At 33.1% G+C, this 72,089-nt stretch overlaps 6 protein-coding genes and 2 long non-coding RNA genes across 10 annotated transcripts in view; 5 read left to right on the plus strand and 3 right to left on the minus strand.

Annotated features, from left to right (window-relative positions):
• The window catches only part of LOC107420993 (uncharacterized), a 12,700-nt gene extending 1,677 nt beyond the window's left edge, over positions 1-11,023 (minus strand). Inside the window, exons 1-17 of one of the 2 annotated variants that reach the window (XM_025074668.3) lie at positions 9,210-11,023; positions 7,957-8,042; positions 7,456-7,809; positions 7,277-7,360; positions 6,767-7,150; positions 5,619-5,679; positions 3,963-4,116; positions 3,675-3,787; positions 3,389-3,604; positions 2,986-3,233; positions 2,668-2,898; positions 2,368-2,589; positions 2,202-2,255; positions 1,954-2,019; positions 1,714-1,854; positions 1,519-1,572; positions 328-387 (exon numbers count right to left, since the gene is read on the minus strand). In XM_025074668.3, coding sequence (XP_024930436.3) covers positions 328-387; positions 1,519-1,572; positions 1,714-1,854; positions 1,954-2,019; positions 2,202-2,255; positions 2,368-2,589; positions 2,668-2,898; positions 2,986-3,233; positions 3,389-3,604; positions 3,675-3,787; positions 3,963-4,116; positions 5,619-5,679; positions 6,767-7,150; positions 7,277-7,360; positions 7,456-7,809; positions 7,957-8,042; positions 9,210-10,611 — 3,930 coding nt within the window. In that variant the 5' untranslated portion in view covers positions 10,612-11,023. Of the gene's footprint in view, positions 1-327; positions 388-1,518; positions 1,573-1,713; positions 1,855-1,953; positions 2,020-2,201; positions 2,256-2,367; positions 2,590-2,667; positions 2,899-2,985; positions 3,234-3,388; positions 3,611-3,674; positions 3,788-3,962; positions 4,117-5,618; positions 5,680-6,766; positions 7,151-7,276; positions 7,361-7,455; positions 7,810-7,956; positions 8,043-9,209 lie in introns of both variants that reach the window. The other variant, XM_016030099.4, reaches the window with a different exon arrangement.
• A 6,550-nt stretch (positions 11,024-17,573) lies between these two features.
• Positions 17,574-22,168, plus strand: LOC107435005 (uncharacterized). Its single transcript, XM_016046539.4, has 4 exons — positions 17,574-17,936; positions 18,058-18,145; positions 21,507-21,659; positions 21,930-22,168. The coding sequence occupies exons 1-4, from the start codon at positions 17,804-17,806 to the stop codon at positions 21,961-21,963; spliced, it is 408 nt and encodes a 135-aa protein (XP_015902025.1). The 5' UTR covers positions 17,574-17,803; the 3' UTR covers positions 21,964-22,168.
• A 903-nt stretch (positions 22,169-23,071) lies between these two features.
• Positions 23,072-25,088, minus strand: LOC107435008 (uncharacterized). Its single transcript, XR_001582965.4, has 3 exons — positions 24,660-25,088; positions 23,321-23,817; positions 23,072-23,223 (listed from the first exon to the last, which is right to left on the minus strand). It is a non-coding gene; the product is annotated as an uncharacterized LOC107435008 (long non-coding RNA).
• Positions 25,089-25,934: 846 nt separating this feature from the next.
• On the plus strand, positions 25,935-26,731 carry LOC132803859 (uncharacterized). The gene is made up of 3 exons (XR_009639109.1): positions 25,935-26,075; positions 26,434-26,542; positions 26,639-26,731. It is a non-coding gene; the product is annotated as an uncharacterized LOC132803859 (long non-coding RNA).
• A 3,831-nt stretch (positions 26,732-30,562) lies between these two features.
• LOC125420898 (uncharacterized) lies at positions 30,563-31,463 on the plus strand. The gene is made up of 3 exons (XM_048468242.2): positions 30,563-30,682; positions 30,784-31,040; positions 31,143-31,463. The coding sequence occupies exons 1-3, from the start codon at positions 30,620-30,622 to the stop codon at positions 31,279-31,281; spliced, it is 459 nt and encodes a 152-aa protein (XP_048324199.2). The 5' UTR covers positions 30,563-30,619; the 3' UTR covers positions 31,282-31,463.
• Positions 31,464-47,221: 15,758 nt separating this feature from the next.
• On the plus strand, positions 47,222-49,086 carry LOC112489356 (glucan endo-1,3-beta-glucosidase). Its single transcript, XM_025067746.3, has 2 exons — positions 47,222-47,390; positions 47,796-49,086. Exons 1-2 carry the CDS (start codon positions 47,312-47,314, stop codon positions 48,755-48,757), a joined length of 1,041 nt encoding a protein of 346 aa, XP_024923514.3. The 5' UTR covers positions 47,222-47,311; the 3' UTR covers positions 48,758-49,086.
• A 475-nt stretch (positions 49,087-49,561) lies between these two features.
• Positions 49,562-52,478, plus strand: LOC107435003 (glucan endo-1,3-beta-glucosidase). Its single transcript, XM_048475721.2, has 2 exons — positions 49,562-49,782; positions 50,762-52,478. The coding sequence occupies exons 1-2, from the start codon at positions 49,686-49,688 to the stop codon at positions 51,703-51,705; spliced, it is 1,041 nt and encodes a 346-aa protein (XP_048331678.1). The 5' UTR covers positions 49,562-49,685; the 3' UTR covers positions 51,706-52,478.
• On the minus strand, positions 52,279-59,217 carry LOC107420995 (uncharacterized). Of its 2 annotated transcripts, XM_025074812.3 has the most exons (6): positions 57,916-59,217; positions 57,535-57,821; positions 56,602-57,353; positions 56,409-56,498; positions 53,246-54,022; positions 52,279-52,895 (listed from the first exon to the last, which is right to left on the minus strand). In XM_025074812.3, the coding sequence occupies exons 2-6, from the start codon at positions 57,641-57,643 to the stop codon at positions 52,758-52,760; spliced, it is 1,866 nt and encodes a 621-aa protein (XP_024930580.2). In that variant the 5' UTR covers positions 57,644-57,821; positions 57,916-59,217; the 3' UTR covers positions 52,279-52,757. The 2 variants fall into 2 exon arrangements, with proteins under 2 accessions (XP_024930580.2, XP_060673381.1); XM_060817398.1 differs by having other exon boundaries at positions 57,535-59,217.
• Positions 59,218-72,089: the final 12,872 nt, after the last annotated feature.

Consider the following 72,089-nt stretch of genomic DNA (forward strand, 5'->3'; position numbering starts at 1 on the left):
CCTTGCCAATATTTAGAAAGCAACATGATGCATCCAATAATTTTTTGGTTAAAAAGAAAACAGCTTTAAAGACAGGTCTAAACAAATACTAACTCTTCTATACACAAATCAATATATCAACAAATTACATTAAATTTGTTATCTAAGCTTAAGTATAGCATGCTACGGCTGCCCTTACCTGTGGCAAAGATGTTAGGTAAATTTCTTATTTAACACAGATTGTATTATAAAGAAGTACAGGAAACAGATAATAAGGATAAGCAATTGCATCAATAAACTTACATAGAACATCAAGCTAATCATTTCAAGTACAAGAATTAAGAATACCTTCAATTTTTCACGTTTAATGATCCTCTCACAGAGAAGGCGCAACTTTTCTAGTTCAACCTGTAAAAAGCATCAAAACAGGCCTCGATCAGGCAATTCAAGTTAATAATACAAAACAAAGCAACATAGTCAAGGAATTCAACAACTTTCAAGCTATCAGTAAGTCAAGCGACAAAAGAAGATCACGACAATGAGAAAGTGTTAGCCACTATTTTCCTTGCATGCTACAAATTATAATCAGTTCACCATACAAGTGTGAGATCATAACACAACACTTAAAATGAGACTATTCCACCCGTAATTATATAAAGAATATATGTGCACATTAAATAAATAATAACTAAAAGCTGTCTTAACAAAGCTTTCCAGGCTGAATACCTTGCAATCTTAGCCAGTTTTGATGGTTCAACCCATTAGTGTGACCTAACCTGACAAAATTAGACCCGCATTCTTTTTTTGGAGGGGTTTCATGCATGTTAACAGGTCATATATAGGTCCATGCAGCTAATTAATGTGAGTCAATTAACTGGATAAAACAGACAAATTCAGAGCTAATATTCCATATGGCAGGAACCTTTTAGGCTTAATGACATTTCTTATAACAAAAACAATCAAGGAGACTAAAGAATAATGACCTAACAGACAACCTTGTAAATAAAAGAAAGAGGACAACATTCAGCGGCAAAAACTGTTTGTAATACCCTCAAAACTCTACCTTTCCTTTGGGTCCAGAATCCAGATGAGAGAAACAAGCATACAAATGAGGTAGTAAAAACGGGGAAAGATAATTCAAGAGTTTTCTTCCTAGTGCACAAGCATTCATTCTCATGAAGCTACAAAGTCATCAACAAAAGCACAATACAAATATTCAATTAAAACCTGTAAGAACAATTTGTTTTTGACCATCAAACATTTTGCAGAGTTTAATTGAGTCTACTCTCAAAAAGATAACTCTATACTAAAAGACACATAAAGAACTAAACAAGTACTACACTTTCATTTGTACTTTCAAACAAATAGTGAAGAAATATAAATACTAAAGAATGGGCCAGAATTAAACCTGTGAGATGTTTAACATTCCATCCTAACACACATGCCCAGACATATTCATATGCAAATGACATGCAAGAATTACAGCATAGCAAGCTGAAACATAATAAGGTAGATTGACAAGGTAAAAGAAGAACCTACCCTAATTTGCTTAAGGCTCTTCAGCTCTTCGATCCCATGTTTTTGTGTTTCAGCCTATATAAATTGAGGGATGTTAAAATTAGACATGATAAATCATATTCTCAATCCACTAAAGCAGAAAAGTTATAGAAAGGAGACATGATAAATTATAGACCAAAAATGACTAAAGACTAGATGAAATAATAAAAGTTAGACCTTTGCTCTCTGTTCTACACTATGCTTTTCGCAATAAGCCTTGTGCTGCTGCTTCCCACCAGCAGTCTTAACATTCATGTAATAACCAGCACTTCTAGCACAAGACGGATGAAATGTGGCCTGACAATGACCATAGCTACACTGCGGAGAGAAGACAAAAACTAAACAATTTGGTACCTTAAATACAAATGATTACCCTACAGTTAAACACAAGTTTCACAAAAGAAACCCAATCTTCACCTTTATGCAGACACCAGATTTGCGACGGCATACATAGCACAATTCAACACCCTTTGGAACTGTCTCCTGGCATTTCATTGTGTGAAAGCAGATGTTAGATAATAACATTACTGGCTTATCCTTGCTTTAATATAAAGTTTACAATTCCATAAAGATGCCAAAATATTATCAATACTGCAAATGCAAACATTAGCATTCAAGACTATTCACATTTGTGAGTTCTCTAACCATCCAACATGTAGACATACCATTCCTTCAACAGGATTTACTTGTCCTCTTCGAAATGTCGTTTCAAAGACCCACTACAAAATGAAAAATATAGAAATCAATTTTAATCTAATTAAGAAATATACAAGTAAAAACTTCTAATAAAGACAACATCATTTATACAACAAACAAGAACAAAAAGTTTACCTCTGCACAGAAAGCATGGACCCACTGACCACCAGAAGATTTCCTAAAAGCACCAGTGGTACCACCACATAACCCACATTCAGCGACAAAGAAAGACTGTTCCCAAAAGTTGACGGCAGGAGCTCCAGAATTCCTAGAGGCTGATGCTTCTTCACATACCTCACAGTACCATGGGCCTGTAGATTCTTTAACACTACGATAGCAATCCAAGTGAACTGCAACCTGTTAAAAGGGTTTAATCAAACCTCAAAACAAAAGACAGGCAAAATTTATAAAAATATAACCCACAAGACTTTTTACCTTGCAACCGGAACAGACTAATATAGGGTTTAATATTGTCTCAGAACGTCTGCAAATGTCACATGATCTAGGATGCTCTTTAGAAAAATTTGCAACAGACTGAGCAAAATCAGAGTGCTTTTCTAATGAAATCCTTGGGACAGCAACCCTCTGAAGTGTCTCTTTTGCTCGTGGAATCAGCTGTGAGCAACTGCCAGACCTCCCACTGGAAGTGTTTAGCTTCATCATATTCTGCAAAGTGAATTGTGTAACTAAAAAAGCAAATATAAATACAGCTACAGGGAATCAATGATAATTAAGATATTTAAAATCCAAAACCTCCTGATGAGAAGTTTCATCGAAGGCATCCTTCCTAAATGATGAGATCCTAGATGAGGCTGCAGCAGCAGCAGTTGCAGCAGCTAGCACAGCCTGTGCTTCTTTGTGCCTTCTCTCCTTCCTACCCTGCTTCTTTGCCTCTCTAAGCTCACATAGATACTGGTTAACAAGCACTGCATCCCATCTGCTTGTTCGTGCCAAATCAATCTCCTCTGGAAGACTCTTAGCAACATTACATGTTAAATTCTCTGCAAGGAAATTTCAAAATTTCAAAAATTTTAAATAAATTAAATTAAAAGAAGACGAAGAAGAAGTAAGTGGCCAAGTACAATAGTTAGGAATTATTATGAAGCATAAAAACACCATAATGCTTATAAGATAAAAAAAAGAACAGTGCAGAGACCAATGAAATGCTTCCTTGCAACTGCATTTTCAAGCAACCTATGCTGAAAATAAATGAGCTCCCCTTCCACTTCATCTTCAGGAGAAACTTCAAGAATTCCCATTTTCTCAGCCTTAACCAACTGGTTCACTTCATTGCACCTTGCATGTTTACTTTGGTGATCACAGCACACACCAGCATTAGCAGATGCCTCAAAACGAGATACTACATCATCCCCTGCACCTGCCAAGTTCAATCCTCGTTAGACCCACCCAAAGAAACGTTAAGCGAGCAGATAAGGCATTACCATTAAAGTCATATACTGGATCCTTTAAAGTCACCCCATTCTGTATCTGCAATAATTTCTTTTGAACATCTGGGTGGATATAGAAACTAGAAACTTCTTCTGCTTCTGTTTTTCTGTATTATAAAATCATACAAATTCAGAAAGTTTCCAACCCATCAATACACTATATAACAGAAGTTCCACAATTGTTCATAGAAAAAATCATCTAACGTTGTAATTTGAACAAATTAGAAGGAAAAGGATTCTAGAAGAAGAAGAAGGAAAAAAAAATACGGGTCCAGAGCTTACTTGAGATCAGGGACAACTGAATTTATAATTGAACAAGGTGGTTTTCCATCTGCATTCACACAAGTATTCAGCACAGAAACAGCATCCTCCTCTTCTTGATCCTCTCCTTGACCACTTTGCCGAATTCTACAATCTAAGGGTTCAGCTGGGCTGACTGTTGAAAATACAGTAATTCAGTGGATAAATGACCGGAACCAGTGTCTCGTGGACATATGAAACAAAAACTAGTATTGACTAATAACATATGTTAAAAATAAAACACGTTTGGTGCCATGATAAGTTAAAGCCATTGGAAATGCTAAAACCAACGAACACCACATGTGAACCCTATATCTACTGATACTCAGATTTTTCAAGTAATACATACAAAATCCTGTACACATGTCAACAACAGACTAAGCACTTCATAGGAAGATCTCTGCTTCCATGGCTAGTTACTAATTTACTGACTTTCACCAACTCTTCTTCAGGTAAGTAACCATCATTTTCTAGTCAACCATATTTGTTGAAACCTTCCATGAAGAGCAATGAAGAAACCTTGCCAGACATTACACTTAGCATTACATTGGTAAAATTAACAAAGTAGGATGCATAGATGTTCGATTGTCATTCATAAATTCCGTGTTCCCTATGCTCTGGTCTGCACAGATGTTGTCGATGCAATGACATTTCAACAATTTGGGCTCATAAAGTACGTAATAATTCTGCCATTCACTATTTAATAAAAAGGAAAATTCCCAACATACCAGCAGTCTGTAACTGATTAACCATGACCTTAAGTAGGTCATGAGCCTAAGACAAAAGTATATGCAAACGCAATTTAAAAAAAAAAAAAAAAAATCAGCAAGAAATTAAATTTTTTATTCTCCTCATTCCTAAGTTTTACTTGCTCAAGCCTGCTATCTTCACTTTCAAAGAAATGCCACAATGGAACAACTCCAATGAACCGAACTAATTAGACAAATGCATGCTCCCAAACTAGTGAATAACAAACATCCAATGAGCAAACATCTCACAATTAGTCCAAATAAAGTATCTCAACGAAATCCAAGCACCTGTTTCATTACTACTTCTGGAAAAGTTTCGTATTCTCAAATGATTAAATCATAGAACAGAGCAAGACCATAACCAATATGTTTAAAAATTGTTTTCAGAAGACAGACTAGACTTTTAGTAACATCATAAGGATAATATTCTTCAGTAAAGGAAAACTGGGGTGGATAGGATAGAATATAAGGCATTTTTCATTTGATGCCAATTAACCTTTCCTTAGAGAAAGGTAGCAGGTTTCTATTAACTAAACCCCCTTTCTCACTAAACCCCCTTTCTCATAACAACTAGCCAAACACTTCTCTAAAAGAAAAATACAAAAATCTTACAGAACATTGAAAAATGTACAACTTCCAGGGAGAGAAGGTGATACCAATTTTTCAGAATCAGCACAACAGTTATTTTGAAACAGATCTTCAACATTAAATTATCAAAGGGAAAAAGATAGGATGAATAGCATAAGCTCTCTTCACACATAGAAAATATTAGAATATCACACAAAAGAACAACACAAAACACATAACTTGGTAACCAGAAAAGTGGCACCATAAAACAAACAATAAAAGAATTGGATGAGGAAAATGACTTAGCATAGGGATATCATACCTTGAGATTTAGGGGAAATTGTTTGTGAAGAGTGTTGAAATCCATCAGGCTGAGTCATGTTCTGCAAATTAAAAATTGTTACTCAAGATAAACCACAATCACCAAAATGCTCGAGACAAAAGATGCCTAATTAAATAACAGAAAGGCAAAGAGAAAAAAAATAGTTCAAGAAGTTGACTACAAAGGCATGCAAAGAGAGCCTTACCGAGGTAATATATGTAAAATGCACTTCAAACATCATCACAAAGATACTCATAAGACAGAAATCTTTCTTGTATTAAACTAAAGCAAAGAACTTATTCAAAGGAATAATTAAGTGTCTTCAATCTCAGTTTCTGTTCCATTTAAGTAAAACTCAATTTCACCAAGCTCATTCTCACGTTCAACAAACCCATTTTCCTCACTGTCCCATCTCTAACCACCAAATCTTCAATAGAAAAAGTAAATTATCCATACATGCTGATGCCACATAACTCCACTCTACAAACCACAATAATTGTAACCAATAGAGGCCATAATTTCATACTTCACATTTGAAGGCACATGTTAGGAATCAGCAGCAATAGCTATCGGCAAAATGCTCCTGCTAATAAGCTATTGTCTTTTAAGACAAAAAACAAGATATTTCTAAATAATTGCTTGTTAAAAAAAAAAAAAAAAAAAAGAATGTACTATCCTTATAAAAGAGAAGAAGTGATATTTATCATTTTCCTGAGTCTTTAGTCCTAGTCTTTACCAGATGACCACCCTATACTACTACAGCAGGACCACACCCCACTTCAAGATGTATCCAAAAATGAGCTAAATCGAAGAACGGTGACTTTTATATGTACCATGATAGGCAGAAAACATTAATTATAAGTATGCATCTCAGTTTACAAATTGAAATCTAAATAAGGACCAATAAAATAGTACAAGTGCTGGAAGAAGAAAGATTCATTTCGATGGTTTGATGTCTTCCAACAATATGCAATACGTAAACACCTTAAAAATAAATAAAAAATAAAAAAACAAAACACTTTAGCAGTGAAGGTCGATTAACAGAATATTACTTATAAAACTAAAATTGATAACTAAAAATCAGTAGCAATTCAAACAATTAAACAATGAAAAAAGAATTATTGAGCAAATGATTATAACAATATTACCTTTTCAACAACATCAGGTAAGGATGATTTACTTGAATTGTCAGCTTCTTCATTAAGGACTTGATCTACCTTAGCCTCGTTCATTACTTTCCCACTGTCACCAGATATTTCATCAGTTGAGCATAATGTTTCGGTATCCATCAAAAACCTAACATTGCTTTTGGTTCTTCGTCTTGGGGGCACCGACTTGACAGCTACTGGCTCCGCAACATCAGATTCTGAAACCGATGCATTGTCAGAATCACCATTAGCTCCAAACTCAGCCTTGGATGAAATTGATGGCCGTATTTTAACTCTCAGGTTTTTCTGTAATGTATTCAAGTAAGCATGGTTTTTAAGCCATTTAACAATCTTAGATAGCACATCAGGAACCATGGTATCTTCCTGCAGAAGAAGTTCAAGACATTAGAGGAAAAGATCAAAACAAGTGACTATAATAGCAACAACTATTTTCAAAAACTTTGTTAAGAAATGTACAAGTATAAAAAGTTTTCATTATATTAGCATTACAGCAAGTGATGCAGATAAAGAATCAGGTGCAACACCGATGTCCGATGCTACATCTTTTACGTTTACTCTTCCACGGTCAACCAACTGCACAAGTAGCAGATGTAAGACTTCCCATAAATTGTAGCTCATATTAATTGTTAAGAATTACTATTGGCTGCGTGTGGTCATCTAGACAGTACCTTCTTTAAAATCAATTTAAAATTAATAGAGTCAGATGCATCAACATCCACAGTGCCCCTTTCAAATGACTCTACATCATTAAGTGGTTGTGCATCATTACACACTGACATAAGTCTGGAATCAGCCAAACCTATTTCCCGAGGTTCACTATCATCCGATGGATCAGAACTGGTGTCAGGAGTTCCTGTATGAACAGCAATATTATCTCCATTTTTCTGGTCAATCTTCAACTTCAGTAATTTGTTTGTAGCATGGTAGTCACTGCCAACAGCTACAGAAGGGTCATCTAACTGAGAGGTGTTGTCGTTATCCAGTATGTCAGAGTGCTTTGAGCAAAAAGCCCTTAATTCAACCTACACAAGTGGAAAGGTAATTTGTATTAATGTTTTTTTCATTAAAAGAGACTCCTAAAAAAAGTGGGTGGTAGTAGCAATTGACATCATGTGAAAATTAACCTTCTAATTCTAGAACAATAAGAACAACAACAACAAAAAACTTACATTATCACATCCATACTTTCCCCAAACTTCCATTCTGTGCCTCGCCTCCCTTGCACATAAAGGATGAAAGGAAGTCCTACAAGTTCCTGAACAAAACGAAAAAACATATGAGCAGAAATATTATTGCAGAAGTCAAGACAACTGATGTTGCAGAATTAGCAGGGCAACATGTCAAAAGTTACAATAACGAGACGGAGATGGATCTTCTTCTGGAAGTGAAGAGAAGAAGTGATAGTTGAAAAACTTAAGAGCCAGAAAGGGGAAAAATAAAAAAATAAGACTAAAAAATCATATTCAAGTCGGAAAAGGTCATGCAGAGGACATTAAGAATATTTGTACTAAGTTTAAATACCATGAATAAGAAAAAGAAAGGCTAGAGAAAGAATAAACTACATCATACCATCCACCAATGCACAAACAACAATTCCATTGAAACTCTCATAACAACGGCATGAGTGAAAGATTCTACTTTATAAACTCTTCAACTAAGACATTCAACATGACATAAAATCTCATATGCGAATAAACACTGAACAAAATTCGGAATCCTCATCTTCCTGATTATTACAAAACAAGACAGAACAGATTGTCTTTAATTTTTTTTCACTGTAGGAAAATAAGCATAAAACAAAACATTTTGCTTCCAAGCTTAAGCTCTAATTATATGAGATGAAAAATAATTATGAACTGATTTCTGCTTTGGCATGTGTTTTTATCATCTTAATCTCATGACCTAAGTTCCTCCCCGTCTCGTAGAAAGCCCTTTCATAATGGGGGTATTATACATTCTTCCTATTAGCTGGTTGCCTAATCCATTGTATCCCTTCCAACCGTTTGCCATATAGAAGAAGCTTCTTAACTAGAATTGCATTACCACTACTAAAATAAAAAGATTTGTCTGAACGAAGGTAATAATAAGGCTCTTTTGAAATGGAAAAGCCAAGAAGATATAAATTTAGCCATAAAGAGTAAACAAATAAGGTCTCTGTCTCCATTCTTTCACTAGAATATAAACAAGAAAATTCAGAACATAGAGAAATGAAGTGATTCTTTTGCACAGTTGGAAATAACACAAGGGAGAACAATTACATCATCATCCAACACCATATTTGAATTTATCGAAGTATGACTTAATATCTGAAGCTTGCGGTCGCACAATTAGGCAAAGTTTCCAATTACTAGAATGTTCCCCTGTTCTACCAGCCAAAAGAGAAATGCAGAATTGTATAAAATAATGGAGCAACAAAACATACCATGACTGCACCGAACACAAGCACCACACTTCACCTTGCATATGTTACACACTAATTTTCTACGAGTTTCTTTAATTCCTTCCACATTCATTATTGGCTCCATCTTCATTAAGTCCATTATATAAACCTCTGGCATCCACTGACAACAAAATAAATGAGCAAACTCCACAGGATCATCACTTTCTACATTCTTGAAAACAGGCTTTAATGCACCACCCTGCTTCGGGCAAAGAACACACGGCTTTACTGATTCCCGAGTATCAGTCTTATCAGTCTTCTGCTTACACCACGTGCACAGCCAAGATGAATCTAGAGGCTCCTGCACACCGTAACACTTCTGATGAACAGCAACCTGACACGAACTACAAACAATCAACCTGTTCAATTCTTTTCCCGTGTCACCAGCAGAGCAAAAATGGCACAAGGATGAATTGCCCGAACAAGAACAAGCAACCAAAACTTTCTCTAATCCTGCATCTACACCCAGAAGCTTTCTCTTCTTGGAAGGGCGTTCCGAAGTTAAAGATATCTTATTTCTACAACCTAAAAGCCACTCCAAACCGGTTGGCAAATCCGAAACATAAGAATCCTTCTCCTTCTGCGGCAAACTATCGTCTTCCACACCATCAATTTCCATAGACTGCACACCCTCCGGCTTCACCTCCTCTTTAACTACACCATTTTCATTTCCATTTACATTTTCAATTCCATCTCCACCGTCCACGTTTTCATTTTTTATAACAAGACCCTCATTAGTATTCCCACCATTGACGTTCTCGTCTTTCACAACAACCCCATTTGCATACGCACCATTGACATTCTCGCCACTACCACCACCAGCATTCGCCCTGGGAACATTTCCCAAACAAGGAATCAAGAAACACTTCCGAGTAGTGGAATTACTAAAAGAAGAAACCTCTGACAATGCGTCTATATCTGGCAACGTTAAGTCCCTAAAGTACACCTCAGTGTCAACCCAAATGTTGGAAACCCGGGATTTTTCACTGGCCCGAGAAGAAGACTTCTTCTTATCCGCACTGGAATGAGACTTCTTATGCCGTTTCCGACTATCAGATTGCCTAGACAAAAAGCTCGCCAACCCATTAGGCAACGTGGGGACAGTCGAAGCCGAAGCCTCCTCAGCAACATCGAAAGGCGAGCGCTCACAGAGTGCTTTCTTAGCCTGCGAGTAAAAATCAATGTCCACCGAAGCTGGCTTCTCAACAACCTCCTTTTGGTTCGTCGTCGGAATTTTCGCCGGAACCTTATGGACCGGACAAGGTCTCTCCTCGGTGCCGCAGCCTCCGTCCGCACCCCTACCCATCATTTTCTTCCGCCGGTGACATCGGCCTCCGGTCATCACCGTAACCAACCAAAACCATGCCCACAACCTCCTACGCATTCCATAACCGAAAGCCCTAATTCCTAAATCCTATAAAATTCCTAATCTCCCTCTGTTTCAGGCCCTTTCATGCACCTTCCCATGAACCCTAACCCTAAATCCAAACACTGGGCTTTTTTTATAGTCTTTAACGTGTGCACTTGTGAGAGACAACTCATACAGGGAAAGAAAAGAAAGAGAGGATAAGCCGCGGCTAGGTCTAGGGTTAGGGTTTTCAGTTATATTCTGGTTCGTATTCTTTCCGATCCGATCCCTTTTCTTTTTTTTTTTTTTTTCTTTTTTGTTGTTTAGAGCGATTTTTGTTTTTTCTTATTTCGATTTCGCTTTTGAAAGGTTAGAGAGAGAACACGACAGAGAGAGAGAGGAAAAAAAGAAAAAACTAGAGAGAGAAAGAAAGAGAGATTCGCGTTTTTTGCAGGCAGCGAGAGCGGTTCGTTGAGATATTTTTTATACTTGGGACTTTATAGTGTGTGGTAAGCAATAGATTTGGACTCGTGCACCCCAGCACTCATTTGCACATGGCGTTTGTTGATTCGCTCAGTGACAACACACTCCAAATTTGTATTTGTCAAATTTTGTTTCGTGCTCTGCTCTTTAGCAACCTGACATCTGGGTTGCTTCATGCGTTACTCAATTGGAAATATATAATTTATTAATAATACATCAACGCTTTTCAATCTCGTTTTGCCATGCCATCATACAACAGCGTGTTCATATAATTTATTTTTTGAAAAATGTATAGAAATACTATTTTTTATGGAATCTGTCCTTTAGAATATTTAAATAAATAAATATTACTTTCTTTTTTTTTCAAATATTGCTGCTGTGTGGGATGGAGTTTAAGATTAACAAATTGACTTTTTTTTATTTTTGCTAAAATACCATGTATAATAAATATAGAGAGAGGAAAATTTGATGTTTATTGCTGTCTAATCCTGTTTATCATAGTTTATAGAAAGCAAAAAATAATTTTAAAGCTCAAAATTTATTTTTTAAAAATATTTGAATAATTTTTAAAAATTTGTTTTAAAAGCTTCCAAAGCATTTTTAACCTAAAATTAGTAAAGAATAATTTTTTCAAAAAATACTTTCAAATAAGTGAAAACTATAACAAACAAAATTTCAATATTATGCACTAAAAGATTGTGACATGGGAAGAAAGAATATGCTTGGTTTTGACGTTATATTCCAGTATATATATTTTTTAGATAAAGTCATATTCCAGTAATTATGACAAAACACTTTTTTCCACTAGTTTCCTTTTTTTATTTTTTTTTATTGGGCCTACATCCCTTCCATGACGGTGGTTGAAATTTGTATTCGCTTTGGAAATGTAGCCAAAATTATAACTATAAGTTACAGATTTCTACAATATTTGTTTTCAACAAAAAGATTTCTGTAATATTTGAATCTTCTTTACAGAATGTAAAACGGCCACGGTAATTTCTACATTAAAAACACTAACAATGTATTCAATTTAAAATTTGAAATATTTTAAAAATATTTAAAAATTTAAAAATATTTAATTTAAATTTTAAAAGAATTTATACAAATTTAATGATACTCAATTCAAATTTTAATGAAGTTTATTAAAATTTATTAAAATTCAAATATATTTAATTAGAATTTTGTATAATTATTTTGAAATTTAATGATATTTAAAAAATTATTAATTTTAAAATATTTTAAAAAATAATATATTTTAATGGATTTTAAAATATTTTAACAGTGAAATAACGAATAAAATTATTAATATAAAATTCAACATTAATTTTAAAAATTTTGTTAAATTCTTATAAATTATTTATGAAATTCCATTACAATCCATCAAATTTTTAAAAATCTATAACTAATTTTAAATTCATTAAACTTTAAATTGAATACTTCTTTTAAATAAATTTCCATACATACATTGATTTGGAAAAATGAGTCTAAGCCGCTACTTGAATAGAGGCTTCTCTTTCGCCTTCTCTTTTGGTTTTCTATGAAATTCCAGTATTCAGCCTAAAAAAAAAAAAAATTGATGTTAACATTTTTCTTGTAAGTAGTAGATATCAATTTTGTTTTGAAAATTACATCATTTTTGTGTCTTCTTAGAGAAAACGAATAAAATATAAGAACTCTCTTAATTTTTTTTTGATAGCTTTTTAAATATTATACTGATAAATAATGCAATAAATATCAAAATATGCATTTAAAAATAATATATTATTGATTTATGTATTTGTATAGTATAGATATGAATAAATAAAATTTTAAATAGATAAATATAAAAATAATAATAATCAATTGAATATTATCAATTTATTTTATAAATATTTTAATAACTTTAACACGCATACAAATATCTCAATTTAAAATGAAACATTTTAATAGCCTATTAATAAGATTATAGGTTTAATATCTTTTTTTTAATCATTTATAATAATTTTATCCATTTAAATTTACATTTTTATAAATATAAATGTAGAGATATATCAATCAAACAAATCTTATTTAAAGTTTCTTATCTACTTACTAGTACAATTAACTGTCGAAAAGCTGAAAAAAACAAATAATTATAATAGTAAAAACGAAAAGACCACCAAGCAATGTTCCAGCTCCCCGCAACACCAGACCAGACTAGCCCGGTGCAAAATTTCAAAATGAAATTTCGTATTATTTGCAATTCACAGGAGCTATTGTGGACCTCAGCGAAACCTCATTGGTAATTTTAACCTTAACAAATTTTAAATATTTTTTCTTCTTTTTTTTCTTTTTTTCCTGTTTTTTTTTTTTTAAATGTTTTTCATTTTACGTTTAATGTACCTTCCATCTTATGATCTTGAATAGACACTTTTTGTTTTTAGCTTTCAATTGGACTTTGTATTTTTATACATCAAAATATAATTAGCATTCCAGTATATCACTGTCATTATCATTTATTCATGTAAGAAAGTTATATATGGGTCGCTTGTGCACATTAAATATACATATATGCTTGTGAATATATATATATATATATATATATATGCATATATATATATATATACACATATATCCAATTGCAATTTAAGTTTTTGAAATGAATATAAATATCTTGAATTCTAAACTTTGAACATGATTATATGACAATTTAGATGTTGTTTGATAATGTATTGATTATTTATCTTATTTATTAAAGTGCATTGTTTTTAATTATATCAAATGTTTATTATTGAGGGATTCTTTTTTTTTTTTTTTTGTGAAATATTAATGTAGTTGTTTTTTGGGCTTTGGTCCCAAGTTAGAAGGGAAAAAAAAGAAAAAAGAAAAAAAAAAAACCGTTTCGTTAATTTTAAGACCAAATTGAAAACAATTTCAGACATTTTTATTTATTTATTTATTCATTGTTTTGTTCTATTATTTTCTCTTATAATAGCAAAAAGAGCAAAATTGAGAATAAGAATGCTGGTTTTATTGTTAATAACTTAATATTGGTAAAGGAAGCTCCATTTTCGCATAGTTGCTGATATATTGGGTATATTATGGGTATACCATATTTTTAGATTATATTTAGTATGCAGAATAATTATTCATTTAAAATTAAAAATAGTTATTCATATGAATAGAAAAAAATAAAAAATAATAATTCGTATATATATTTTTATAAAAATATTAATTTAAATCAAGTTTTAGTCTTTATAAATATTTTTTTCAAAAATATTTAAATATGATAAAATTTAATTAAAAATCCAATTCTATATTTATTGATATATTTTTAGTATGTGATAATAAATGTAAATCTAAACAAATCTAAATTAAAAATTAAAATTAAAATTTTGAAATTTTAAAAATGAATTATTCTTAGTTCAAATAAAGATATATTTATTCATATAGAATAGTTATTGTCAAATTTAAAAATTTATAAAATATATAAATACTAAATATATAAAATATGTATTTTATTTCTATATTTATTTCATAAACCAAACATATCTTTAATATTTTTTGACCTTTTTTCTTTTATTTGCTCTATGTTTGGATTGATAAAACAAAAGGGAAAATAAAAAAAAATTTTCAATTTCTTTGTTTGAATTGTTGAAATTAGTGGAAATGAAATAATAAGGAAGGAAATGAGTGGATTAGATTATGTTTATTTTAATGTCCACTTAATTTTATAGGAAATGAAAGGAAATTAATGGAGTTTAGTAGAGCTTTTGAATATTTCAAAATTATCATTATTAATTAAAAGATAATTGATTGAAATATTATGTATGTATAATATTTTTGTGAAAAATATAAATGACATTAATTTTTTAATTTTATTAAAAAATAATGAATATAAATAATTAATTTTTCATTTTCTTTTCTTTTCATTTATTAATTATTCAAACAATAATTATTAATAAATACTTTATTCTTCTTCTCTTTTATTTATTTTCCACATTAAATTTATCTCTCTTTTCCTTTTCCTCGTTTCAATCCAAACATATGTTAATTGCTGGATACATATTTTACTGTGAAAGATTTTGGTGATCTTCATTTTTTCTTGAGAATCGAATCCAAACGACCATCGACTACTCTATTCTTGACTCAACCTAGCTGTACTTGGATTTCAACTTCATTAATATTATGTATTTCAAAAACATTTAAGAAAAATACATTTTTGATCATTTTTAATTTATAAAATGAAAAACCGTTTTGTAAAACATACTGAACATATGTTTAATTTTTTTGGTTCTTAATTTTTGAATAAAACAATGAAACGACGGCTATAAATAATCAATTTACCATAAAAAAAAAAAGGTTTAGTATTCTATCCAAATAGATAAGAAAAGCTATTTTGACATTTCAATTTGGACTCTTTATGGTCCAGTCTAAATAAGTTTACTAAAGTACCATTTACTTTATTAGCATTTTCTCTTTTGAAACCCTCATCTTCTTTTTCCTTTTTATTTTTAACCGCCCTCTTCCATTGGCAACCACGTGTCCACGACCAAAAACCACCGATAGTCAATCACTGCATTCATAATTGGCCGCCATTCTCCAGTGATAATCACTGCTTTTTTTTTTTTCTTTTTTTTTTTTTTTTTTCCCTCGCTCCACTAACCTATGACCCTTTTTCTGTTCATGTTTGAAGCGTTAGCCAAACCTTTATAGCCAAAGACAACAGAGCTAGGTCACCTCGTCTAGGGTCTCTGTCTAGTTTTGTTGGATCATTGATAGAAATGATAAATTGTTTGGATTACTAATAGAAAAAATTAAAATTAAAACAAAATATTTTGGAATTTTGATGCGTTTCATTTTCACCTAATTCATCCAAGATGTAGAAAATTGAATTTTGGTTTTATTTTTAATTAATTTCAGTGCATTGTTAAAACGTTATTCAATATCATTTGTAGATAAACATTTTTAGGTTTAATTTAGTATTGTTAGAGTTTATAAAAAAATCAACTTTACTGTGCTGTAAATATAACCGATTAAGTGTTAAATATAACGGATTAAGTGTAAATATTTATTTGATATTACAGTATAAAATAGCTAAAAAGTACATAATTTATTATTATATTTTTATTATTATGTGAAACATATATTACTAAATATTTAACACAAATTTTTTTCATTATAGCTATAGTTAATGCTGACTAAAAAATTAAAATAAATGAAAAAAAAAAGAAACAATAAAAATTGTTGATCATAGTATTGTTTAATAGGTTTAGCACAAAAATGATTTTAATTTTTTATAGGGGGTAAAATAGGTATATTAACTATATATTTTTAAAGAAGCTAAATTCAAAAGATAATTTTCTGCTGCTTTTTTAAAAAAAGCTGTAAGAGAATATATATTCTTATAAAATCATAATTTTAAAATTTTAAGAAATACTTGAACACAACTTTAAGTTTTGATAATCAGTTTTAAAGCTCTTAGATTAATCCCAAAACATTTTATTTATTTATTGGATTAAAAAATGTTATTAAAGAGGGTCTTAAAATTTGGATAGAAGTATTGATTGTATTTTGAAAAAAAAAAAAAACCTATTTGTCATCATTAATAAATGATTACTAATATGACTTATATATTATAATTTAAATAATTATTGTTAAAGAGTTCACTTTTAAAATTTTAGAATAAAAATAATAAAATTAAATATTTCAATTAAAATTTATCATATAGAATGATAATTATCACTTATGATAATAAATAACAAAACTTTTTTAAAAAAATACATTTACGATATATTTGAATAATGATAAAGTTAGTGATAATTTAATTCGTTTAAGAAAATAATAATTTTACATTGTTTAAATATTTATTGTGATGTGAAAAAATATGGAACAAGAAAATTAGATTCCCACTAATATAAAAAAATATGTGAAAAAGTTGTTTCATTTATAAATATATCATTTTGAAAATTCTAGAAAAATAGTTTTAATTTTTTTTAAAGTACATATTTATTATTAATTTATTATAAAATATTAAATTTAATTACTTATAAATCTCAACTTTCTTATTAATCATTAAATATACCAGTAGAAAAATTAATTTTTAAAAAACTAATCACAAAAAATTAAATTCTGATAATTAATTTCACTTTCAATTTTGACATTTTTTAAATAGGATCTTATGAAAAATATGCATAGATATTTTTGTTTTGGAAGAATCATAATTTAATATCAACCCACTGTTTGGTTGAGAAAATTTTAAAATTTGTATCCAAAGCAAAAGCAAAAATTTGGATCATCTTCTACTAAATAAAATTTAAACATTTAGCTTTGGATTAATTATTTACCATTGTAAACCAATCAAATCACGAACATTTTCTAGAGAAGACCGATAGCATCTCATGTCAAACATTTTCTAGAGAAAATTATATTATAAACATTAAAATCAATATTAGGTGAAAAATGTAATATTACAATAATATAAAAACATTATAAATAAATAAAAAAAAAGGCGATAACGAATGTATACAAAACGACACAAACAAACAATTCCACTGGAAAAAGCAAAATAATAAAAAAAAAAAGAAAAAAAGAAAAAGAAAAATGGTATAGACAAGGTGGGGACTGGGCATACCCAACGCACAGTTGAAGTTAGGGTGGGAAGTTTGGTAGCCGAAACTTCCAATTCGCAAGAAAAGAATTGCGCGTCGTCGTCGTCGTTGTCGCCGGAGTGGGTACCGATCGACTCTCAGACGAGTTGCTGATAAGGAAGACAGGCAAGGCACATATGGATTTCTCTGAGATATGGGCCATATTTGGGCCAGGTGTCGCCGGCGCCATCTTCGGTGCCGGTTGGTGGTTTTGGATCGACGCCGTCGTTTGTAGCTCCGTCAAGGTCTCCTTCGTCCATTACCTTCCTGGTTCGCCCCTCAATCTTTTATTACACTATATATATTTGTTTACAGGTTCTAGTGTTTTGGGTTTTGATTGTGCGAATTTTGTTTTATTTATTTATTTATTTATTTACTTACTTTTTGGCAGGCATTTTTGCATCGTTGGCGGCTTTGATGTTCAATTGCGTTAGAAAAGAAGATATCGATTACTCTCCTTATGAAGAAAGCGAGTGGAGGTTAGCAATTCAGCTCTCTTTAATTTGCTTATACGATTTTTGTTTTTTTTTTTTTTTCTCTGTTTGTCAATGCTCGTTTATTTTTGTTACAATATTGTTTATTGGATCCTATGTTGAATGGATGATGAAGTTCATTGCTCGGGAACGATGGAAAGTGTAATCGTTGATGGTTTTGTTTGTGCGTTTTACAATGTAATATGGTCATTAGTATAATCATGATCATGATCGTGTTGTTCAGGCTTTCTTTTTTTCTTTAAGCTTTTATGGGCATTAGGAATCATGGCATTAGACCTCATTAATTATGAATAATATTTTATGATTATTTGGTGGCTACCATTTTTTTATGACAGAGTGAACATGAATAAGTCTTAACAGACTTATTGTTATAGTATAATATTCTATCGTGATTATTGATCACTAGCTGAAGAATTCATTACTATTTTCTCGTTGTTTATTTGTCCAACGAACTTCAAACCCATTTTTTCTATTGAAACGTATTGCACAAACGTCTTTTAAGATGTTAGTTCATTACCTTGTTTACATTGTATTAGGTTATTGTTGAAATTAGTTTAAATATACAAGTAATGCATAAGGACCCATGATCAATAAGAATTTATAAAATTGATGCAAAGGATTGTAATGGAATTATTTATTGAATTTTGCTCGAATTCATATCAGATTTGAGGGCTATCTATTAATTTTGCTTTCTTTTGCTATTGTAAGAATCTAGATATGGCTTGAAAGTTTCCATTGGGTGTGGTCAGGGACATTTTTCTTCCTTGATTTTAGCTGTAAAATGAACTAAAAATAGGACCTAATAAGAGTTAGTAAAAATCTTTTCATTTTGTTTTTAACATTATCTAGTGCAAAGGGAAGCAAGAACTTCCTTTCTCACGACCTGAGGCAGATTCTTTCTGATACTATGTTCGAAACTCCTTATAATCAAACTGATGCTGGTCTCTTACTTTGGGCCTGTTAAACAGACCGGAAAGGCTAGTTAGTAATGGAATTCCTTGTTTGCTTCTCTGTGAAATACTGGCAAAGACTCAACTTGAATATTGTTTTCTAGTGGTGGAAGGTGGACTGGTGGCTCAACTTGTTTAATGACATGAACAAGAAATGATAGCCATATCCATCTGTTTTCCATATTTGTTCAAAGTATCACACTTTGCATGTACAGACTGTGGTTCAGATATGAGTATTGAACATATCTGCTTTCTTTAAAGTTTTGGTTAGTTTGAACTTGTGCTTGATGTATTTAAAGCCAATCTGCATTGTAATGTCTTTATTCACATATGCATGTTACATTAAAGTGCACAGAAAACTTTTAAGGGTGTAAAAGAATTATCAGATTTAGGTGTCTTTTTTAGTTGTATGGATTCTTGCTTTACCCTAGACAAAAGCATGATTTAAATTTTAGATAACATCAATTGATTGGAAATGAAATTGACCTTAAGTTATGATCGACCTAGATTTCTAATTTTGGCTATCTATGTTCTCTGAATCAAAGTGTAAAAAACTTATATTTTTAATTTATTATCAAAAAAACTTATAATTTTAATTGTTTCTCGAGTTTATGCCATGTGTATAGGTAAATTTTAGATAACTACAATTGATAGAAAATGAAATTGAACTTAAGTTATGATCGACCTAGATTTCTAATTTTGGCTATCAATGTTCTCTGAATCAAAGTGTAAAAAACTTATATTTTTAATTTATTACCAAAAGTACTTATAATTTTAATTGTTTCTTGATTTTATGCCATATTTATAGGTAAAAATACTGCATATGTTAAGAAGACTTAAAATCATATCAAATCCGTTTTACCTGTCCATTTAAAACACCTCATTAAGTTGGTGATGAAAATCATATTCCCTTTTGATATTATGCGGTTATATGTTTTATCTTGATGTTGAGTCTGCAGTCCTGAGTGACAGCTTGCAATAAGAAATTCAAAAGTTTGAATATTAGGAATGCTAGTGATCTAGGTGTGATGGAGAATTGGAATTGAATAAAAAATAGCCAATAATTTATTTGCAAGAGTCTTAAGATTATGTATTAATGAAGGTTCATGAATTAATCCAAATTCATGTACATGAGCCATATTCAATTAGTTAGTAAAATCTAGGTTCATTAATATCTCTTGATACATGTACCACATTAATTATGTGTTTTCAAGTGCATATGTTTAAATCTCTATATGAAGAGAATATCAATGATAATAAATATGCATTGTCCAACAAAAAAACGATAATATATATGCAGATTTTATAAAATCTAGGTTTGGTTTGCATCTCACAAACCCAAAGAGGTATTCTTTGTTTGGATAATCTGCATAGATATATTATCATTGATATTCTCTTTATGTAGATATTTAAGTACATGAACTTATGAACCCATATTAAATGTGGTACATGTCTCAAGATATTAATGAACCTGGATATTATGAACTAATTAAATATGGTTCATGCACGTGAAATTAGATTGATTCATGAACCTTCATTAATACTACGGATAATCTTAAGACTGCAAACGAATTATTGGCTTCTGCTTATTCAATTCCTATTCTCCATCATCCATTTGTAGTATTGAAATTCTAACGCTTGCTTGAGAATATTTTCATATATTTGTAAGTATATGATGAAAATCTGAATTGTTGATGCCGGGATTACAAATTTGAATATGGGAATAATTGTTGAGAAAATTAATTCTAATTGATGATATGGAGAAAAAACTATTGTCACTCCTTATTCTGTAAATCAACCAAAACTAGGTTGCTAAAAAAGAAAAAGAAAAACAAAGACAGAGCTGAAATAATTTATTTAGTTGATCCTGTTTTCCTATATAAGTTATTTTTGATCTCATATTTGTTTTGGGACTTCCATAGACCCTGTGTGTGGGTCATGTGTTTTGTGAGCAGGTTACCTGATTGAAGCCACGTAAGAGCAAATACATAAAGCAAAATGGGAAAAGAGAAAAAGAACAATTAAAAGAAAAAGTAGTGGTATCTATAGCATAACCACTACGGCTTGTGCTGGTTATGAAAATTGCTTAATATTTTCTTTTTTCTCTCGAACCAGAATTGGGGTTTATGTAAAGTTGAAATTATTTTGTTTTTCATGAAGCAAAGAACCAGAGATATGAAATTTTTGGTAATTTGATCTTTGTCTAAGCAAATGGTGATATGAAAGCTTATGTTTTCTTTTTACCTAAAATTAAATGATTCTAAGTAGATCTCTATCTTTCCTCTTTCATAAATTTATTTACAAGTTTCAGTGTGTTGATTGTGCTATCTGTTTCTTTGCATTTGAATTAGAAGTCTTGTGCTCGATAAGTGCTAATTTACTCCAAATTTCAACAGATTGAAGCTTTGGCTGTTCCTTGCTTATGTTGTATCCTTCGTATCACTAGCCGCATCGGTGGGTCTACTCATACAAGATTCAGTTGCAAAATCTGGCCCCTCAGTGTGGACAGGAACTGCTGGTGTTTTACAGTGTGTGCTTGTATTAATCAGGTACGTAGTCTTCTTATGCTCCCAGAGTCCCACTCCCCTTTAAAGGAATCTATATGTAATAACAAGAAAAGACTGTTGCTGCATTATTGTCCTATGAAGGGCAACTTTCTATATATCCCATCCACACTACTGCGTTTGCATGTACATAGCACATGCACAATGACTTAAATTCTTAAGATGTACTTTCGTTTCTCGACAGGCGACAGCCATATGATATTGTTGAGCATTTTACTATACTGGCTACTTTAACTTGAATTCTGTTCCCTGCAGCGGCCTAATTTATTGGACTGCTCACCCGGAGTGAGATTGGATGTGGCAAATAGTAGGATTTCTTTCTAAGCTTATGTGCTGCCCGGTGAGGAAGTCATTGTGAGTTTGCATGTACCATCTTATAAAAATCGGTTGAATGGAAAATAGTTCATCATGTTCATTTGTAAATGATTATATTGTGCTAACCATCTCAATTGAGGTGTTTAAACTAAATCTGAGGATACTGTTGACTTCTTTTATATCCTGCATTAATTGTATCTAGCCCTTTTAGCTCCAAAAATCCCAGGTTATTTATTGACTTTTCACCGACAAATTTTGACTTAAGTTTTATATTTTTTAATGAGAAATGAAAATGTTGTGAATGAAGTTGTATTGATGGAACATAAGAGTGACCTAAAACTAAAAATATTTTCATAAGCCAGCTTATAAATTAAACTCTGTTTATGTTTTCTTTAGAAAGAAAATAATAATAATAATAATAATAGTATTAATAAAGTGTAGTATATGTTACTCTTTAGGCTTTTTGGCACCGTTGTACCTTTTAACCATATGCAAATTTCTACTTGGTCGTGAACTTTTGTTTTTTTTGGGGGCAATTCCGTCCTAAAGCCAAATTTGGAAGTTAAGTCCCTTTGACAATTTTCCATCCTTTTTTATTTATTTTTTAATTTTTTTGTAAAACAATCTTAGCACATGGGCTGAAAACCGAAGGTAGAAATGGTTATTTTTCATAGATGAAACTGCAATTGTTTTCTTGGTAAATATGGAGCAAACTGCAATTTGTATAATTTAAGGAGCAATGCACAAATTGCAATATTTTTAAAACCTGGTTGAATATTCCTGGACTTGAATTTATACACCTCTGAGCTGGTATAATTGAGAGAAGCATATTTATCAAGAAAGAAAAAAATAAAAAAGTAGATAGAAGCATAATTTTTCATTTTAAGAAGACCGTAAGCATTAAGCTTAGTGCTTTGTATTGTAATGGAAAAATATATGTAATGACATAAAATGAAGTTTCATTTAGATTCTTGCTGCTAATTCTGTATATTAAGTGTTGTTGCCTCATAGAAATTACACCTATAAGAGCATCTAAATCAATTCTCAGAATGATAGATAATTGTCAGTGGAACCGGTTGGTGTTGTATAAAGAATACCTTTATTCATCCGTTTTTCAACCAATTCTTCTCTGAGAAGGATTTTCCACAAGCACACGAAAATGTATGCTGTACAATACATGAAGCAGCCATTTCTTTCCACTCATATTGTACAATTCATTTATAACAGCATCAAGCTGCAGTATTTGAAACATTAGCACAATGAGTCATTCAATTCAAGCATTTAAACAGAATAAGTAATTTTCAAGAAAAAACAAGAAAGAAACAACATACCAAAACAAAAATAAAACAACATGAGAAACACCAACACCAACATCAGAAAAATTTTTGCTGGTATTAAAGCCCAACATATTTCTAATTAGCATTCTTCTCCGGCCAATCCTTCAAAAAGACATGAAAGAGTGAGTAACTGTTATGTGTTCATCACATGAAGATGGAAACCAGGAGAGCAATAACATAATAAACAACATATAAAGATTTATGCAGAACCATCTCATTGACAATAAAGTTCTCAAAGGCAAATCAAAAGTTATGACAACCGGAAGACAGAAAATGCAGTATTAGATTTCCTTCATTGTTGCATCCTGGTCGATTATTGTCTTGAGCATTAAAAAACAACATATAGATGCATGGGAAAACATCTCGGCACCAAAAAATTCTAATATTATAACCCTTAGGAGCAACTGAAAATCAGTGGCCAAGTCACAGTTCAAAAACCTTCCCATTGTGATGTAACCTCAAGTTCCTCTGGGATAGTATAATAGGTGACCCTGTAGGAAAATAACCAATAAAATGGTAGAATATGTTAGGCAAGTTGGTCATCGTGTTTCAATTTCAGCCACTCCACGCACCAACTAAACTCATTAATGGTGAATTATTACTAAAAAGAACTCATAAAAAAGCAGAGCAATTAGAATTGGAAACAACCAAGGCTAATTGTCCATTTTTTAGGTGTTCATTAGAATTAGACTAGGCGTTAAAAAATCAAAAATCAGAAAGTGACTCAAAATGGCAAAATATTTTTCGGTAATTTAGTTATTTATTTATTTTTAAATATCTTAGTCATTTAATTATCAGAAGAAATTAGCTTGATTATATGCCTTTCACATCCATATTTTAAAGTTATGATTCAAGTTAATCTTCCCTTTATATTAGAATTGTATTGCAATTGAAAAGATAATTAAATGCACTTTATGATTCTCGCAAAGTTCATTTTTTCTCTAGAATTTTATTTTATTTTATTTTTTCATTTGATATCACTAAATTTTAAAAAGTTACATACTGGGGACAAAACCATTAAATAATAATGGAATCTTGATGATTTATTTATTTTTGACCATAAATTCTATTTTTTAATCTTTAGTTATCTAATAAATGTTGATTTTTTTGATTATTTGGAATGGATTAACGAAAAAAAAAAAATGGGAAAAGGAAAAAAATGGATTCAATGGTCTGTTGGTAATGCAATGGTTGTATAAGATAGAGGAGCACCAAAATAGAAGGGGGGAAAAAAAAATCATAAAGGAATCAGATCTTCCTCTACCATTTCAAAACCCATATCAGCAATTGAACAATTCCTATTCATGAGCTTTCATTCACTATTCGAATCTACCTGAAAATGTACGAACGCTTTTAGCTGACGATTCTGGGCTGGAAAATTCTCTGGAGAGAGCTAAAGTCATGGCCGAGCGAACCCATTTGTTAACTTTTATGCAAATACCTAAAAACTCCTTCTTCCATGGCAGTTTTTGTGCGACGACATGTCATGTTATTATCGATAGGTCAGTTACCGAGACAGAGTTTTTAGTGGTCATATATAAAGCAAAGAAAGGTGGATTCTGAGTTCATCACAGATCAAGAGGTACTTTTCCCTTTCCAAGATGATATGGTGAAAGAAAACTATTCTCTCTTGCTTAGGAGGAAGAGAAGCTTATGAGACTATATCTTTGCAGCTGATAGCGATGATCAAATCAGGAAGTTTCTGTTGTAATTTGGGCCAAAATTTTGAATGATTTGTAAATGGGTCTTGGGCCTTTATTTTTTGTTTTGGGTTTTTTTCAAAAATAACCACCTTATAAATCATTTGTTGAAGAATAGCAATTTTTTTTTTTTTTTAAAAAGTAACCCACTTTTAAAATATCCGGACTAAAATACCCTTTATTATTAATTTTTCTTTTTCTTTTTATTTTATTTTTTATCTCTTTTCGTCGACCAAAACACTTTTTCTGCTTTCCCTTTCCCTATTCTTTTTTGAAACACAGGAAGGTGCAGCGAACTGAGTAGAGGAAGAAGGATGTCGTTGAAGCTTCACACCGGTGAAAACCCTAGAAAATGGCGTTTCGCTTGGGAAGTCCAGTCTACATCCCAACCCTCCGATTGTTCCTCTTCGATTCGCACACTAACCCTTCGACTCAGTGTTAGAACCTCAAGGTCGGTGTAAGTCTCTCGCAGTCCTCGATTCTGGTCAGCTGGTGCGAAGAAACCCAAATCTCGCTTAGGGTTCCAATACCAAGCGTTTTGGTCGATTCCGAATCCCCTGTGAGTTTCAAAGCGTTGGATGATCACATTGAGGTCAAGCTCGTCCTGCTTCTTCCTGTTGATCATCCTATTATCTCAAGCTTCAATTCCATTTTGAATTTGCCTGACGACGTAGAAAATGCATCCTTCGATGCTTCGTCGAAGCTGATCTCTATGGATTCCGGTCGGATTGAAATTATTGCTCATTCTGTTTTGTTAAGTTCTTTGTCTGATTGCTGATAAGTTTAGTAAGAAAGAACGATTTTATTACACTTCTCAACCGTACGAAAAATAACGATTTTATTTAATTTTTTTTGAAAAAGATAGCTGCGTGCTTTTTTATTACAGTTTTAGATGTTTAAATTGGCGAGTTAATGTGTGATAGTGTTTAGGTGGTTGAGGCTGCAAAACGCCTTCATCTGAAGGAGCACACAGTCCATGATGGATCTGGAAATGTTTTCAAGTTAGCTGCACCAGTGGAATGCAAGGGTATTGTTGGCAGTGATGACAGGTGAATCTATTGTCTTTCTATCATAAAAACTTCTTACTCTTGAAGTTGGGTCTTCCTCTATCCCAATCCTTGCATACTTCGGATCACCTTAAACCTTATTCTTTCTGTGTATTTGGCTTTTCACCCCAGTTTAGTGCTTGCATATATCCTTTCATGTGATGCTTGAAGTTTGCATCATGGTGAAAAATTTCTAGACTCAGTTTCTCAGCGTTCTTTGTTGCTGTTTTTTTCTGCAATTAAATGTTTTAACTAATATTGAAGTCTCTGCAGGGGAAAATCTTAGGTGTAGTATTAAAGTGTTAACAACTTAAACATCTAACTCTATCTTTCTCTTTCTCTTTGATATCTTATGATTCAGGCATTATCTCCTTGACTTGATGAGAGTCACTCCTCGTGATGCAAACTACACTGGACCTGGGTCTCGATTTTGTATCTTGAGACCAGAATTAATTACAGCTTTTTGCCAGGTAAAATTCTGATATATATATATATATATATATATATTCTCTATTTGGATTAGATCAGTATGTACATTTATGATGTAAATTTTACAATTGGAGAAGGCCAAAGCTACAGAGAGATCCAAAACTAAGTCCACGTCTCAAGGAGATGCTCATATTGCCAGTAATTCTCCAAATGTTGATGGTGAAATACAGTTGAGTACAAGGCAAATTCAATTACAGCTATGATGATGTAAATTGTGTTATTTTTTAATTACTTTTTGCACCCGTATGTGATCTCTGTAGATACTCTATATGGATGGTTGGATTTAAGTTTTTCCTTGTGCTCAAAATGACCCACCGGTAACCTCAATTGCATGCTTAAAGCATTTGTTGCAACATGACTAGGGAATAGTTATGATGTGCGCTTCTCTTTATACCTCAAGTTCTATTGTCTTGCATTTCAACATAATACTCTGTCCTTGGTCTAATCACTAATTGGATAGAAATTTTTATTTTTTATGCATCACCTATAGCATGAGTACAACCAAAATAGTTGTAGGCTTGCAGTAACAATTATCTTCAGTTATTGGGGCAAAAGTTACAGTTTTCCATTGTTTGAAATTTGTTCTTTGTGAATTAGCATTATTCTTCCTAATATTCACCATTGTGGACATTTAATCTTTGTATTGTTCTCTTCGTCCTGCTGTAAGGATGCCTATTGAACTGATTCCTTTTGCATGTGTATACTCCTTGTTCATTTTGTATGTTCAGAAACATGAAAAGGCAAATAATTTCTCGTTGCTGATTCCTTAGTTTTATTATTTTTAATTTTATTTATTGTTATTATTTTTTTATTTACTAGTAGATTTCTGTCAATTGTTTGTTATTCTTATTTTTCTTTCTTGCAAGGCTATTGATTCACTTGTATCTAGGCTGCATTATTATGATACTGATAGGTCATATTTAGGCAACCAGAACAGAGATTTTAACTGGAGTGTTAGTTGTTTTTCTTGGTGTTCATGTTGAGATTTGGCTTATGACTGGTTAGACATAACTAATTGTATGGATTATATTTGTTTAAAAGGGTTTATGCTTCTTGTGGTTTTTTTCTGTTGGTGGAAAATTTCCAAATTTCTCATATGCTCTTGTTCATATGCACATCTTACACATATAATATGCTAAATTTGATTGCTGCATGGTTACTAATATTGTGAAGTTGTGTTTTTGTTTGAATATAATGGGAGGTTTGAATGTGAAACCATAATATATCTATAGGTTATCTTTACGAAGCAATGTATAATGTACACTACTAATGTATAATGTATTATGCGCTGGTTTGAAAATCCCGTTAGGTGTATGTTATTTTGGTTCTGGAAAATTTTCCACCCCTAGGAAAATATTTTCTCTTTTTTTCCTCCTGGTGGGAATTTTTTTACTTCTAGAGGAAAAAATTTCCTCCAGGCGGAAAACCTTTTCCTCCAGGCGGAAAATTTTTTCCTCCAGGCGGAAAAATTGTCCTTCAGGCTTTTCTCGTGTCGGAAAAAACGTTTCCTCCATCTGTTATGTTTTGTTGTATTTGATTTGCAGATAAATGGATTCAGATTACCAACGAAGTTTTTGGGACTCGGAGATATCGAGGGCAAAGGTTAATTGTAGATCGAACTTCTGGAAAGCCGTGTCGGATATTAAGTTCAAACTGACTCCAGCCCAAATAAAGAAGTTTGAGGATAGCTGTTTTGGCCACTTTTTGAAGGCCAACGAGATACAATTTAGTGGCCATATCGTCAACAGCATGCTGTATAGGCAATGTGTTTGCGACGACAAGGACTCTATGGTATTCAATTTTGGAGGGCGTGGTGCTCGATTTACACAGAGGGACTTCACCATAATTACAGGTCTACGGTTTGGTTACGAACCCAATAGGCAGGTTAACATCTCTACTTGTATTAGTGACACGTATTTTGGCGGAAAGCGAAAGGTCACTAATTCGGAGATAACCGAAGCTTTCCTGACTGCACAGTGTCAAGACAATGATGAAGCCGACGATGATAGATTGAAGTTGGCTTTATTATATTTCCTAGAGACGGTTCTTCTAGGCAAAGAAAGCATGGCCACCGCACCTCATAATCACTTGGAGATGGTGGACGATTTAGAGTACTTCAATAACTATCCATGGGGTACTTTATCGTATACTACCACCATTAGATCGTTGAAGAGTGCTTTTGAGCATAGAGAGTCCATCGCTTTAAACAAGTCAAAGAGTTATAGTCTTTGTGGGTTTCCTTTGGCTTTCATGGTAAGTTTGTTACACTATTATTTAAAGTTTGTTACACTTGTATGTATGGTGTATATTTCGTTACTTATTGATTACTAATTAATTGTTTGACAGATTTGGGGTTTTGAGACAATTCCTTCGTTGGGTCAAGCATTAGGAAAGAAGTTGCCGGACATGGCATTCCCTCGAATTCTTAATTGGCATTTTTCACAAGTGCCAAGATTTGAGAAGGCCACTGAACTCTTCGATCATCGTGATGTAAGTCTATGAGTTCTTCCACTTATATGTACAAATATATATATATATATATATAAATATACATTCCAACATAATAATATTATTTATACACTTTTGCAGTATTTGTATGAATATTAGTATTACTTGCTAATCACTTGATTATAATCCCTTTTGTCTTTTGCAGTATCCCGTTCATGGCTTAATGAATGTGACTGAAGTTGAGCATGCATATATCGGCAACTTGGCATTGGATGTACATCATGACAGTACTCCATACAATGTTGCACCTGCTGTTCGAGACAAGCCACCACAGGCAAGTCATGATGAAAAAGATGAAGGTATTCCACTTACAAGAAGTGGAATAAGTAAGAAACGGAAAGAGGCGTCTGTGGAAATTATGGGAAAAGGAGGGAGGCGGCGAATGGGACATAAGCCGATAGACCAGCCTTCTTCATCGACTGCAGGAGTTGCTGCTCATGTTCATGTTGAACCAATGACTCCATCCCAACCTCCAACGACTCCATCCCAACCTCCAACGACTCCATCCCATGATGAGGTTTGAATAAATTGTATGAATGTTTATCTTTTTTTCATTATTGCAAGTATTAATAATTATTATTTCTTTTAGGTACCTTTGAGAGAGAGATTAACAATCCTTGAAGGCGAAGTGGCTAGTGTACGGCAAGACGTTAAGGATTTACGAATCGCCATGCTTAGAGAGTTTGCAAGTTTGGACACCAAGCTTGATAAGTTAATGAAGCACCAAGGAGTGGGAGTTAGTGCTGACGGGTTGGGAGATGGGATGGACGGTCAAGGGGATGAAAATAAAGGAGAGTATGGTCCCGATGCGACCCCCGTTGATAGACAGTCACAGCCATATGTTGACGACGATGCAGGACCAAGTGTTACGATTATTGAGAAAGTGTCTCCATCAAAGTTTCCTGCCGGAAGACGTGCAAGAAAGGTAGCAGCTGCTAAGCAAAACATAGATATTGGGAGGAGGGATAGGAAGGCGGCAGCAGCTATTACAACTCCTTATAGTGTCGGAGGCTTGCGGAAAAAACTACAGCGCACTTTACCTGGTGCATCTTCTATTTTGAAGTTCGACCCATACAAACCAGTACCTACACGACTTGTAAAAAATTTTGACAAATTTATGAAGTCTGGTTGGGCATCAAAGGTTGATATGGACATTTTGACTGCGGGTAAAGACTTTTTCCAGTTGCTTATAAACAGTGAGAAGTGGCTGAATCACGATGTAAGTATCAAGATTTTTATTTTATAATTTGATAAATTCCATAGATAGTTGTTCAACTGCATGGATGTAATTTAAAATTAACTCGTCTTTCAATGCAGCATATGGAAGTCCTGCCTTACCTATTTCGTGTACGTGCCAATCAATTTCCTGATATTTTTGATCCTAGTTTTAAGGTGCTAGATGGAGGATTTTGGGTAAGTAACGGCCAGGTGTCCTATATGTGGCTATTGTGATTTTAGATAACTAATAAATTATTTTGTTGTAGGTATACATTGAGCAATGTCATGGAAAGTTCATCGAGAATCCATCTAAGTTCCAATTCTCATACGCAATGCAAGAATATGTGCTGGGGATTCGAATGAAGGAGTCCAAGCCATGGAAATACGTAAATCATGTAATATATACATGTCCAAATTGTGTAATGTTAACTATTCATTTATTCATGTGCCTTCCTTTATTTATTGTGCTAACTGAAATTCTGTAATGTATTGACAGTTGTTGATTCCACTAAACAAGCGCAACATACATTGGGTGGTAGGGCACGTGGACTTAAAAGAGCGTCGCATGACTGTATATGATTCAGATAAGGCTGGTAACCGATACAAGGGACAAATTTATTTCCAGAAATTATGCATAATGTTACCATATTTACTGCGGTCTGCATCCTTTTATGAGCAGCGGCCGGATCTTGTAGACTCCGTTGACGAGTTTACATGTGAATTGGCACAAAATACCCCTCAGCAAAGTAACGGGTAAAACCTCTTAATACTTACATGTTTGTTGAATAAATATTAACTATTGAATATGGTTCTAATAATACTAATATATGTTATAATAATTGTTTGTTTTTGTAGTGGTGACTGTGGCATATTTACACTCAAGACCATCGAATTCTTACATGCTAGATTACCATTGACATTCACACAAGATAACATGGAGTTCTTTAGGAAGAAGTATGCATATGAGGTTTACAACAAAGAACTTAGCATATGAGCTGCGTGGTGATGCTTTTTTCTTTCCTTTTTTCATGTTTATAGATGCATATTATTTATTATATTTGACTTTTAATTGTAAATATAATGGTGGCTTATAATGTTCATTTAACAAAGATAACAATGTGGTATTGATGTAATGATAAGTAATTGACCTTATAGGAAATGTGCCATGTTTATTTATTAGAATTCCGTTATGCACAAACACCTTAAGAGCTCAATTTCAAATTTTAAAAAATTTTCCGCTTGTCGGAAATATTTCCTATAGGCCGAAAAATTTTCCTACTGGAGGAAAAATGGAGGAAAAACATTCCTCCAGTCGGAAATCCCATATGAAGAAAAATTGAAGCCTCTTGATAAATTTCCGCCAGGTGGAAAAATTTTCCTCCAAGCGGAAATAGTTTTCCTCCTGTTGGAAAACATTTCCTCCAAGCGGAAATCGTTGAATAATTTTTACTCCTATTAGAAACTAATTTCCTTCACTTGGAAAATCAATTTCTAATAGATTATATAAGTTAATAGTAGGGTAAAAAAAATTGGGAGTGGAGACAAATATTATATAAGATGAAGATGGAATTAACAAAAAATGTAGTGACATTTAAAATCAATAACCATTTTAAATAAAAATAAAATTGATATATGTTTGTTTTTATTTTCAAAATCATTTGGACATTTCATAAAATGATATGTAAACTAAAGATTGAAAATCAATTCCAGAAAGCATCTTTTCATTTAGGATTAAATTCAAAAAAAAAAAAAAAGATATGAAATAATTATCAAAACATATTAAACCATAACACTAAATTAAAACTTTTTAATTCGAAGCATAAGACAATGGATTCGTACATCTCTGCCTATAATGTCCAACACCACCGCATCGGCTACATCTACGTCCAATAACATCTTCACCTTCGGATGGTATGCGTTGCATCCTCGGTCTACCGGCTCGCCTACGTGTCCATCTTGGTGGAAGAACAATGCGACTTGCCATGTCATCCGGGACATGCCACTGTTTTTCATCTAACAAAGGATAAATGGACTCAGCATAAGCTGCACGATATGCATCCGCGGTGTAGTAATGAGAACACATGACATAAGGAGCAATTTTTCGGTCTCTGCAAGCGGCAATACAATGATCACAAGGATATTGATCAAGATCGAAGACTTTGCATGAGCATGTTTTTGATTGGAGATTAACTGTACCCCTCAAACTCCCACCTTCCACAAGAAATTCATGCATATTAATGGCTTTCACACGTAGTCCGATGGACTCCAAATTTCATAGTGTGAGTTGCTCTTCCATATGGTCAGTCACAGGCTTTGTCAATTTTGCACCTGCAGTACGTCGCTCATAAAACCACATTTGCAGTAAATCCCGTATGTGCTCTATTAATGCTACTATTGGCATCTCTCTAGCATCTAGCAGAATGCCATTCAAGCTTTCTGCAATATTGGTGGTCATGATAGTGTACCTTCTACATGGACAAAGAGAACGTGCCCACCTTGTAGGGTCACATGATCGAATGTACTGGGCAGCCATACTGTTTTTTGCCTCAATTTGCCCCATATAAAACTCAAAATCTTCAACCAAATATGCACTAGCTGCGAGCATGAAACATTGTATTATTGATTCATCTTTCGCATGTCCATTTGCTTTAATATTTCTGCTTATATGGTACGTGCACAACGCATGGTATGCATTGGGAAAAACTTTGCGTAATGCCCTTTCAATAGCGGGGTGTCTATCACTCACAAACACCAAATCTGGAAAATCTCCGATGGCATCCTTCAGGTTTTGGAAAAACCATGTATATGCTTGCTCGTTCTCTCCATCTCCAATGCCGAAAGCCAAAGGATATATTTGCTTATTGCCATCCATGCCCGATGCAATATACATGTACCCTTTGTATTTCCCTTTCAATGTAGTTGCATCAACAGCCAATACGGGTCTTATGTGGGATTTAAATCCCCTAATGCTTGATACGTGTAACAGTCCCAGGGTTCTTCGACACTAACTCAAAACAGTAGGCAGGTAACTTAGCAAAATTCTCCTCTGGAGATCCCCTAACACTGTTAAGTGCATACTCTTTACCTCTCCATGCTTTGTTGTAGCTTATATTCACCCCATATTTCTGCAAAAAATCATGTTGAATTTCTTTGGGTTTGTAAACACGTGCAATACCTTCATATTTAGATTTGATACATTGCCCGATAACCCGGCTACTGGCTTGCTTGTGTTCTCGATGCACGATATCTAACGAGCAACTGTGTACATTATCAAAAATTCTCACAACAAATATTTCTCCATTTTTAAATGTGGTTGCACGTAGTCGCCATTTACAAGTATTTTCCAAGCATACAACCTCATACCGTTGTGTAGTTGATCGTGTCACCTTGAACTCCTTATTTTCTCGCATGCAATAGATACTCAGTTTATTCTGTAGGTCACGTTTGTTGCGAAATAATTGTCCAACTACTATGCTCTCACAGCCAGTGAACTTTGACGAAAATATGGCCATAGAACCACTTCTGTTGCTCGATGATATGTGGTCACTTGTAGCACGATGAACCCTAACATCATCAACTCCTTCATTGTTCATTTCAGGATGCATATCATTATCATTATCCGGTAACTCATGATCAAAATCTACATCATTATGACCAACATCATCCCCTGCTGCATTGTAATTCTCATCATGATCAATATGATGCAACTGCTCATACTCCTCGTCGTTAGGAAACCGTTCAGCATAGTCACCTCCAACATCAACTCCTTCGTGAATGTTAAATGATGTCCAGGCCCCCCCACGAACATCAACTTGATCTCTAAACTGAGTTTCTTGAACCATAATTTCCTGAGATGTAGCCTGAATTGGTTCAGTACCGGAAGCTTGTGGTAGACGACCGCCAATTGGAGGACAAGAAAAAGAATGAAGATTACTCCCACTATCCGAAGCAAATGCTGTTTGATGAACATTTCTACATACATGTTCAACTTTTGAAATCACCTCAACATACAATGGAGGCCGCATCATTGTCATCCCTCCATTCCTCACTTCTTGAAGAAAGCATTTCACATCCCTATCACATCGTATTTCTGTAGGATCCAACTTTTCTGCACATCGTCCATATATCCATTTTAGCTTTAGCAAATATTCATTTCGATCTATCTCAATACAATTGAAAATCTCATCCTCTAACTCTGATTTTGTGCATCTCTTGCCGACGGAAACCATTACATTTTTACCATTTCGATATTCCCAATCACCACTATCATTTTGTACCAATGTTCCATTGTATAAAATTGCAATTACAATGTCATCATCTTCCATTTGACTACAAAATTAAATGAATAACGTTAAACTAAATCAATAAATATATAAAATTTTGAATAATATTAAACAAACATATTAACTGTATTAAAAAAGTTGATTCTGTTTTTTTTTTCGGGCCAAATATAGCTTTTTCCTACTGGCGGAAAACTGGCGGAAAATTGGTGGAAATTTGTGAAAACTGACAAACTGGAGGAAATTGGCGGAAATTCATCTTTTTCGCCAAATTTCCTCCGTTTTTACTGTTTTTCGCGATTTTTCAGTTTTACACAAAATTTCTCCCATTTTCAAACCATATGCCACCTAAAGTATCTTTAAAATCACATAGAACATCTCATAAATCAATTTCTTGCATACCCATATCAAATAAAAAGCTTAAAAAACCCTAAACTAATAAAACTTACAAGAAAAAATAGAAAGAGAAAAAACAAAAAAAACACATATATCCGTACTTTCATCTAATAAGAAAAAAGATAAAATTTTTACCTGATTTTTGTTTGAGATATGAGAAAATACAAAAAAAATGAGAGTGAGAGGCGATGAGATGCAAAGAGTTTAGAGAAACCCCACGAACAGTTTTGTATAAACCCCACCCCCACGAACGAACGGCTGTGTAGAAGAAAGGAAAGCTTTTGTGTAATTTTCAATTTTATCAAGGGTATTTTTGTCCCAAGGTGGCTAGTTTTTTTAAAAAAATTTTTTTTTGCTATTTTTCTAAAATGGAGTTGTAAGGTGGCTATTCATGGGAAAAACCCTTTTGTTTTTGTCTCCTACGGTTGGTGGAAAAATGGTGTTTTATTTTAATAAATAATTTAAATATTTTTTGTAAGCAGAGGTTGAAAGTTTAGGAAATAAAAACTTTAGGATAAGTGCTGGAAGAGGACACGTTCTTTCAATATTTTTTTCAATGTTTTTTTTCCAGTTTTAGAAAATACTTTATGTGAACAACAGAGAGAAAATCATAGTGATTTTGATACAGTGATAAAGTAAAAGTACACTGATTGTTCGACGAGAAAAGCTTCAGAGGTGCTGAATTTGAAAGCTTTTGCAGTCGTTCTATCCTAAGAGATGACCGTCAGAAAACATTTGCACCGATGGAGCAGAAATCGTCTTAAGGAGACTGTGGTACCACACAGACCTCGGTTAAACTTCTAGAAATCAGATCTACTAAGAAAATACAGGTTCTAATTATTTTAATTATTTTATGTAATTTTATTTATTTTATATTAATATTTCCACATGTATCTACGTATATATATTCATACATTATTTCAACAATCTTAAGACGATTTCAAAATTTTATATATGTATATATATGTGGAGATTTGATCTATTTATTATGTTAATTGATTATTGTGTATATGTTGCTTATACATGGTTATATATATATTGAATATGTGTTTACTATGTGAGTTTCCCATTGGTGGAAAAAAAAAAAAATTTGCACCATACCCATGTACTGTTTTGTGGTTGGGCATGTGTATAATATATATTTATTTGTAATCAAATTTGTTTTATCCAATCCGATACATGTCTTGTTTCTATTTCTTGTATATATTTAATTTTAAGCTCCGTTTGATTCGGTTAAAAGGAAAAAAAAAAATTACATCAAACCCGTGGGGTTTAAAAAAAAAAAATTTGGGCAATGATTAAATTTTGTTTTAAATTAAAATTGTTTCCAAAATTGATTTGCCCATGAATTTCTAAACCTTTCGATGATTTTTGGAAGTTTTTTAACTGCCGGAACAGTAGATTTGAATGGAAAATTGAACCGGATAAAAAAAAATCCGTTTACTAGTAAAACGGGTTGAGAAAACCCGACTGGAGGTTGAAGACAGGTCAAAATTTGGATTAACGGATCGGAAAACGGGTTTAGGTAAGAATCTGTGTCAGTGGGCCAGAATTATCAATTATGTTGGGCCTGGTCCAGTTTCACAGTCCAGCCCGAGATTAGAACAGGCTACTGTTCAGCCTAATATCCAGGCCCGATCCAGATCCAGGCCCAATTCGAAACGGCTCGATTGCAATTGGGCTTGCCACATGTCACGATGTGAAATCGCCACGTGTCGAGCCAAAGTGTTGACAAATGGCCCATAGTGGCAAGGTGACGTGGAGTCCTGTGGCTAGGCCACATGTCACACAGTTGCGAGACCACGTGTCGACAAGATGTTAAGCCACGTGTACGCAATGAGTGTAAACACGTGTCGACCTGTTACATATGACACGTGTCCGTCTCGTGGAGCGCCACATGTCTCCTCCTGGATACGCCATTGGTTGACCTAATACAGGTGACATGTGTCGATCTTTGGCCGTGACACATGTCGGGGAAGTGGAAGCCTGGTGTCCACGTGGCGTTAACACATCAGCGGCTCAATGATGTGGACTTGCACCCGTTGATGATGTGGCCGTATGCCACATCAGCTCTGATGATGTGGCGTTGTGCTATGTAAGCGGTATGATGACGTGGCAATTTGCCATGTCATAAGAAAGGACGTGGCCGAGTGCCACATGTCAGTGAACAATGTTGGTGAATAGTACCACATGAATAGTATTTTTGGGTGTATACAGTAATTTTTTGTAGTGTATTCAGAAACCCTAAAAATCACATTTTGTGTGTTTTACTATTGGAAATTGCTTATAATTAGTTTGTTGAGATAGAAAATAACAACTAATTGATTTCTGTTTTGTGATTTTACAGAAATGGCCAGTGGAGACAATAGAACTGTACCTACACAGACTTTTGGGATTCAGATGCCTCCTTCTGCAAGTCATGCAGAAAAGCTTGAGAAGTTTAATGGAGCAAACTTTAAGAAGCGGCAGCAGAAGATGCTATTTTACCTTACCACCCTGGGACTTGCGAAGTACTTGATTGAAGATGCGCCACCCAGTGATGAAGAGAGTGATAGGGAGACACTCATGGCGGTGGATGTATGGAATAATTCCGATTACCTATCTCGGAATTATGTCCTAAATGGCCTTTCTGATGTCCTGTGCGGAGTATACTATGGCACGAAGTCAACTAAGGAGTTGTGGGAAACACTGGACCACAAGTGCAAGACTGAGAATGCTGGGTCCAGAAAGTTTATTACAGGCCGATTCTTGGATTACATGGTGGTGGATACAAAGCCATTAATGAACCAAGTACATGAGTTGCAAGTGCTGATTTAGAAAATGCTTGCTGAAAGGATGATCATGAATGAAGCCTTACAAGTGGCTTGTATGATTGAGAAGCTACCTCCAAGTTTGAGTGACTTTAGAAATTATCTGAAGCACAAAAGAAAGGAGATGGCTATGGAGGCTCTTATTGGCAAGCTTCGCATTGAAGATGACAATAGAAAGTCTCATAAGAGAGCTTTGAAGGCCAGATTGAAGGCTAATGTTGTGGAGCATGGTCAAAGCTCTAATAACAAGAAGAAGACTGGAAAAGCTTCCAAGTTGGGGCCTAAAGGAGGAATCTCCAAAAAGGCCAAGTTTCAAGACAGGTGCTTTAACTGTGACAAGATGGGTCACAAAGCTACGGAATGCAGGCCGCCAAAGAGAAAGAGGAACCAGGCACATATGATGGAGGACATCACTTGGGAGGTTGATGAGATTGACCTTAGTGCTGTGATATCTGAGGTGAACTTGGTGGGATCCAATCCTAGAAAATGGTGGGTAGATACTGGTGCAACCCACCATGTGTGTTCAGATAGGAGTATGTTCACTTCCTTCGAAACCAAGAAGAATGGGGAGAAGTTGTTCATGGGGAACTCCACTACCTCAGAAATCCAAGGTGAGGGCAAAGTAATCCTGAAGATGATTTCGGGAAAAGAGCTGACTCCGAGTAACGTTCTGTATGTTCTAGACATTCGCAAGAATCTGGTATCTGGATCGCTGCTGAGCAAACATGGTTTTCGCTTAGTGTTTGAGTCAGATCAGATTATTTTGTCCAAATTTGGGATGTTTGTGGGAAAGGGCTATGTAGTCAATGGTTTATTTAAACTCAATGTAATGACTGTAAAGCCTAAAAAAATGAATAAAGCTAGTACTTCTTCTGTTTACTTGCTTGAGTCTTCCATTTTGTGGCATAGTAGACTAGGACATATTAATTTTAATTCCCTACGGAGGTTAATTAACTTAAATCATATTCCCACGTCTGAAATTGATTGCAGTCATAAGTGTGAAACTTATGTGGAAGCAAAATCAACGAGGTCATCATATCAAACAATTGATAGAAATAATGAATCTTTAGATTTAATACATAGTGATGTATGTGATTTAAAATTTGCACCGACTAAAGGTGATAATAAATATTTTATCACCTTTATTAATGATAGCACGAAATATTGCTATGTATACCTGCTAAAGAGCAAGGATGAGGCTATAGAGAAATTTATTCTCTATAAAATGGAAGTTGAGAATCAACTTAACAAAAATGTTAAAGTGATCAGAAGTGATCGTGGTGGGGAGTATGTGACTCCATTTGGAGAGTATTGTGCTCAACAAGGTATAATAAATGAAGTTACTCCACCATATTCTCCACAATCAAATGGTGTGGCTGAACGAAAAAATAGAACTTTGAAAAAAATGATGAATGCAATGCTGATAAGTTCTGGAGTACTCAGAACTTGTGGGGGAAAGCCATTTTGTCGGCGAATGACCTTTTAAATGAGGTGCCCCGGAAAGATCAGGTAAAGACAACCTATGAGTTGTGGAAGGGAAGACAACCCTCCTACAAATATTTACGAGTGTGGGGGTGTCTAGCTAAAGTAGTGGTACCTACACCTAAGAAGGTGAAGATAGGTCCCAAAACTGTTGATTGTATTTTCATAGGATATGCACAGAATAGTAGTGCGTATCGGTTTCTTGTGCATAGGTAAGAAATTTCTGATATTCACAAGAACACAATAATGGAATTGAGAAATGCATCATTTTTCGAACATATTTTTCCGTATAAAGTGGAAGAAGGACCTAGTGTGTCTAAACGAACTTACGATGCTATCGATGATGATGATAACGATAGTGATTGAGAGCAAGAGAATGAAGACGAGACTAAGGATGATATTAGACGTAGCAAAAGAGTAATAATAGAAAAATCCTACAGTTCTAATTTTCTTACATATATGCTAGAAAGTGAACCTCAAAACTTCCAAGAAGCTGTAAATTCTCCTGAAGGGAATTTATGGACAAAAGCTGTAAAAAGTGAGATTAATTCCATCTTACAGAATCATACTTGGGAATTAGTAGATCTTCCTTTATGTTGTAAACCTTTGGGTTACAAATAGATCTTTAAAAGAAAGATGAAAGCAGATGGAACAATAGATAAATACAAGGCAATACTTGTAATTAAGGGATACAAGCAAAAAGAAGGCCTTGATTATTTTGAAACTTATTCTTCAGTAACGAGGATAAATTCCATAAGGATGGTACTGGCGATTGCTGCATTGCGAGATCTTGCAGTACATCAAATGGATGTGAAAACAGCCTTTCTTAATGGAGATCTAGATAAAGAGATCTATATGGAGCAACCTGAGGGTTTCACTGCTCCAGGACAAGAAAAGAAAGTCTGTAGATTGGTAAAATTTTTATATGGATTTAAACAAGCTCCAAAGCAATGGCATCAAAAATTTGATAATGCCATGCTAAAAGATGGATTTAAAATAAATGAATGTGACTAATGTATCTATATAAAAGATACAGAGAATGGATATGTCATTCTATGTTTGTATGTAGATGACATATTCATAGTAGGTTGTAACGACAATATGGTCCGAACTATAAAAGTCATGTTAAATTCCAAATTTGACATGAAAGATATGGGGCTTGCTGATGTGATTTTAGGTGTGAAAATCACAAGGACTTCGAATGGAATCATTCTTAATCAAACTCATTATGTAGATAAAATACTGGCTAAATTTAGTAATAATGATACTAGTATAGCCAGAACACCCATAGATTTGAGTTTACACTTATCCAAAAATAAAGGGGGTAATGTATCTCAAGTGGAATACACTAGGGTAATTGGAAGTCTGATGTACTTGATGAGTTGCATCAGACCAGACTTAGCCTACGCTATAAGTAGACTGAGTAGATATACGAGTAATCCAAATGAAGATCATTGGAAAGGGATCGTCAGAGTACTAAGATACTTGCGATATACTCATGAATATGGTCTGCACTACACAAGATATCCTGCTGTATTAGAAGGATACAATAATGCAAATTGGATATAAGATGTTAAGGACTCAAAGTCCACTAGTGGCTATGTATTCACATTAGCAGGTGCAGCTGTGACATGAAAGTCCTCAAAACAAACTGTGATTGCTCGATCCAAGATGGAATATGAGTTTATCGCATTAGATAAATGTGGTGAACAGGCAGAATGGCTACGCCAATTTTTAGAGGACATTCCTAGGTGATCTAAACCTATGCCAGCAATAAGTTTACATTGTGATAGTCAATCTGCGATTGGCAGGGCACAGAATATTATGTATAATGGAAAGTCTAGACACATTCGTCGTAGACACAATTCCATCAGACAGTTAATCTCAACTGGAGTTATCTCAATAGACTATGTAAAGTCAAAAGATAACATTGTGGATCCGCTAACCAAAGGGTTAAATAGAGAATTAGTTGAGAAGTCGTTGAGGGAAATGGGATTAAAGCCCGTGAATAAATTCAATATAATGGAAACCCAACCTAGTTGACTGGAGATCCCAAGATCTAGGTTCAATGGGACAATGCAATTGTAAAGACTAGTATGGATCACTGTGGGGTTAACCCTCTGCCCATTCCTATGATAAAACAGTGATAAAAATAGGTTAAGCATAAAGTATGCTTTTAATGATTCTTACAAGTGTGTTTTGGTAATCTATGCATAGTCATGCTGATTACGTTGGAAATAGGAATCACCTATGTGAGAAAGAAGAGTGGCCGCTTCTAAGGAGAATTGTTGAGGGCGCAATTCTTTAGAAACTCTCGCAGAACCAGGGAGGTGTTCAAAGCCAAAATGAACACAACAGTGAGAATTGAAGTGTACCAGGAAGGAATCATGTGTGGGCTATATTGTCATTTACACAAAAGACGAAATGGTTCAAAGATATCACATCTACCATAAGTTAGTAAAGAAGATGTAGTCTCACAGGGAAAGATTCAAAGAGTAACATCTACCTATCCTATGCAGGTTCCAACTGCAGATCTTTACCACAAGAGTCATGTTTGTTTTAGAAATCAAATCATTCATGTGGGGGATTGTTGTAATTTGGGCCAAAAATTTGAATGATTTGTAAATAGGCTTTTGGGCTTTTATTTTTGGTTTTTGTCTCCTACGGTTGATCGAAAAATGGTGTTTTATTTTAATAAATAATTTAAATATTTTTGTAAGTAGAGGTTGAGAGTTTTAAGAAAATAAAAACTCTGGGATAAGTGGTGGAAGAGGATACGTTCTTTCAACGTTTTTTTTTCAGTTTTAGAAAATATAGAAAAAAAAAATTTCTACAGTTCTTTACATGAAAAACAGAGAGAAAATCACAATGATTTTGATACAGTGGTAAAGTAAAAGTATACTGATAGTTCGACGAGAAAAACTTCAGAGGTACTGAATCTGAAAGCTTTTGCAGCCGTTGTATCCTGGGAGACGACTGTCAGAAAACATTTGCACCGATAGGGCGGAAATCGTCTTAAGGAAACTGTGGTATCACACAGACCTCGGTTAGACTTCTAGAAATCAGATCTACTAAGGAAATACAGGTTCTAATTATTTTATCTAATTTTATTTATTTTATATTAATATTTCCACACGTATCTACGTATATTTATTCATACATTATTTCAACAGTTTCAATGATAGTGAAGACAGATAACACAGAAATTTTGATTACGGGGAATAGAAGAAGTTTCGTGGATTGGATTGCTGCATTTACTGCTCGCATGTATCATATTATGTAGATATTTTTCTGTCCTAATAGAATTTGGAACCCAAAAAATAAAAATAAAACTTCATTGTAGGGAAAAATGTGAATCTGTAAATGAATAGTCAAGATCTAAAATGTAAATTCTCTAACAGGGTAATTATAACTTGTGCAGGGGACGGTGGGGTTTTTCACCATGGAAAGGTTCAGTCATGGACTCTTTGATTGTAGTCTTAGTAGAGTGAAAAAAAAGTTTCTAAGATGAGATGTACATCCAAAACATTGGTTTAAAATGATGGAAGCAGTTTCTAAGCTTAAGGACTTGGTTAATGAAATGGTATAAAAAGAGAATAACTTCTAGGCTGCTAATGATACTAAGAGCACGAGTCGGGAAAGACAAAATGGATAAAGTTCAAATTAAGAAGAGCAACAACCCGGTAAGACAAAGAAGGCAACACAAAGAAGGAAAAAACAAAAAAAATTGATGAGTCAAAAACTGACTGGGACGCATTAAGAAGGCTGTATTGCACTGGTGCATAAAGAAGGCGTGACCACATGGATTATGTGGATTGGGAAGCAGTTAGATATGCAAAAGTTTTAAGGGTCTGTTTTTTCCACCAAAGCGTGAGGCCAAACGTAATATCACTGCAAAACAAATCAAGGTATGAAATGAAAGTAATCCTATTAATGTTACAAAATTTTGTTCTGCAAAGGAATCTAGAGATTTATTTTTCCTTATATTTAAATTTGTTTTATCTTTTTTTATTTTTATTTTTAATTTTTGCCACGCACTATTCCAGGAATGTCTTGACTGAGCGGTTGAGCTATACATCTGCCTTGATCTTGATTCTTGAATGAGTAAGAAATGCACCTCTGGAGAAAGTGAAGTAAGCTACAATTACTGGTCAACTGAATTGAACAATACAAGTGAAGTAAGCTACAATTACTGGTCAACTGAATTGAACAATACCTTTCAAAAGGTTCAAATTTCTTGTATTAGTTTGATAATTCAATTATGCATACATGTAGGGAATACCTTTTTTATTTCAATGATCTTGGTTTGAAAAGTATAGAGTGTGGACTGCTTTTGGAACTTCACAATGTAGCCTCCCAGTATGGTTTAACTATATCTACTTGTCACTTGCTAATTGCAGTCTAAACTCTAATAAACTCTACGGTTTATTTTTCATCAACAATTAGGTTGACACTACGTTTGTTGGATAGGAGTTCATCTAGGGTGAGTTCCTCTCTAGACATTGCTTGAACGACTCCAGATACACCTTTTGCTCATCTAAGTGTAAATGTAAGTATAATATGCTAGCACAATACACTTTTATTTTCACCAAAAGTGAATCTCTGTAGTGTTTTCCTGCATGTCCCTGATAATGAATTCATTTCAAAGTATCTTTGGCCACGCCACAGACCTTTGACCATGTAATTTCCCAACTCCTTAAAATTGTTTTCTTGGATGGGATCTCCATACATACCTTGACTTAGTTTTCTTTAATGCAAAGTCCTACTCATTTTGGTATATATTTTTTCCATGCAGGTATGAATGCCGTATCATATGATTACCCATGGAAAGTTTTGTAATAATACTATGTTGGCCTTGTGCTTTGATGACAAAGGCAATCGCTCCAACTTTTTCATCTGTCTCTGCTTCCCAATCCACAGAATCCATGTGCTTACGCCTTCTTTGTGCACCAGTACAATGCATCCAAGTCAGTTTTGACTCATCAACCTTTTTGTTTTTCCTTCTCTGTGTTGTCTTCTTTGTCTTACCGGGTTGTTGCTCTTTTGAATTTGAACTTTCTCCTTTTGTCTCATGATTCGTTTTCTTAGCATTACTGGCAGCCTATAAGTTATTCTCCTTTTGTACCGTTTCATTAACCAATTCCTTAAGCTTAGAACTGCCTTTCTGATAGGGACCTTAGCACCTTTGAATTTGCTGAGCCATCGATACCACTGTAGTGCAATTCCATCTAAATGGAATGAGGCTAGTTGCACCTGCTGCAAGGTTCTATTTTCTTAATTTCAAAGTACTGCTCACCTTTATATATCCACCCCTTAGTATCATTTCCACCGAACCTGGGAAAATCAAGCTTGAGCCTTGCTTCCGCTATGCTGGTAGGTTGAATGGCATTAAAGTATACACCCAGTTTGTTGGACGAATTGTTTTCTGGACTACTTCAACGCTATTCGCGTTCTTCAGAATTCTTGAGGGTTTGGACATGCAATGCTTGCAGATCAGATAACATTCGTTAATCTGCTCAAGACTGGTGTTGATATGGCTGATGCAGGTATCACGTTGATGCAAAGCTTCTGCAACTACTGTTTGGAATTCAACAAGTGCCTTAGCTCAAGTATCCATAGGTTTAGTTGGTAACCTGGCTCTGATACCAATGATAGGTCCCAAAACTCAATTAGAAAGCAAAAAGGAGGAAGAAGTAGGAGAACAAGGGTTGGGAAGGTTTTCTTTTAACTTCATTCATGCCCTTTACACAACAACAAACTACGAAATACACAGCAACAAACTACCAAATATATTAGGTGCAACACAACAACCTTGGCCATTACTTCCTAGAATTCAGCAACCATATCCCACTACCCACAGCACGGCCTGCCCACTTCCAACAAACAGAAACAGATAACAAAACATTACCCAAGCAATTAACAAAAACATGGAACTTCCCTAAGACCAATTCAAAGGTGCTAAGGACCCTATCACTTTCATTCTTTTATACCATTATTTTGAATGTATATCTCATCGTTGGCTTCTTGGCTACAATCTTGGTAGAGACATGGTGTTACTTTTGTGCTTCTTCACATGGAACTAATTCTTAGTACATGCTGGCGCAGTATATTTTGTATTATTTCCTACTGACTTTTAATTTTTTCTATTACTTGAACTTCACCACTGCTGGGGTTGAGCAGTGGATAATGTTTTTAAATGTAGAATCATTAATAATTTTGTTAGTATTGTGGAACACTCGCACTTCTGTTTAGGAATAGAAGTTTTATGAGTTGTATTGAATTATAATTTACCCTTTAGTGATGCATTATGTCCAGGGCAAGCCATTTGGTACAATGCAGAAGGATCAAAAAGAAAATCCATTTCCTATCAGCTACAAAGATAGAATCAGACCCATTGGCAAGAAGTTATTCTATTTCAAGATCTATAAAAAAACACTTGGCCGAGTGATGCAAAGCCAGGTCCATAATCTCTATTAGAAAGAACAAAATGACGACGCTTTCTTGACAACTATTCACAATAAATGAATACCGATTTGTTCATATTTCTTCAGTTAAATGACTGAAAAATATGAATCAAACCGTTCTTTCTCACCGCTGCTTTCAGTCACACTTCTTCCCGCGACCTAATTTCGTCAGCACCTAACTCATAATGGAAATCTTCATTACTTTTGAAGTTCACATCCTAACTTTAGTACATTTGTTTTATAATATGCTTTGTTGAGATTACTCAAAACACTAAATGCTATTAGATACGGAAAGATCTCCAACACTTTGTTGATTATATAGACCAACCTCCAACAATTATGACGCCCAATTCCCGCAGTTTATTATTTAACAATATTCTTTTTTCTTTTTTTTTTCCCTTTATTTAACAATATGCTTTATATCTTATATAGTTGATTATAAAGTAATTAATCTTGATGTATAATTGTAAATGATAAAAAATCTTGATGGATAATTATTGGTTGAGAATAGGTTTTCAATATAAAATACGAAATTGATATGTCGTTGAAGATATCACCTTAATTATTATTTAATATTAAAATTATTATTGGACTAATAGCTACCTTATTAGTTGTCCAACATAAAATGAAAATTTTTACTTTTCACATATCAAAAACTATAATATCCTATATATTTCCAATAAAAGATTAAAAATAATAATAATAATAATAATAGAAAAAAATAGTGAAAATGGTCATATCTCTCCGATATGTTTCCAGAATTTATTATTATTATTATTATTTTCTCTTTTGCAATCCAACCACATCAAACTAAGATACGCATCTCTGGGTTGTTGGTACATAAAGTGCATATGCATTAACTAATGGCTAGTTGTTTTGAAAAATAAACTTTGGCAATTATACATAGCATGAGACATAATTAAGTAACGTGTTTTGGGTGTCTTTATTGATTTGTTTCGAACCTATTTTTGGCTCATTCAATGTTTTTTTCCCATATATGTTGATCTTTAACTAAATACTGCATAGGAGACATATTGACCAAAAAAAAAAAAAAAAAAAAAATCAAACCTTCTTCAATTTTCTTTCGAGGTAAACCATTCACTTTAGATTTTTTTTTTTTTTTTTATGGAATATTTGCTTTAGAAAGTTGGATATGAGAAAAAATATGCTGCTTCTGCCCAATATTTATTTATTTATTTATTTTCCTTTCTCATAGGAACATAATTAAGACTAAATTTTTGTTATAGTAGAAATTTATTTTATGCCCATAAGTAATTAAAAAAATTTGTTAGTATATTTATTTCTTTATAATTTACCATTCTGCATTGATTGCTTATGTGTTTTAGACAATTCTATTGAAAGGTGGATCAAATTTGCCTTCTTTTTAAACAAGAATGCTGCATGCATTTATTAACCTGTCTTTTTCTATATATATTTATATAAATAGGCGCTAATATGTGTATAAAAATAACCGATTAGGGAAATCTTAGCTAATTGTTAAGTTGGTTAACAAAAGGTTTATAGCTTTTGCTGGTTTTTCTTTCAGTTTGTGGCAAGGAATTCGAATTTCTGCATCATAAGTTATATAAATCATGATGGAGTTCTCTTTGTGTGCAACAGCCAATATTATCATGGCAATGACCTTCCTAATTCAATATCTTCCCTCATTAAGTAAGCCTTTTTCCTAGACCAAAAAATTTACACCATTTCAACAAAATATAATAAAGTTTTTTTTTTTTTTTTTCAAATTTTCATGAGCATTTTTAATCATTTAACCTTGTAAGAAAACAAATATTGCTCTTTCAAGTCCTTTTTTTAGACAAATTTACTAAGTTCGAATCTCTTATCAAAAGAAAAATAATAATAGTTATAATGTTAAACCATTCTCATTAGATCATTTCAAATCCTTTTGCACTGGGCTAGCTCTTTTTTTGTTACATTAACAGTTATATGTAGACAACAAAAAATATGTCATTATGCGATAATCATACAATTAAAACTATTGTTTTTAATAATAATAAATGACAAATGTTTGATAAAAAGCTAATCAGTATTGTTTATTATAATATGTTGAAGGTTCAACTCCAATCGGTATCGGTGTCAACTTGGGCTTAAACGGAGACAATCTTCCATCACCAGGCGATACAATAAACCTCTACAACAGATGCCAGATCAACTTCATCCGAATCTTCGAGCCGAGACACGAAATACTCGACGCCCTACGAAACAAACCAACATTTGTCTCCCTCGGCGTAAGAGACCAAGACCTTCAAACCTTGGCCTCGGACCAATCCGCAGCCAATCAATGGGTCAAAGACAACGTCGTACCGTACATCCCCGACGTCAATATCGGCTACATCACTCTCGGTAACGAAGTAATCCCCGGTCCGCAAGCTCAGTACGTAGCACAAGCCATCAACAACATCAACGCCGCGCTAACCAACGCCAGAATCTCCAAAGACATCAAGGTCACCACTGTCATTTCGTCGAACACCTTGTTCGCATCTTACCCTCCTTCGGCCGGCACTTTCAACGAAGAATCGGCTTCGGCTCTGAAAAACATTAGTACAATTTTATCCGGGCGTGGTTCGCCGATCATGGTCAATGTGTATCCTTACTTTGCCTACGTTGCGGACCCAGAGCATATTCGCTCGGATTACGCTTTGTTCACTTCGCAAGGAACCGTCGTCACTGATGGGGATTATTCGTATCAGAACCTGTTCGACGCGATTGTGGATTCGTTTTTCGCTGCATTTGAGAAGATCGGAGCTTCAGGAATAAACTTGGCTGTGGCGGAGACGGGTTGGCCGAGCGCTGGGAATGAACCATATACGAGCATAAAGAATGCCAGGACTTATAATAAGAACATGATGGATCATGTTTTGAGTGGAAAAGGAACGCCAAGGAGGCCCAATCGCACTTTCAATGCTTTTCTGTTTGAGATGTTTAATGAGGACCAAAAGCCTGCTGGTGTGGAGCAGAATTTTGGGCTTTTCAATCCAAATATGCAACCTGTTTATCCTTTATGGCCTTGCTAGATTTAACCCCAAAAAAAATTAAAATAAAAAATAAAAAACCTTCTTTTTATATATATATATATATATATATTTTTTTTTTTTTTGCAGTTTGAGTGAGAAAAATGGGGAAATAAATAATTAATGTAGTAAAAATTTTATAAGTTGAGATGTAGAGTAGTCTCTCTTCCACCTTCAACAATAAAGTTGAATTCATTTGACTTTGCTTCTCATGGGATATATGTAGCACTACATGTATGGTGGTTCTTCCTTTTTATTTATAAAATTTCATGATAGATATAAAGTCCATTGTCATGGTTTTGGTATAGTATACAATTTGGTTTTTTCTTTTATTTATTTATTCTTGTCCCTGCCCAAGCCGGCAATATTTTCAATTCAAATCTCCATATCTGTAATAAACAATAATATATATATATATATATATTTATCTTTGGTTTTTTTCATTAATTAGTGAGGTTCTGATTTTATAAATTAACAATGTTGACTTGTGTGCTATGAATGCATATCTTCTTTTGTTTTTTTTAAGTGAAAAGACTGCTTTCTAAAGCACGAATGGGGCTTTAAATGCATGTCTATCCAAATCATGTGTGAACATATATAATAATACACATAGATATCTATTGGCCTCTATTCAACAAAATATATATATATATATATATTTTTTTTTTCTTTTATGCGCATTAATTACCAGCTGTGTATAAGTGTATCAAAATTTTGGAGTTAAAAAAAAAAAATCTAAAAAGGTAGAGGGAAAAGAACATTAATTGTGAATGCATACTGCTCAATTAAATGCATCAATATTTTTCAAAACCATGGGTTTTTTTTTTTTTTGTTTTTTGTTTTTTGGGGTGAATCAAAACTATGAATTTCTAGACAGGCATGAAAATTAGCATTATTTCAAGAAAAAAGGGTATCAGAATTAGCTAGTAGGATGGAAAGGAAGTCGATGGGTATCATGGGGAAAAGGTTGGTGTCGGTAACAAACATTGTGCTACTAACACTTCAATTGCTTTTTTGCAATGCCTTTGGTAAGTTCTAAACCACGAATTCTGCTTATTTTTCAAAACCAAAAACAAAAGAAAAAAGAATATATATATATATATATATATATATTTACAGAAAATACATTTGGTTAATTATTTAATTAATTTCTTCATTTGATTGTCTAGCTAGGAGAAAGAAAATATTAAAAAGAATTTTCCTGTGCTCGACCATGTTTTTCTAACGTTGGGTAGGTAGTACACAATTTTTCTTCTTGTTTTTCCATTCGGTTACTTTGACAATAGTAGCTAAGACTTAAAAAAATGACAAAAAAGGGAAAGATTTTGGGCTTAATATTTTTTTTGCCTTTTTAATGTGCCCATTTGTGTGTGTGTGTGTGTGTGTGTGTGTGTGTGTTTTTCTTTTTCTTTTTTTTTTTTTTTATGCTTTTTGTGGAGAGTCTCTGTCCTTCAAAAATAAAAAATATTGTTGTCAAATAGCATCCCTAAAAACAAATTTTAGCCAAACACTACAAGATACTCTTATTTTTTTTTATTTTTTTTTTAGAGTTGAAGAAATTACTCAATGCATCCGTCCTATATAAGTTTTTAATAAAAAAATTATATGTTCATATAAATCCCAAAAATGAACATATTATATATATATATTAGAGGACCCTAACTGATTAGACCCCAAATTAGGAAAATGATCACCTAATGTCCGATGATATTAAAATAAATTTTAAAAAAATGAATATAATTAAATATAATCCAATCAAATATTAATATATGATATTTGATATAAATTTTGATATATTTATTTAGTATTTCTAATATTATTCTAAGATAAACTTGTTTAATTAAATTGTAAATTTTATGATTTTTTTTTCACTCTTACCTTTTATTATTATTATTATTATTATTATTATTTTATTTTTTTGGGCGTTGGGGTACTTTGTACTTCCATTCATTTAGGGATTTGATAGTTTATTATCAATGAAATGACTAAATCTTGAATATGCTGCAGGCACATATCACATTGGAGTCAATTATGGAATAAACGGAGGAAAATCTCCACCCATAGAAGATGTCATAAAACTTTACCAGAAGTGTGGGATAGAATTCATCAGAATTCAGGAACCAGACCACCAAGTACTCAAAGCCTTGAGAGGCTCAAGTCTCCAACTAAGTCTTGGTGTAAGAAACCAAGACCTGATCACCATTTCATTGAGCCAATCTGCAGCAAATCAATGGGTTCAAAATTACATCCTCCCTTACATGACTCAAGTCTCATTTGGTTGGATCACAATCGGCAACGAGGCAATCCCTGGACCATATGCCAAATATGTAGCCAGTACCATAAACAACATGCACAATGCTCTCAACTCGGTTGGCCTGGTTAGCATCAGGGTCACCACTGTGGTTCCATTAAAAGTCCTCCAGACCTTCAACCCACCCTCCACAGCCGAATTCACTCAACAATCCTTACCCTTCATGGTCGATGTTGTTGCATCTTTGTTGCGCATAGGGTCTCCCCTTATGGTCAATGTGTATCCTTACTTCGCTTATATGTCAGAACCAAAACAGTTTTCCTTCGAGTTTGCCACTTTCAATGCAAAGCAACCGCTGGTTGATGGAAAGTTTAAGTATTTCAATCTATTTGATACAATGGTGGATGGTTTTTACGCTGCACTGGAGAAGATCAATGGAGGAAATGTTGCTTTGTCTGTTTCAGAAACTGGTTGGCCTACTTGTGGGAAGAAAAATTGCACAAGCACAGAAGATGCTAGAATATACAATGCAAATCTATACCATCATGTGGTGAGCAATGGTACGCCAAGGAGGCCAGACATTCTTTTGGATACATTTTTGTTCGAAATGTTCGATGAAAAGAAACCACGAGGAAAACAGAACTTCGGACTCTTTCATCAAAACATGGTTCCTGCTTATCGACTTTTCAATACTTGCTAGCAATTTGAAGCATGAACAATCAGACACAATAATGAACGAAAAATAATAGTGAAAATTTATATTACTGTCTTTCAGAATGGATTTCATGCCACCAGTTCTTTTTATCATTTTTAAGACTCAAATATTGGTCACTCAAACATACAGAAAATTCTATAAATTGGCACAAAACTTTTTTGCCAAGGACTTTAGTCCCACACAATTCACAAAATTAGTTCCCTGGTCTAAAAACAGTGATGGCTTGGTGAAGATTATTAATAGGACATGGTACAAAATTGACACCTGGAAAGTTAATAGTACCGCATAAAAACAGTCATCATAAAGATTGAGGGAAAAAAAATAGGACCGATATCCGGGTAGTTTGCCAAGTATTAGATGGTTGATCTGATTAGTTATGTCCAACCAAGAAAAGATGAGCACCAAAAAGAGTAATACGAACTCATAATCCGCAGTTAAGAGAAGATTAAATTGTAAAGCTCAATTTCTTATATTTCCTTGCGCTTAATTAGTGCCATCATATATATAACATGAGCTGCTTTGCCCAAAACTGAGAAAATTAGCAAACACATATCAACATGAACTGAAGCTAAAATTAAAACTTTTTGATTTCTTCTTTTTTCCGTAAAATTGACCAAAAACAGCATAAGCCTTTTCTTGTAGAATCAAACCCTCCTGAAGGTTAAAAAAAGAAAAAAGATAAAAAAGGTAAAAGTAAAATGAAAAAAAAAAAAAAAGAAAAAAGAAAAAGAGAAAGAAAAGAAAGAAGAAGACCAAAATACATCAAAGGATGCAATTTCACAGCACCTTCACTGCAGACAAAATAGCCCCTATCAACTTTGAAACCTAAAAAAAAAAACCCGTTCTAGCAGATAGGATTGGGGCGCCTGTATCTTATTGCACTATTTGCAGAATGCAGAGTTCCAACCGAAAACCCACCCTCTCCTTTCATATCCAAATCATCAACTTTTCTTTCGAAACAAAAGAAAAAAAAGAAACTAACCATCTGCCTTCAAAAAATTCGGAACTTGGACCTACTCTTTTGAGAGAAAAGTAAATCAAGCATCAGATCCAGAATCGGATGAACTCAATTCAGCAGCTCCACCAAGATCAGATGCATTAGATTCAGACAGTGTTAGCATTGAAAGCTTTGGCTGCATGCCCTGGCAGTTTTTCAAGGGCCTCCTTTTAAGGTACTGCATAAGAATAATTGCAAACAAACAAATATAATATGTTAAGTACAAATGCATTTGCAAATTAAAAGAGACAAGCTCGATACTAAAAGAGCTCTTTGATTACCCACAACAAAAAAACAAAAAAAGAAAAAGGAAAACACCAGAGATATCGAAATCTAATCTTAATTTATACCACGAAAACATAAAAATGTAAAAATAGGAATGCATTTGATTAAAAAAAATAATAATAATAAAAAATAGAAAGATCGGTTGATTGTCTAAATTGCAACTTCCAAGCAAAGAAATTAACTGTAACTAGTCACTTTTTTGGATGCCATCTCAAAGTAACGAACAAAGCATGAATTATTTACCTCCTTCCAAAATGCACTGATCTCCTCTTCTGTAAGTGCTTCCTCACCACAATTTTCCTCCCATCCAAGAGATCGAAGAAATGCAACCTCTTCCTCATCAGGGTAAACAGCTTCACTCGGCCATATGTTCCTCTCCTCAGAATCAGAAAACCTCTGAACCTCTCCACAGCTACTACCATTGCCAGTCACTTCAGCACCATTTTCAATAGAATGAGGACTTGTAGGATCACTGTGCATTTCACTAGATGTTTCACCAGATTTCTCAATGGTAGGAGATGACATACTAGTGCCTGAATCTGGAAGAACATTTGAAGAGGTACTTGAGGTTTTCTTCTTAATGAGATTAAAAAAATCATTCCGACTCTGGAGCTGAGACAAGGAAGTTTTCTTTTCCAAGGTGGATCCAGATTTCAAATCCAAGGCAGCTACCTTCCGCTCCATAGAGGAAAGCTTCTGGCTGTTGGGGCTCCTCAAAGGAGCAGAAACAACTGGAGGAGCAACAGCAAGCTGAGTATTTGCTGCTCTACTGCTGGCATTATTTGTTGGACTAGTAACATCCTTCGAAGTAGGGGAAACACCATTTTCCCACACTGGTTTGAGAACAAAGAACTTCCCATGAGATGACTTAGGAGTGTCTGACTTGACACTTCCACCACGAAGGGATTGATTAGCATTGTGCAACACAGATTGCGGCTGCTGTACACTCTTAGCAGTGACATTCATCTCACCAGTTCTAGTTGCTGCTTTGGGTTTTGATTTATCTGAAGAACTTGTAACCTGAAAAATTAACACTCACTATTACCAACTATTGGACAAAAACAAATAAATGGAAACCAGGCACTATACACATAATTACTGCATCTCATCCATCCTGTATCACAGGATAAACATTTCTAAGAGCGCATATGATGATACCAGTAACAAACCATTCAACAATTACAAAACCTACGCATTTTTAGTGCTTTCTTTCTTAAAACTTATATTCTTAACAACTGACTCAGGCAAATTAAAATTAAAGCAGAAGGAAATAAAGATGATGATATTAATTATTAACATAAAAAAATTATAAAAATAAATAAATAAATAAAAACCTTCCATTCAATTCCAGTCCATGAAATGTAATGCAGACACTGGGAAAATCTCATCAGATAACTTACTACCATAGTATACAAAAATTTGCCGTTTGCTTACATTCTAAATACCAAAGTCAAGGCTTACTCCACAAACAAATACTGAGATTTGCCACTTCTGGCATAGCATAAAATTGCTTCTAGAAGTAATTTAATATCCTTTTTGGGTCAATCATCACTTGCCTATATGTGAATAAGTTAATGCACATTATCCTAACTGAAAATCTTCTATCATCACTGAAGTCTGTACCATATCCATGGATATCTAAAATTCCCAAAACCACTAATATGAACAGGTATGTCTCTTCTATCCCCAAAAAGGAGGTGGCAGGAATGAGAGAAAGTAGGCAAGAAACTCAAAAAAAATTTAAAGTAGACAACAGGGTTTTACATATAAAGGAGCTAGACCAATCTCAGCATCCACCATCCCCTTAAAAAGTATTGTTATTTAAGTGAATAGAAATACGTCCAAAAATTCCCATTGGTTGAGATATTACCCTTGATTTCCACAAGAAAACAATATCAGCACTGACTAAGCTGATATATCAAATACAGTTCACAATGACCTTTCAGCATAGTGCTCAAAAAGCAAAAGAGATTTAGGCAATAATAAATCAAAGCTTCAAAATTTAGCCACAACATGCTATTGAAACTAGGAAAACCAAGAGATGTACTGTCACTTAAATTCAGTTTACACTCTATAAGAACTTGCAACCATCAATACGACCATTGGAAAATCTTCACTCAATAATACACCATAACATAATTTTCCAATCAACAAAAGCTAATAAAAAAAACCATGTAAGTCAGACAGTCAAAACAAGTTTGTAAAGGTCCACCAAAAACACATTCAACAATTAGCATTCAAAAATTACTTCTATCTTCCTCTGAAGCAATATATACAGAAGATTTGTGTGAACAGGGTTCTTCAATGGAAAACCCTCAATACATACAGAGGAGTCGCTAATCCTCCCACTCCAAAGCAAAAGGCACCCCTGATAAGGATCTCAGTCATAGAACCAACGAGGTAATAACTCTATTTCCCTCGAGATCAGATTTATAAACAGAGCAACATACCAGGCCAATGCGTAAAAAAGCACATCTGACATGTTAAACAGATAGTTACATATATAGCAGGTATGCAAAACAATGAACAGGCTGGGAGAATAAACACAATAACACCAGAATAGCAGCAATGCTAAAAGAATAAACACAATGATTGCGTTCTCTAGCTTAAGAATTTTCAAATTTCAATGGGAACACGGGCTTCTTTATAATACTTATTGACAATATTACAGAAGCAAAGAAATAGTCTAACAGTATGCATATAAATAACCCCTCTTGTGGAATATTAGTCTCTGCAAATAGGCAAAAAAAAAAAAAAGTAGAAGTGTTAAAACAGTTAAACGTGCAAACTCAATGTTCTCCAATTCCCAAAACACCTCTGACAGTTGGACGTATAAAATATGCAAACTTTTATGTGCTGAACTCCTTACTTCAGTTTCATTTACATAGGTAAACGGAAAAAACAAATATAAGTCAAGTTAACGTAGAAACAGATCATAATGATGCAAATCTTCATCACTACACCATATTACTCTTTCATGAGTAATATCAAAAGACTAGTGGAAGGTTAACAGGACTTGCACAACCTCAACATATGGTAATCTTATATACAAATAATCCTAATATACCAGTAAAAGAAAGCAAACATAATGACACCAGTACTCAAATAGCTTAGGCATGCACCCCACATCCATATCATGCATCTGACAACACTCCAACAAAGTTTGATTTTAACAATGGTAAAAGCAACAATTTGACACAGTAATCAGTACATGTAAATAAGGTAAAAACCACAGTAATAATCCCTAATTCCATAAACCATGCATATCTTATACACATTCATATTAAGCATGAAATATAAATAGGATAAGAGAATTTAGCATATGAACTTTAAATGACTGATTATATTATAACACAAACCAGCAAAAATAAAACAAGCTCTGACAAATTGATTGAGCTCCACATACCAATGCTTTAGGCATTGAAGGTGTCACCGGTATTAACTGCCTAGATTGCTTAATAGCCAATTCCTCAAGCCTTTGTGTCTGGACAGATAACTAGAACCAAAACCAAAAAAAAAAAAAAAAAAAATGCTTTATCAGATCATTCATGGGTATACATAGTCAACTAACCTAAAAACTACATGATTCTCCTAGTTACCTGCGGAGCTGTACGAGCTCTTGATGGAGCCTGTGCCAAAGCTTCAGCCATATTAAGACCAGCTGTGGTACTAGTAGCTCCAGACCCTGAAGTAGAAGCAACAGTCTGTTGAGCAGAAAAGGACCCAGAGCTACTGCTTCCCATGACAGGCACCTCTACTAGTGCTGATGTCCATCCCTCTCCACCAATCAAAGTTGAACTACCCACAGGCAAACTCTGAACAGCAGTAGTAAAACCAGGAGATGAAACTCTTCCAATATCAGCCCCACCTTGCCTTTCTTCAGTTCCAAGGGAGGGAAAATCCTTCTCAAATACAGCCTTCTGGCTACTACTACCAATCCCAACCCCAACCCCAGGCAGCACACCATTGCCATTATTATGGTTAGTGTTGCTAGAGTTTTTCAAGTCATTTGAAATTCTACGGGGCATAGGATCAACCTGTTTCCTAGATACCATAGACTGAGAACGCCGCAAAGTGTCCTTCTCATTCCTACTAAAAATGTTTCCCAAAGGGTCAGAAGTATCACGGTCCCAATGGTCTCCAAAACTTGATCTATCTTTGTCCTTTTCACGGTCCTTATCACGATGACTTCTGTTAAAACTACTGTAAGCGTGCTTAGCAGAACCGTTACTAGAACTCCTCCGAGAATTTGATGAGGAAGACCGGTCCAAGAAAGCAGAACGAGGAGTATCAAAATCACTTACGCTCCTAGAAGTTCTATTTCTCGAGTGATTAGCCAACGAAGAAGCCTCTACATTAGAGTTCAAACACAATTATCACTCAAGAACAAAACTAACAATACCAATTAAAAGATGAACCAAGAGAAACATTAAAATAAAATGTCCATAACAGACAAATATCTATATATATATATATATAATATGTACAAAGAATAATGTTGATATATGTTAATTTTGGGAAGTTAAAAGTACCTGACTGAGAAGAAGATGATGCGAAATGGTGGGCTGAATTGCCACCCCCAGTTACACTTCCAGCACTTCTCAACCATTGTGGAACTAACGTGGGTTCACTTCTTTCCATAAGGAGCACTGAACATGATCAGTTGTTACAAGAGTATCACTTCTCACCTTCCACAATCCTCCACCCTTTTCCCAAAATGTTATACTTCGACAAAGAATTACTGAGTTACAATTCTAACCTGTGTTCGTTTCCCTAAATAATGAATCTTACTTCACAATAAACTCCAATTAGCAACTGACTGTTCCAAATGTAAAATGATATATTAAGAACTTAACTCGGTCCGTCTATGAATAATATCCCCTAAAAAATTGATTGAAATAGGAAATGCTCACACGGTTGCGAACCCAGCATATGAAATTTGTTGTCCTTTAATGCAGAATCCCAAAATTCTGTTCTTGACAAAAGCTTTTTCCCACCTAAAAAACCAACTTGTTCACAAGCAGCTACAAAAAAACAGGCCAATACTTTTTCTTAACCAAAATGGGCTTCTTCTGTATATATGGGAACTAGGGTTTACAATAAACGAAGTAAATTTTCACACGGGCGTGAACCCAGAGGGAGAAAAACAAAGCCAATGGCAAGAACAATATGCGCAAACCTCAACAATTACCAAAATGGTATTGGAAAAGAGAGAGAAAAAAGGAAAAAAAAAAAAATCCACTACGCCTCCATCTTCAATTTAAAAAAGATGGAATTGCAGAAGATAATAACACGCTCAGAGGACCCTCATCTCCACAATTACACGGCCAGACACGTCAAACAAAACAAGAGTGTAACTACGGGAACAATGAAAGACAACCCAGGAAGATTCTTGAACAAAAATCCACACCCATCAATCAGTTCAAATCAGATAAAAACCCTAGACGAGCAATAGAAAAAATCAGAGTGTGAAGTCGAAAATGCGCAGAAATAGAAACCCTATAACATATATCTATGCGCCTATATAAACTTCCCAACACCTAGGGTTTGAGCAAAGCCAAAAAAAAAAAAAAAAAATTATTTAAAACAAAAAAAAAAAAATTAGGGGTACAAATTCTCAGAGCGCGACAAAGGGCGGCACCACAAAGAGAGCGACAGAGAGACAAAGAGAACTAACCCTACCCGCTGCGATTGACGATTACGCCAAAACATAACCGTTTTAATAACCGCCCCAGTATATTCTCTCAATCAGAAAAACAATGCGTACGTTTCAGAAAAATTAGAGAGTTTCAGACTTTGCCCCAAAAAAAAAAAATTAAACAAAAAAAAAAAAGAGAGAGATAAAGCGGCACACACAGCGAAAGAGAAAGACTCAGAGAGCGAAAGAGAAAATTTTGGGAACGAGAAAATGGGGTTGGGAGTCTGAGAAAAATAGCGAAATACCGAATAGGGTTTTGTTTTGTGCTATTAGGGAGCGAGCGAACGAACGAGAGCGCGCGAGAGAGAGAGAGAGAGAGAGAGAGAGAGGTGGGGTGTGTGTATAATTTCTGTTGGTTTTGGATACTGGGAATGAAACGTATGAAGAACAGCCTCTTCTTCTTAGGGAAATCAAATAGTCATTTTTTTTTTTATATAATAATATTTTTCTTTTTTTCTACTTCAACTTCTTCGCCTCTCTCCCAAAATAAATAAAGAAATAATATCCCTATTTCAAGATTTTCATACCCAAATTACTTGGACTTTGCCGAAAAACCTAATTTATATATATCATTTTATATGGTCTCTGTTATATTTTATTTTTGTTTTCTAATTTTCTAGGCGGACCTCTATGCGTGTGTTAGTGTTGTACAAGTTGTGATGCACGGTTGCATTACAATACCATGTCGTTGTCTAATCTTGCAAATCCAATATAAATTTAGCCTTTGGTTGTGTTTTAGATTTTGTTTATCTAATTTTACTTCCTCTCCAAGTAACTACCTAAGAATTACTAGTCAAAACAACAACAAAAACAAAAACAAAAACAAAAAAAAAAAAAACTACTTAAGAATTAAAAATCCCACACTGTTGCAAAAAAAAATATAAAAAGAATTTCACATTTTCATATGCCTTTTTGGCTTCATTCTGTTGGGTTTTAAATTTTTAATAACGAAATTTATTTTTAAAAACATAACACATATTTATTTATTTTGGTTATAAATGTTTTATGTGGTTCTATTAAGCTATCCTATGTGTTCCTAATTAAAATACTTAAATAAATAAATAAAACTCTCCCGTTTGTTTTTAGAAAAATAAGTGTGACATTTCTTATGTGTTTTGTTAGCCTCATTAATTTATTTAGCCATTATCTACCATAGTCTCTCTTAATATTTAGTTATTTTATTCTTTTCTGGAAAATAAGTTGTAATGGGCTTTTTAAAAAATATATATATAGCTCATAACTATATATATATAATATTCTTTAAAAAGCCTAAATATATAAAACCCATCATAGAAAAAAAATATAAAATAAATAAATATATACATATAATTTATCTCTCTGTACAAGGTATGTCCATGATATAATTTTATAAAATTGACTTTTTTTCCTATAAGTAATTTAAGGTTGCCCAGTGGCACTGTGGCAGCGGTAGACCCAGTGGAGTAACTTTCTTTCCTAATTTCATGTTTTATTTTATTTTTATTTTTTTCTGTTGTTGTTGTTGATGAATGGCCTAAGGTCGTCGTTTAGAATATATATTATTCTGACCTAAATAAAATAAAAATAATACAAAATTTGTATTCCTATAGAAAAATAACAATAACAATAACTTTCTTTATAATTTCAAATTTTCTGGGTGAATTTTAATATATATTTTTTTGATAGTTAATCAGAATTTCAATATTTTTTAACATACCATTCCATCAAATATTCCAAAATTGTCACACGCTTGTTTTATTAGTGCTGCCATTTAATTCAAAATTCATGTATTACTCAATAAATATCAAAATTTAAAATACTATTAATATCGTATTTTTCCTTTTGATAGAACATGCAATAGCTTTTTATATTTTCAACGGATTTTGATTTTCATTTATCTTTAAAGTTCAGATAATAAATATTAAAACATCAGGTTCCTTTTTTTTTTTGGTTTAAATATTACTTCTTATTTTAACTACCAATTGGGCTTATTAACTGTAATTTATGATAATACTATAATTAAAAAAAAAAAAAAAAGAAGAAGAAGAAGAAGAAGTTAAATAAAACAGCAAAAAAATCTTTATTATTTCAAAAAGAATACAACAAACTAGAGAAGGGTCCCAAAACCACCCAAAATAAAAAACAGAGCAGGGTCTACCTCATAGACCAATAAATCAATATAGATAGCTAGATAACAACTAAAATATGGTGGTTATCCTAACCATGCTAGGGAGTCAATCAGATAATATTATAACATGGTTTTATTTTTTTAGTGATTTGTCCTCTTCATTTTGGTTTTTTATATTTTATGCTTTATTTACGAGTCCAATACTTTCTATTTACTTATAGTTAGTTAACAATTTAATTATTTTATTGTATTAAGCTATATTTGTATATTTTGCATCTAAAAGCATAAATATACACTTGGTTATGTCCCAGTATGTTTTTTTCTTATGCTCTAATCTCTACTTTTCTACCCTTGAAATTTAAAATAAAATAAAAAAATTACTTCTCTCAATCCCAAGTCCTTGACATTAACATTTATCAACCAAAAAAAAAAAAAAAAGTCCTTTACATTAACACTCATCAAGGAAAATAAAAATAAAAATTACCAAATAAATAAAAAAACACAACCAGCCTATCTTATATGAGATGCACAAATCGAAGTTTTCTTATTTACCATCTTCCTTCACGTCTTCTATATCGTACTTCATCTCCATCATATTCATCTGTTTTCTAGTTCACCTTTTTATCAACCACTCATCATATTATTTCATCCATAATCTTGTAGAATTATAGAGATCAATTTTTCCATGAGATACATGTTTGAATCTGGGTAATAGATAACTACAACCGACTCAGTTCTTCGTCGAATTTGAGCTTTATTTTTAGGCTTTACTGGATTTGCATTTTTGAACGCATTTGCTTTCTTTTTTCTTTTTTTTCTTAATATGGATTGATTGGAGATTTAGTTCAAATGTATTTTATTTTTTTGCTTGCTAAATTTTTGATTGAATTTATATGGATATTAAAATTGAAAAGGTGTTAACATATGGTTATATACCTCATGATTAGGTGCATTGAATTTTTTAATGTTAATTTCTTCTCGTGTTAGAGAAGTGAAAAGGTGGTTAGGGAAGAGAGAAATAGGTCCCTCTTTTTCATAGTTTTTCAAATTTTTGGAATAGAAGAGAAAGACCAGTCAGAGATTGTTATTTTTCCTTTTTGCCATTCGTATTCCCAAGCCGGAAGGCGGCATTCATTTTTATATTTCACATGCTTATTTATTCATCGCATATAAAATGACAAAAAAGCCTCAAAAAATATTTCACATACAAAACATCTGAAGTTAAAAGCCAGTAGACTCGTACAAAAGGACTAACGGTACCACTAAAATCAAAGGGATTAATTTGCCAAAAAAAGTTTAAGGACCAATTTGTTTAAAAGAATATAGTCTAGGAATATATGATGTCAATATCCCTTTTATTTTATTTGTTGGTCATCAAAATGGAGCTTTTGTTGGTGAGACCAACATATATTTTTTTTAAATAAAAGTCGTTGATATTGTGGTATTAATAGAAAATATTTTAAAAAGTTTTCATAATTTTGAAATAATAATATACCGGGAAGCCAAAAAAAAAAAAAAAAAAAAGATAACTCAAAATTAACATAAACTTAGATAAATTATTATATTACAAATATTTGCTTAAATAAAGTTTTATTTTTATTTTGGTTTTAAAATAAATTAAATTTATGAGTTTCTAATAAATATTTTTTTTGGGCATAAATAATAAAGAAAAAACACTTTGTTATAACCAAATAATTATATTTTTATTCAAGTGAATTTAGTAATAGTTCACCTTGTTGAACACTTTTAAAAACTTACAATACTGATTTAAGATACTAAGAATTATAATATAATATTTATATATACACATAAAATTAAACTTAAAAAAATCAATATAGATGAAAATATAACGGATTAAAAATATCGAAATATCCATGAAAATATCAAAAATTATTAAATATCAATAAAAATTTATAAAAATGATGAAAATTGATGAAAATTTATTTTTAAAAAATATAATTTTTTATTGAAAATTGAGGTTTAGCATATACAATCAAGTAATTATCAATTTGACTATAAAAATTGCAAAAATATTGAATGGATTTTATATATTTCTTAGTAATAATGTATATTAAATGTTAACAGTTATAAGTATATTTTTATATATAAAAAATAAATATTATATTTTTATAAATAAAAAATATAAAAAAAATAAATATTTGATAAAAATATTTATTAATTAAGATATATAAAATAATTGTTGCAAATGTATTATATGTTATAAAATGTCATTTCAATACCACATAAAATTTTTAGATGGTTTTAAATTATTTGTCTTTTTTTTAATCATTATTTTTAAATATGAAATAATGAAAAATAATTATTAAAAGATGTGGTTTTTTTTTTTATAATTTTACATGTCTTGTTAATATACCAACCATATGAATTCAATATTAAAAGCGATTATCTTTGTTGATAATTATCCTATGATATTGTGTATGATGATTGAGTTTAAAATGGTAGTACCTATGAGTTACTATACAACGACATTTCCATAACTATTTCATCAATTTATTTTGCTGCTTTTGCAATGAATATGATCCTTATATATCTTTATATTATTTATCTATCATATATATATATAATGCAATATTTATTATTATTTTTACATGTATATTCATATTTTTATCCATATTATAATTTATATCTACTTTAAAATATTTATAGAAATATTAAATTTATTATGGTAAAAAATAATGGATAGGTCGACAATTAAATATCAATGATATTTATTTATTTTTTAATGAAAAAATTTTAACATTTTTAATTTCAACTGAAATTTTAAAAATTTTAATGGAAATTATAGATTTTTTTATAAAATTATGAATGAATTAATGTAAATATTTGACAAAAATTTTGATAACAGTTTTGATAGACATTTGAAGATTTACCCTTTTACATTTTGAATTAAAACATTTTTTCCGCTCTTTAAAAATATAAAATTTCGACCAAATTTTTACAAAATTTTGATTTTTGAAATATTGCACAGAATTACATTGGAAGTCTCAAATTGAAACTGCCCACACTCCACCTTTAGCAATTCATGCAATCTTTTTATTTCTTGCGTAAAACAATTGATATTATATAATTTTTTAAGAGGACGATGATAATTAATTATTAAAAAATGAAGTTAAGGTATGTAAAAATAAAAATAAAATAAAAAAACAAAAACGATTTTACCAAATGATTAATATCACGAATTAATAAAATTATAATGTTTGATTTGGTAATAAAAAATTTGTGGCCATTAATTCTAACAACAAATAGATAAATAAATACACAAAAAAAATAATATTGTAAAAAAATAAAATGTTATGGTCATCAACTAAAGATATTAATTTTTCTTTTTCCTTTTTTTTTTTTTTTTTAAAGGAGGTATGGGCGTTTGGTCAAACTAATTTTATCATTATCAAATAATTTTGGACATATTTGAGAAGATTTGAGGATCATGTTCAAGGTTATATTTTTCAAAAAATATTAATCTTTAATCATGGGATTAAAAAATGAAATTCCTAAAACACCCTTAATTGATCGTTAAAATTTCGCCTATACCTACCATGTGTCCTATGAAACACTCATATCCGAATTGAAAATCTCTTATTAAAAGAAAATAAAAAAAATAAAAAACACATACGAATCAACACCTTTAAATTTATAGATATAGTTTCTTTGTTTAGATAAATATTTTTTTATTTGAAAAAGTAAAAATAGGGTAGTTTATATATTTTAAAATACTAAACAGATTATTATTTTTATTTATTTTTTAATAAAGTTATTTTTCTAAAATATGGTTTTATATGTAACTTTGTCTTCTTTTTTTTTTGGCTCAAAGGTTTTATATGTAACTTATGATACATCAAACACTCCCTTATTATTTTAAAATAAATTTAGTTATAAATTTAATATAATTATTGATCATTTGAATATATATTAACGATATATTTGAATTCAATTGTAGTACCAAAAATATCTCAACTTAACTTTATATTTATTTTTTTAATGAAAAATAAACATATATATATATAATGTTTATTTTAGTAAGGTCTAGCTATTTGTCACCTATTGTTATTGTCACTATTGAAATTGACATGACTATTACTTATTGATTGCATGCAATTATATACGGATTATTTGTTCTAAATTCTAATTTTAAAAAGTGACCTTTTGAAAAACCATTTAAATTGTCAAATAAAATAAATATAGATGATTATGGATGGTGATAAATTAAAAATTCTAACAATTTAACTATCTATATTACCAAATACTTAGCTATGATTTAGTATCTTTTAATAGTTTTATTAACATAATTAACCAAAGACTAAACTCATTTTTATCATAGCTATTTTTGTTAGAAATTTTTATGGATCTAAATATACATAATAAATTCCATAAATCATAAATTACTAACCTCCAAACGCAGCCATTGATAAATTAGATCTTTAATCCTACAAAATAGAAACAACGTAAAGTAGTGCCTATGGACACACTACTCTCAAACCACTCTCAGATTTCTGAAAACCCTAATCTCCAAATACTGTATGGTATATGTCATGTTTGCTTGCCCTAGACCCTTTAAATAGTCTCTGCAAGTTAGACTTATCCATTAATTTTGACACACATAAAATAATAATAATTTGATAATATAATTATACTAGGAAAAATATGGATAAGTCAATGGGCTTATAAAGAGAGTTGGTCCTCCAGTCCAATGGGCCAACTGGAGTCTTATAGAGAGTGTGTGACTAAGGGCCCTACTACAAAATAATAAAATAAGTCAGTCCCATTAATGGCATAAATAGGCCCTGTAAGTGAGTAATTGATTATGCCAAGTCCACAAATATTAATTTAATTCAACATTCTCCCACTTGGACTGCATAATCATCATCATATAAAATCCAAACTCACTTCCTATAGAATCTCCCGAACCATAATGCCATTTCATCCAAATATATAGTATACCTACAGGGCACAACAATATACTAGACTAGGCAGTAGAGATTCTCTCAGTAAATCTCCCAAAACATTATACCATTTCAACCGAGTACTTTGCATGCCATAAACTCAGCCTAGGTAGTAAAGATTTACCTAACCATGTGCAATCCCCCAACACACAAAACCATTTCATTCAAGCACATTGCGTATCGACAGGATACAATAATATACCCAAACTAGGTAGTAGGGATTCACCATGGCACCTATGGATCAACATACACATATACATAGACTAATAGTCTCAACAGGCCTGTAAATATAAGGAGCAATAATATGTGTAATAAATCATCTCATAAATAAATAATGATCTACATACATCAACGTATTAAAATATTCAAAGAAATAAATAATACTCAACATGGATATTACTACAGAAAACATAACAAACTCCCACTGACCCACAGCAGTCTCAACTGCCTAACAATCCCATACGGGACACATGCTCCTCAAATATGCCTACCGGTAAAGCCTTGGTCAGTGGATCTGCCACCATGCTATAAGTCGGCGTGTGAACAACAGTGATGAGGCCCTCTTCAACTTTCTCCTTTACCACAAAATATTTCACATCAATGTACTTCGCACCAGGAGTACCTTTTAAATTATTGGAGAAAGACACCGCTGCAGTATTATCACAATACATCATAATAGGCCTCTCAATGGAGTCAACTACTCCTAAATTACGGATAAAATTCCGTAGCCAAACTGCATGACGGGTAACCTCATAACACGCCACATATTCTGCCTCCATAGTCGAGGATGCTGTCACTGACTGCTTGGCACTCCGCCAAGACACAGCACCTCCTGCAATGATAAATATATAACCAGTGGTAGATTTTTTATCATCCACACAACCTTTATAGTCTGCATCACTATAACCCCAAGAGAGTTGGTGCGACGATATGTCAACATATGATCTTTAGTACCCTGAAGATACCTAAAGACCTTCTTAACTGCTTGGTAATGAATAGGACCAGGATTGCTCATAAATCTACCAAGCACACCCACAGCAAAAGCTATATCAGGCAGTGTACATACTTGAGCATACATCAAACTACCTACTGCTGAAGAATAGCGAACATTCTTCATTGCCATCCTTTCTCTATCATTCTTGGGACACTGATCTTTAGAAAACTTTTCACCTTTCGTAACCGGTACACTTCAAGGAGAACAATTATGCATATCAAATCTCTTAAGAATTCTATCAATATAAGTTCTTTGAGACAATTGCATTACATAATTAGTCATATCTCGAACAATCTTGATGCCCAAAACAAAAGAAGCCTCACCAAGATCTTTTATATCAAAATGGTTGCACAACATCTGCTTTGTCTCAGCTAATAGGTCAGTGTCATTAGTAGCCAAAAGTATGTCATCAACATACAACACCACAAATATAAAACTGCTCCCACTGACCTTCATATATATGCATCTATCAACAACATTCTCCTTAAAGCCATTTTGGGTGACAACCTCATCAAACTTAAGATACCATTGTCTTGAAGCTTGCTTAAGACCATAAATACATTTCTTAAGCTTACAAACCAAATTACCATTCCCCGTTTGTTGGAAACAAACTGGTTGAACCATATATACATCCTTATATAAATCACCATTCAGAAAAGCAGTTCTGACATCCATCTGATGCAACTCCAGATCATAATGCGCCACAATCGCCATAATTATTCTAAAAGAATCCTTTGTGGATACAGGAGAGAAAGTCTCTGTATAATCAATTCCTTCCTTCTGGCTAAACCTTTTAGCTACAAGTCTAGCCTTATACCTCTCCACTTGACCATTGGAGTCCTTTTTAGTCTTAAAGACCCATTTGCACCCAATAGGCTTGCTACCCTCTGGTAACTCAACCAAATCCCAAACTCCATTTGATGCCATGGATTTCATTGCATCTTCCATTGCATCCAACCAAAAATTTGAATTTGAACTGCTTATGGCTTCCTCATAAGTGACTGGATCTGAATCATCACTTATGTCAAACTCATGCTCCTGCAAGTAAACCTCATAGTCATCAGGAATAGCTGATCTCTTAGTCCTTTGTGACCTCCTCAAAGGTACATCAGCATCTGCAATAGCTGGAATATCCTGCTCTTCAACAATGAGTTCATTCTGACTAACTACTTGTTCATCAACTACTGGATTAACAATATCTCTATCAGGAACAACTATACTGGGAATGAAAACACTTTCTTCTCTAAATTGAGATTCCTTTGGACCATTACTATCACCAAACCCAAAATCATCTTCAAAATAAATGGTCATGTCTGATTCCACGATCCTGGTGGTGTGAGAAGGACAAAAGAATCTTAAACCTCTAGATCCTATACAATAGCCAACAAAATATACACTAATGGTTTTAGGATCCAACTTCTTAATTTGAGGATTATAAATCCTTACTTCAGCTTTGCAACCCCATATTTGAAAATAATGCAAATTAGGCTTTCTCCCTGACCACAACTCAAAAGGTGTCTTAGGAATGGACTTACTTGGAACTTGATTCAAAATATAAGCCGTCGTCCTTAAAGCCTCTCCCCACAAATAATCTGGCAACCTAGAATTTGCCAACATAGACCGCACCATATCCAACAAAGTTCTATTCCTTCTCTCAGCTATGCCATTTTGCTGAGGTGTACCAGGCATCGTATATTGCGCATCAATGCCACACTCACGCAAATAAATAGCAAAAGGCCATGGGTTCCTTCCAGTCTCATCATATCTACCATAAAACTTACCACCTCTATCAGACCTTACAGCTTTTATTTTCTTATTCTTTTGAAGCTCCATCTTTACCGTAAACTCTTTAAAGGCAACTAAAGAATCTGACTTCTCACGGATAAGCTCAACATGTCCATAACGAGAGTAATCGTCAATGAAGGTAATAAAATATCTATAACCACCTAAAGAAGTTGGTGTAAAAGGTCCACATATGTCAATGTGGATTAACTCCAAAACATCTCCACACCTAGCTAACTTATCCTTTCTTACCTTGGCAGTTAACTTCCCTTTCACACATTCAACACAAGTCAACAGATCAGATAAATCAAGATTAAGAAGTATCCCATCCTTCACTAACCTTTCCATTCTATGCCTAGAAATATGTCACAAACGTTTATACCATAACATTGAGGAATTGTCATTAACTCTTGGGCGTTTGGAAGCAACAATAGAATTAACAGAGAAATTGAGACCATTATTAAATAAATCAAGCTTATATAAATTGCCACATAAAGTTCCAAAACCAATAACTTTACCATCCTTAAATAATTCAACTTTGTTATTTCCAAACAAAAAACTATAATCTTGACTATCCAAAACAGAAATAGATAACAAGTTTCTTTTTATTGAAGGTACATAAGAAACTTCTTGCAACTCCAAAACATATCCAGTGGCAAGCTTCAACTTGATTGTTCCCACAATATCCACCTTCACTCTTGAGTTATCTCCCATATAAACATGCTGCTCAAGATTGGTTGGGCCCCTTCGGCTTATCATCCCCTGCAATGAATTAGTAACATGAATTGTAGCTCCAGTATCTAACCACCAAGAATTCATAGGCACATCGATAATATTGGTCTCAATCATTAAAATATTACCTTTCTTCTCTTGCTTTCCCTTTAAGGTCTAACAGTCTATCTTCTTGTGCCCAACTTTATTGCAGTATCCACACCTTCCATTAAAGTACTCTTTCCTTTCTCTAATCTGAAAACCACCATCCCTCGGCCCTTTAGGCTTCATACCATAAAACTTCTTCCTATTGGGGTTAAACCCTGCCCAGGCTTGAAACCTTGTCCTGACTTGAATCCTTGTCCCTTCTTTTGGAAAAACTTCTTGGACTTATCTACCTGATGTGAAACCATAGCAACAGACCTAGACTTACTTAATTTAATATCATCCTCTTCCTTGACAAGGATAGTAGTCAATTCCTCCAAACTACAACCTTCTTTCTTAGTATTCAAACTCGACCTTATATTATCAAACTGTGATGGAAGACTCCTCATTATAGAATAGGTCAAGAACTCCTCTCCAATGTCCATCTTAAGATCCTTCAGCTTATTATAATAGGAAGAAAGTAGCATAATATGGTCCCTTACTCCTTTAATACCATCATACTTGGTATTATTCAATAGGTCCAAATAATGATGCTTCTCATTCATATCAAACTTGATAAACTTCTTTCCCATCTCTTCAAGAAGTCCATTTGCAGTATCCACTTTAGGAATACTAGCATATATGGCCTCATCCATGTAATTCTCCATCATCATCATACAGCACTTATTAGAGTGTTTCCAATCCTCATAAAGTTTCTTAGCTGCTGCAGTACTCTCATCAGTCGGTATCTCTGGTGGATCTATCTCCAAAGCCAAATCCAATTTCATGAAAGTCAAATTCATAACTAAGGTTTTCTTCCATTTCTGATAATTTATCCCATCCAATTTCATCATGGCAGTCATGGGCAGAAGGTTTGGGGTGCTACTAGCTGTAAAAATAGTAAACAACAAAACATTCAAAAAATTTAAGACAATTCAATTACTATTTTCCAGCCCCTTAACACAAAAACACAAACATAAATATCGCTTAGGGTCTTTATAGCACTAAAGATACCCTTACGCGGGCCAGGGACAGTCAACCAAATAACCACAATCAAATGCATTGAACTGAATCACCGACAGGGCAACTCAGAACCTGCAATACATGGCATTTAATTAACTTCCACTGCCATTCCAGGCGTCATACAAAGCAACTAGAACTACCGACAGGGTAGCTTAATTACCCGTATAGACCCTGGTTAATAAGTGGGAGAAAAATAACATATTGGCAATTTCATGAAATAGGCAAATATAAAACATCCCATCCACTATGCCAATATACATTACATTCGTACACATAATGCAGATAAAATAAGTCTCACGACAGGTGAGTACCTAAAATCCCACACTACTATATTAACTAGGCACAAAGCCTCTTTGGGTAAGCTCACACAATCTAATTTTCCAATCACAAATATTTAATTTAATTTAATAAAATTGAAATGTGATAATTAAACAAATAAACAAACAATAAATAAATAAATTGAACAATTAAATCACTAAATTAATTAATAAATAAACAACAAATAAATCAATAAAAAAAATAAGGTTTTTTTTTTTTTGGGCCTGCTGACGTCAGCAGTCACCCAAACGGCACGTCGTTCGCACCTTCTTCTTCACCCAACCGGGTCACGGGTGACCCGGTTCCAGTCCAAACGGGTCACGCGACACGCTAGTCTTACCCAGCCATATCTCACCGTTCCGGCCACCGTTTCCGACGATACCGGCGGCGTTAGTTTCGTCTTCCCTTGGGCAACGTTTCCCACAAATCAATTTGATTCAAAATAAACATCCAAGCAAGGTTTATATTCGGCCAAAATACAAACAAACACCCATGGAAACACAAGAAATTCCAGAAAATTTTAGGCAAAATTGGTGCCGTTTGTTTTGTGTTTTCTTGGGAAACTTTTTCCCCAAATCAATTTGGTCCAAAACCCAGAAAATTATAACACCCAAGCATGTGAAATTGGGTCGCCGAAAACCCAGATTTTTTTTTTTTTTTTTAAGAACAAACAATAATCAACCATGAGTATATATATATACGTAAATATGTTTAATAGAATACATAATTTTGAATCTCAAAATTTACATATGTATACAAATCAAGAAAAGAAAAGAAAAGAAAAATTAATGTAAAGCAACGTATATATATATATATATATATATCTAGAACACACTGATAATCAATCATGAATGGCCAAAACACAGATCAATATTCACATACGAACTGTGATAAATTACAAGGAAATTTACTATGCATATTAACCCCTACTCTGATACCAATTGTTAGAAATTTTTATGGATCTAAATATACATAATAAATTGCATAAATCATAAATTATTAACCTCCAAACGCAGCCATTGATAAATTAGATCTTTAATCCTACAAAATAGAAACAACGTAAAGTAGTGCCTATGGACACACTACTCTCAAACCACTCTCAGATTTCTGAAAACCCTAATCTCCAAATACTGTATGGTATATGTCATGTTTGCTTGCCCTAGACCCTTTAAATAGTCTCTGCAAGTTAGACTTATCCATTAATTTTGACACATATAAAATAATAATAATTTGATAATATAATTATACTAGGAAAAATATGGATAAGTCAATGGGCTTATAAAGAGAGTTGGTCCTCCAGTCCAATGGGCCAACTGGAGTCTTATAGAGAGTGTGTGACCAAGGGCCCT

This window comes from Ziziphus jujuba, chromosome 5 (assembly GCF_031755915.1).
Source record: "Ziziphus jujuba cultivar Dongzao chromosome 5, ASM3175591v1".
Classification (NCBI taxonomy): domain Eukaryota; kingdom Viridiplantae; phylum Streptophyta; class Magnoliopsida; order Rosales; family Rhamnaceae; genus Ziziphus; species Ziziphus jujuba.

Excerpts from the sequence above, each read along its gene's own strand:
- LOC107435003 (XM_048475721.2), top strand. The coding sequence starts at position 49,686 with ATGGAAAGGAAGTCGATGGGTATCATGGGGAAAAGGTTGGTGTCGGTA. Across the intron at positions 49,783-50,761 it reads GCTTTTTTGCAATGCCTTTG|GCACATATCACATTGGAGTC; the intron begins GTAAGTTCTAAA and ends AATATGCTGCAG.
- LOC107435005 (XM_016046539.4), top strand. The coding sequence starts at position 17,804 with ATGGATTTCTCTGAGATATGGGCCATATTTGGGCCAGGTGTCGCCGGC. Across the intron at positions 17,937-18,057 it reads CTTCGTCCATTACCTTCCTG|GCATTTTTGCATCGTTGGCG; the intron begins GTTCGCCCCTCA and ends ACTTTTTGGCAG. Across the intron at positions 21,660-21,929 it reads TGTGTGCTTGTATTAATCAG|CGGCCTAATTTATTGGACTG; the intron begins GTACGTAGTCTT and ends TGTTCCCTGCAG.
- LOC112489356 (XM_025067746.3), top strand. The coding sequence starts at position 47,312 with ATGATGGAGTTCTCTTTGTGTGCAACAGCCAATATTATCATGGCAATG. Across the intron at positions 47,391-47,795 it reads TCAATATCTTCCCTCATTAA|GTTCAACTCCAATCGGTATC; the intron begins GTAAGCCTTTTT and ends AATATGTTGAAG.
- LOC125420898 (XM_048468242.2), top strand. The coding sequence starts at position 30,620 with ATGCAAGAATATGTGCTGGGGATTCGAATGAAGGAGTCCAAGCCATGG. Across the intron at positions 30,683-30,783 it reads CATGGAAATACGTAAATCAT|TTGTTGATTCCACTAAACAA; the intron begins GTAATATATACA and ends ATGTATTGACAG. Across the intron at positions 31,041-31,142 it reads ACCCCTCAGCAAAGTAACGG|TGGTGACTGTGGCATATTTA; the intron begins GTAAAACCTCTT and ends TTGTTTTTGTAG.
- LOC107420995 (XM_025074812.3), bottom strand. The coding sequence starts at position 57,643 with ATGGAAAGAAGTGAACCCACGTTAGTTCCACAATGGTTGAGAAGTGCT. Across the intron at positions 56,499-56,601 it reads GAGCTCGTACAGCTCCGCAG|TTATCTGTCCAGACACAAAG; the intron begins GTAACTAGGAGA and ends TTTTGGTTCTAG. Across the intron at positions 54,023-56,408 it reads CTTCAATGCCTAAAGCATTG|GTTACAAGTTCTTCAGATAA; the intron begins GTATGTGGAGCT and ends TTAATTTTTCAG.